Source organism: Martes martes (genome assembly GCF_963455335.1).
Source record: "Martes martes genome assembly, chromosome: 6".
NCBI classification, from domain to species: Eukaryota; Metazoa; Chordata; class Mammalia; order Carnivora; family Mustelidae; genus Martes; species Martes martes.
The window spans coordinates 115,827,249-115,884,598 of record NC_137893.1 but is presented as its reverse complement, the minus strand read 5'-3'; the positions used below and the strand labels follow the sequence as shown (position 1 = coordinate 115,884,598).

At 50.8% G+C, this 57,350-nt stretch overlaps 1 protein-coding gene across 1 annotated transcript; it reads right to left on the bottom strand.

The window, feature by feature from the left end:
* Nucleotides 1–9,484: 9,484 nt before the first annotated feature.
* TULP1 (TUB like protein 1) lies at nt 9,485–21,449 on the bottom strand (the record flags this gene model as incomplete). Its single annotated transcript, XM_080805933.1, has 14 exons — nt 9,485–9,618; nt 11,228–11,399; nt 13,623–13,721; nt 13,799–13,913; nt 14,804–14,916; nt 15,100–15,270; nt 18,040–18,158; nt 18,455–18,574; nt 18,649–18,750; nt 19,516–19,665; nt 20,274–20,429; nt 20,686–20,812; nt 21,222–21,273; nt 21,403–21,449. 14 exons carry the CDS (start codon nt 21,447–21,449, stop codon nt 9,485–9,487), a joined length of 1,677 nt encoding a protein of 558 aa, XP_080662059.1.
* Between the last annotated feature and the right edge of the window lie 35,901 nt (nt 21,450–57,350).

Here is a 57,350-nt window from a genome sequence, read left to right as displayed (position 1 = left end):
CAACACACGCAGCTCCAAGGCTCGCCCCACACCCCCTTCAGCCTCGGACTCTGCATGCCCAGTGTCCGGGGAGCTTAGGAGCCCCAGATGGCTAGATCCAGGGACTTGGCTCTGGTCTGCAGGGAGAGCTAGGGTGGGGTGGGGGGGTGGGCAGGGTAGAGGGGTGGGAGACCCTTCAGAAGCTGTGGGAGGGAATTCTTTCCCCTCAGACAAGAATTCCGGGCCCTGCCAAATGGATAGGGGTCCTTTGTGCTGGGCCACCTGCTTGTTTAGGGAGGCTTGACGATGGTCACTAGTGGCATGGGATGAGGAGGGTCTAGGGGGCCGGATCATCAGATGGAAACAGAGTCAAGACTATTACTCTAATGAGAGCACCTGCCACACGTCAGGCCCTGTTCTGGGATTTTATACACATTGACTCATTTAATCCTCACGATAACCTATGCGGTAGAGACTATTATTAGCCTCACTTTACAGAGAAGGAAACCAGAGAACAGAGAGGTTAAGCAACTTGTCTGACACACAGCTTGAAAGGGCTAGAGCCAGGTTCTGAGCCCGGGCACTCTGGCTTCAGTCTTCTAACCAGATGGAATGAAGCCGAGAAGCTTCACCACCTGGATGAGAAAGGAGGCAACCATCCTGAGCCCTCCCAGGGGGCCCAGCCCTGGGGTCTCCCCTCTAGCTCAGTGGCTGGAGCAGCTTCAAGGACCCCCACCCGGCTGTAGCCCTTTCTGTGAGGCCCCCAAGACCAGGAGGAAGAGCTCTCCCACAACAGAAGGAAGCCAGGGAGAGGGGAAGCCTTGCTCCTGACCAATGAGAGGGGCCATACTCCTCCATTCCCAGGCCATTCTCCCCACGCCCCCCACCCACCCCCCCCGCCCCAGGAAGCTAGATCCCTATACCTTCCTCAACTCCTGATGCCAAGTTCTTGGAATAAAAATATGAGGGCACAGAGACTCTGGGAGCCCAGGGGCACCCATATTGAGGTAGTTGAGATGCAGCGTCTCCCCCAGGATCTGACACTGCCACAGGCTGTCAGAGGGGAGGCAGGAGAGGGGCTGCGGTGCTCTACAACCCCTCCCAGCAGAGTCCTCAACCCATTCCCCCCAAATCCTTTCCTGAGGCCTCCCTCAGAGCAGCAGGGGCCCAGTGCATGGGGGGCCCTGGCAGCCCTAGACTTTGCAAAGCAACTTTCCTGCCTCCCCCAAGTCCCTGCCCGCCTCCCCTCTTCCAGGCAGTGCCCCCCCTTCTCGGGGTGATGTCAACCCCGCCCCGCCCCCCGCAGGAGCACTGTGGCCAAATATGGCGAACACAGCAGTGCTTGGGAGCTGGGACAGACTTGGGGGGGGCGGGGCGGCGGCCCCTGGCTGGGACCGCTGGCAGCTGGTGAGGGGGAGGGGAGCCCAGGGGGCGGCTGCAAGGACGAGTCAAGGAGACAAGTGGGACCACCGTCCCTTCCGCTGGCTCGCGGGCACACGCAAGACTCACTTTCTAGGAACACTTCTGTGGGCAGAGGCACCAACACAGGGGCCCACAGGTGACACCCCCAACCCCACGCAGCCAGGCACTGGAGCCCACGTGGGCAGGTATGCCGTGGGGGGGCCCGGACTGACACCCAGATGAGAACTTTTTGTAGCCCGGGGCCCAGGCACCCCCCTGGGCAACGGCAAGTGGGCAGCTGTGCCGGGCAGGGCACTGAACTGGGGTCCCTGTCCTGCTGCAGCGCTCAGGAGTCAGGCTGTGGGAGGGGGATGGCGGGCTCTTTGGACAGCTGCAGGTTGGCCTGGACGAACGTGGGGCTCAGGCGCCCTGCAGGGGAGATGGTGGCCCCAGCCTAGGGCCAATCATCACATCATCCCCACCGTACAGAGCAGGGCTGGCCGGGGTGGGAGTCCCCCAGCTGCCTACTGGTGCTCACGCCGCTGTCCTGAACCTCTGTGTGCTGGGCTGTGCCATCCAGAGGGGTGGGAGACCGGGAGGAGGACCCAAGTGAGGGGCGAGGGGGTGGAGCCTGGGAGGGGCCTGGGGGTGGGGTCAAGAGAGGGAGACAGACCCCGCCAGGCAGATAAGAAAACAGGAGAGTCCCAGAGAATATCCAGAGACAAAATCCCCACAAAACCTCGGAGTGAGCCCCAGAGGAGAGATCCAGAGAGAGGCAGGCTGACAGAACAGGGAGGGTGCTAGAGAGAGTTGGATCCAGTGATGGTGGGGGCCGGAATCATGGCTGACAGACCCAGACAGACGGAGACCAAGACAGAGAAAGATGGAAGCACATAGCTAGGGAGCTAAAAGGGGCAGGAAGGGGGAAGATCAATAAACTCAGATACAGTCAGTGAGGTAGGGGAGAGAGGGAAAGAGAGAGAGTGAGTGAGTTATGTACATATAAGCCAACAACAGAGCCCAGGGTTCAGGACGGACCCTAGAAGGAAGGAGTGCCAGGGAAGCCACTGCTGGGGGCCAGGGTCAGCCACAGCAGGGCCATGTCCAGGGCACCCCACTCCTGTCCCATCTGTCCCACGTCTTCAAGACCAACTCCTACGTCTCTCTTCAGAGGCCCATTATTACCACAGGCTGCAGACCCCCACCCCTGGACCTGGGGCCCACTCTGCCTCTACCCTCCGTCGGACCAGCCTTTCCTGCTTCACCTCTTTGAGGGCCCTCAGCTTTCTGAGGTCAGAAGGTGCCTCTGGGTGGCGGCAGGGATGGGAGCTAGGAGGCTTGGTGAGCAGGCTCTGGGGCCCCCAGGGGAGATAAGGGGCCCCTTGCTGCCCACTCCCCACCCTGGGGCCAGACTGCTGGAATAACTGGCTGGACAGCTCCGGTGATGGAGGCCTGCGCTGGGCAGCTGTACAGGTCCTAGCTCCCTCCCACCCCCAACCCCCACCCCATGCCCCATAGCCTCCAGACCACCCAGCCCTACACCTCCCTTTCAAGGGAGTAGGGGAGACTGGCCTGAAGCTTGGGCTCCCCCAGCCCTCTGCCCTGATGGGGACGGAGACAAGGCCAGTCAAGGAAGGTGGGTGTCATCCCCAAGTCCCCGGCTACCCTTCCTAACGTACCAGCCCCACTGGGAGGACAAACTGAGCCCAGTGACCCTCCCGGATCTACTGGCCAGCAGCTGTCCACTCCTGCAGGGCCCACAGCCCCCCAAGGGCTCTCATTTGGAGGGAGAACAGCCACTCAAAAGGCAGGAAGATTAGTGAAATCAGCAGTTGCATCCTGAATCTCCCGCCCCAAACCTGGGCTGGGCTGACCCGCCAGGGGTTTGAGGATGGGGAGGGAAGCTCCCCACCCCCTCTGCCTTTCCCTTCTTCCTTCTCACCCGCCCCCACAGCGGGGCCAGCTGTTCTCCAGCTGCCAGAGGCTCCCACCCTAGAAGGAGCCATGCTCTGGTTGGGACTGGAGAGGGGGCAGGCGGGGGATGGTGTCTGCCTTTAGCACAAGGACCCCTGGGGGACCCTGCCAAGTGGCCACACCCTGCCAGGCTGGGGAGGGAGTACCCTCCTCCCTGGGGCAGGGCCGAGATTTTTACAGGAGGAAGCAATTTGCAGAGCCCACTAGGAGGGAGGTGGGGAGGCCTCCTCCCCTCTCTCCCGCTTATTAATGTGCTTCCAATTTGGGAATCAAGACTCTGCACCCACCCACTCCCACTACTCAGGGCACAGGCTTCCTAGTGGACCAGAAGGGGCAGGACGCCCCCCCAGCCTTTCTTGTCCAAAGCTCATCCTCACTGTCACCGCCCCCGCACCAGTGTAGAAGATTGGGAGGTAGAGTCTCCAAGCCCTCAAACCTCCGCAGAGAGAAGGGAGGAGAGAGAGGAACGCCTGCAGTAGGAGAAGTCCCTTCACCCCTACTTTAGGACTCCGTCCTGTCTCATTTTTTTTTTTTTTAAACTCAGTCACCTCTATGCCCAATGTGGGACTCAAACCCACGACTCTTGAGACTGAGAGTTGCACGCTCCACCAACTGAGCCAGCCAGGCGCCTTCTGTCTCCTCTTGTCCCACTCCAGTGAAGGCCGGGTGTCCAGCCTGGGGGTGGGGGCGGCAGCCCATGGGTAGTTTGGTTAAGCGGGTTTCACAGTTGTCCACGGCCACGGCCGAGGGTCTCGTCTCAGCCTGCCCCAGCCCCTGGCACTCTGCGTCACCCGCCGAGCTGCCATCCGTCATTCGGCTGATCCCCCACCTCTGCGACAGTCACAGTGTCCTCTACAAACACCCAGGCTTCCTCGTGGCTCTGCTCGCTCACACACACGCTCGCCTGCCCAGCTACCGTCCCGCACATCCACGGTGACCTGCTTCCCTATCCTGTTCCTTCTTAAGCTTTTCATTGTGCTAACACACACATAACATCCCCTTTACCATTTTTAAGCGCACCATTCAGTGGCATTAAGTACTTTCCTTCTTTGTTTTTAAGGGTTCACCATCCTCTGTGCAGATGCCCCAGGCATCAGGGTCATGAGCCCCCAAATATGTCACACACAGTCTCCCAGGCATGCCTGGCTCAGCCCTGATGGCTGTCACCCACGCTGCCCCTGGGTCCCAGCAACCACAGAGAGTGCCCACCCACGGAGGCCCCCGGGTCCCCCCCACCGGTCCCCTGACCTGCAGGGCTGCAGGGGCAGGGTCTAGAGGCCAGGGTCCCCCAACACACACCTTCTTCCCCACTCAGCTTCTCACACAGCTGCTCAGCAGTGTGTCACCATGCATCTCCTCACATGCGCCACATACAGTCCTAAGTTTTACATGTGTCCCATACAGTTGCACACACAGCCTGTCAGAGCTCCAAAAACCTGAGACCACTTCATGTGCTGTACACACACACACACACACACACAAGCACACACAGTATCACATGCGCTCACCCCTCAGCACCTGACATCACACAGAATGGCACCCGTTCTCGAACAATCGCAGTGTCCCTCACACGTGCAGAGCATCAGGGGTCAGACCCAGGCTCACGCTGCTGGTCACTTAGAAGCCATGTCCCCTGCGATGGCCACTCACAGAGACCATGCATACAGCTTCTTTCACACACACACACACACACACACACACACAGAGGACATCACTCATGGTGGCTCCCACGTACATACAGTATCAGTCACACACACCAGTGTTCTAAAGTCACGGGCAGTGTCACACAGTTTCTGTCCTGTACAAGTCCAGCCTCACATGCAGTCACAAGAACTGGTTTTAGCCAGTTCTCTCACACACGTGCCCCCCACCGCCCCGGTCACCCACGCAGAATGTCCCACTCAGTTTCTCTCTCACACACGTCCAGCGTCACACATGGTTGCACTCTCATTTCCCTCTATCGCTTCCTGTCCTTTCAGGCCTGGCAGGGAGCACAGGAAACAATCAGCACTCTAGGAAACCTCAAGGGCTGAGGCTTTGGGGACCTGTGGAGGGACAGGGATTCTCTGGCCTCCAGCCTCCTATGGAACGCTTCGAGGACAGGCAAAGTCTGTTCCCCTCTCGGGTCCTCCCGTGAGGGGCAGCACCTCTCTTACAGACAAGCCCAGGCTGGCATGACACCGGGACAGAGGGGAGGGCAGGGCAAGGCCTTGAGGACGGGACTGAGTGTGATCTGCTGACCTCAGACCAGAGAGGCTCCCGCCATGGCTCCAGGGCTGCCTCTGAGGTCCAAGGAGACCTGGACCCCACAACTTCTGCAGTTCCCACATGGGAAGAGACAGCGACCTCTTAGCTACTGCCACAGAAAGCTGCAGCATTTAGGGCTCTCCTCACGGCTCCCCAGCAGCCTGGGGTCTGGCATCCCAGATCCCTTCCCCACTCTCCTCATCGTGGGTGGACCCCTCTGCTCCTCAACCCTTCTTCCTAAGTGAGGAGGTGGTCAGGACTGATAGCTTCAGTTCCCTTCCACCTTCCACACTGAGCCCTTTGGAGGGTCTGGGAGTCAGGCAGAGGGGCAGGCTATCCACGTGAGCTTGCAACACAATTCACCCCCGCCAGCCTTGCCAGACCCCAGGGTCACTGCAGAGGGCAAGTTCCCCCAGCTCCACCTGGCTTCCCTGTCACTCGACGCCTGCTGCCTACAACCTTTTCGGCCATACTTCACCTGACTTACAAACTGCTCAGTCACCCCCTGGTTTGTCCTCACTTTCTTCCTTAGATCACTGATTGTCCACTCACCTCTCCAGACCTCACCAGGTTCACGGTCCATAATGGAAGGAGCAAGGCCCACTGACTAGAAGACCGAGACTCTGGAAGGAGCTCAGAGATAGGCGACCTGAGAAGTCATTTATTTCGAGCAGGGAAACTGAGGCCCAAGATGACACAGGTGGTTAAAGGCCCAGCTGGGACCAGATCTCTAATTTCTTGACATCCTCTTTGAGATGTCCCCTCCTGGTTCTAATATTTCCAGAATACAAAGGGTCCACAAACCTGAGAGCGAGGATGGGAGCACAAAGACAGACAGACAGACACGCCACGGGGCGGGGGACACACACACACACACACACACACACACACACAGCTCTGTCCTGCCAATCACTGACCATCCTACAGAGCCAGTCCCCAGCCCCAATGCGCTAATTAGCATTAATTATTGTTCCCTCCCTAGGGGGTTGGGGGAAGGCTCATGAAGTTGAGAATCCCATTGGCTCTTAGCCTCTCCCTGAGGAGGGGGCATCCAGGGCCCCTGAAGTCACCCTCACCAGTCAGCCTGTTCCTAGAAGTTACATCTGTCCGTCCCCTGCCCACAGGGTGAGCAGGGATCCACAAGACCGCAGAACCATGTCCTGGAATGACACCCTCCTGGGGGAGGGTCTTGGAAAAGGAGCTACAAGAATCTGGAAGGGAGGAGCACATAATCCCCCTAAATGTCCAACTTTGGGGGACTCTAGATTTCCTTTTTGCCCCAGGCTGCCCCCGATATTCTAGCCAACAAGGTGTCCAGGCCCCCTGCACTGGGGTGAGACGTGTATACACAGGCTACAGGAGACGGGATACACAGAGCTGCCCTGGGCTCCAGCCCCTCAAGCTGTGTCCAGTCCCTACCCCCATCCCCTGCTTTCCTGGACTACAAGTCCAGGCCTGACCTGGTTCTGCCTCTACCTGGAGAGAAAACACAGAAGGAGGTGCCCCTTGAGAAGTCCTCCCCCAAGGCCTCATTCCCTCTTGTCCAGAAAGAATCTCTGAGCCCTGGGCCGCTCTCCCAAAAAGGTGACAGAGTGGGGTCTCACTGACACTGCCCTGGGGCCTGGCTAGCTAAAAACCAGATGCCGGCAGGCACTCCTGGCCTTCCCTCCCCAGTGGTGGTGGTAGTGGAGGGAACAAGCCTCCTTCCAACCCTCTAAAGTCTAAACAAGGGCTCTAAGGAAGTGTAGCGAAAATAAGGCCCCAAAGCCAGCCCTCTTTGGAGCCAGGCTCCCAGAGCCCTGGTCTGGACTCCCAACCTCCACCCCAACAGGGGCGGGAGAACTGGAAGGAGCTGAAGCCCCTGCTTCTCAGGGGGCGCACGCCCGGGGCACACAGCTCTGCTCCCAGACACACTCCACAATCCAGCCACAGGCACCGCGCGCAGGAGCCGGCCTGGGCGTCGGGAGGCCGGGCCCGAGGCCTGCGTGGAGCTGGGGCCGGGCCGGCTCCGAGAGCGCGCGAGCCGGGAGTCCAAAGGGCGGCGGGGCCCGGACTGGGAGTCCCGCGTACGAGCTCCCCGGTGGCAGGCCCCCCAAAACGTGGGGCCCCCAGACCCCTGCCTCGACACTCCAAACGCGGACGTTGGGACAGGCGATGGCACCGGGGACACTCTCCCGGCTCCCCGAGCTCCCCCGACCAACTCGTCCCGGTCGCGGGCGGGGGGGGGGGGCGTTGGGGTGGGAGGGGTGGGCGGGGCTTCCCGGAGAGCTTCCCCCCCTTCCCTCTAAACTTCCCGGCACCCAGATCCCGGGCTCGGGCTCGAGCTGGACAATAGCTCGGGGACCCAGCCCCCCTTGAGTGCTCCCCCAATCCAGAACCAGCCAACCAAACCACCTCTCCCAGCAGGGCCACCTCCCCGCGTCTGCCCGGCTTACCTGGTCCGAGCTCGGGGGGGCGCTCCGGCCGGGCCGCTCCGCCGGGCCCGAAGGAGCTGAGAGGGGGGCAGGGGAAGGGGGGTCTTGGGGAGGGGGCTGGCCGGAATGTGCGGAATGAGCCGGGCTGGAGCGGGAGGCGCCGGGCGCGGAGGAGGGAGCGAGCGGGACGGAAAGTTTGTGTTGAGGAGCCGGGGCGGGGGGTGGGGGCTGAGGGGAAGGAGGGGGCGGGGCGCGAAGGGGGCGGGCACCGGCCGGGAGGGGCGGGGCCGCGCGGGGCAGTCCCCAGCCGGCGCTCGGGCTGCCCACCCGGCGTCTTCGCTACCCGTGGCTGCTCCCGGCCTTCCCGCGCCTAGGCGCTCCCCTCCTCGCCTTCCTGTGCCATGCTCTCAACCTCCCCCTGCACGCCGGGTCTTACCCCACCTCCCCAGGACCCGACCGCAGTTTTGGGGCTCAGGCCTGGGCGGGGCCGAGGGCGGAGCTCCCGCCTAGCCGGCTGGACTCCCGTCGGGGTGCCGCGTCACGAGGGACCCCGCGAAGCCGGAGCGCACGGGCCTTGGGGCTCCCTACCCACGCCCCAGTCCGGAGCGGCCGAGGTGGAGCGCCCTCTCCCGCCCGAGAACCCGCCCCCAACTCTCGGGGCCCCAGACCCCGCCCCGCCCTGGCGACTGCGCCCGCCCTGCCCGGACCCGGTTTGTCTGGTTCTCCCCGAGAGGCTTGTTTCTCGAATTTCTCCCTTTCCCCCTCTTCCCGGACCTCCGGGGCCCTCCCTCTCGGCCCGGGGCCCCCGCGGGGGGCGTCTCGACACCACGAGCCCGCCGAGTTTCGGTAGGACCGGCGCTGGGCGCGGGGGAGGGGACGCGGGAGCGCCCCGGGCCTGGGCGGGAGCGGGGTTGGGGGGTGGGGAAGCTGGCCTCCAGCCCGCCCTCCGGACCTCTCCCGCGCTCCGGACCCCTCCCGCCGCCCCGTTCTCGGCACGCGCTGAAGAACCACTGCTCGCCGGGTCTGGGACGCCGCTTTATTGGGGATGTGGGTACCCGGTCTTCCTCCCTCAACACCTACCCCCTCTTCCGAGCCCACCCCACTCCTCGGAGCCCTTAGGACGCTCCCGGAGGGGGTTAAAACAACACTGACTACTGCTCCTGGACAGGAAGTGACTGGGGCGCGGGGCGGGGAAGGGGGGCGGCTGGTGAAGCGGCGCAGGCTAGCTCTGCGACCAGATGTGCGGCTCCCGACTCCAGATGTTCTTCATCTCTGTCGGACCGCCGTCTGAGCTCCTCCCCTGCCTCGGCCTGTGCCAGGCTGGGGAGCGGATGGAGGTCACTCGGAGACAGTGAAGGGTCAGCCCCGGACAAGAGAGGAGTCTTCAGTGGGGGCTTTGGCGAACGGACCCTACGGGCCTCCACTGAATCCTTTCCCCGACCCTTGGCGGGCGCTGGGGGTTGCCGGGGTCACTCGCAGGCCAGCTTCCCGTCGAAACTGGAGAGGGCGATGGCGAAGGCCTGCAGGGCGCACAGCGGGTAGCGGTAGTCTAGAGTGAAGGCGTCCTCGGCCACGCGCCCGAACTGCAGTATGATGTAGTCCGCTATGGACACAGACAGGGAAGCGGGAGGGGAGGGGGGCAAGATTTCCTGGGGTCCCAATCCTGGCAGGCAGTGTCCTCACCTTTGGGAGAAGTCTCCCTCCTCTGCTTTGGGGCCCTAATCCTCAGCCTCCATCTCAATTATTCACCCTCCACCCATCCACCCCTTCTTATCTGGCCCATCTGGCCCCACCTGCGCTTGACCAGCCTTCTGACTGTAAGCCCCTGAGGGCAGGGACCCTGCCTTATCTTCTGCCACTGAGGGCTATGTGTATGACAGGCACTTAAATATAGGAACCTGTCACACTTCCCCCAGCCTAGAATCCTTTTCCAGTGGCTGCAGCCTCCTTCCTTCTTCCCATCCCCAGCCCCAAAGTCCCATCTTAGACTGCCAGGCTCTATCCCTTCACTAGCCCCCTAGTCCCTACCTTATTGAGTGGCTCCCTCAGCCCCATCCCATATCTGGTCCAGGTTCCCAGCCCCATTCCCAACACCTCCCCCAACATCCATAGGAACAGGAAGTTGCTAAAAATACCCCTGATCTCTACAGACCAGGCTCCACCAGAAATGTGATCTGGAGAGCAGTTTTCTAAGGCCTTGGACAGGTGACACTGGGGACACATCCCTAGGATGGAGTGGGGGATGGAGAAGTTGCTCGGTGTCAGCCAATCCTGGGAACCCATAGTCCCTTGGGAGATACCTTTCCATCCCAAACTTCTTCACCCGAGTGGGAACCTGTCCCCTAGGCCTGTAACAGGGACATTTTTACTTAATTGTGTTCTGGGCATATCTTGTTTCCCTAACTCCTTAGGGCAGGCCTTTGACCTTACTTGAGAGTGGACAATGGAATAGGCATTCAAAGATGCTTGATGAATAATTCCTAGCCCTGCAAGGCAGCCATCTTGAAGCGATTGGGGCCTGGGGCCCTAGAACCAGACCACCTGGGTTCTCATGCCGGCTCTCCCTCTTATAGCTGTACAACCTCTCTGAGCCTCAGTTTTCTCATCTGCCAAGTAGGGACAATAATAATACCTTCCTCAGGTATTGGGGGGACAGGGTTGTTGAAAGATTTAATGATTCAGTAACTGTAAAGTCCGGAGAACATTGCCTAGCACATAGGAGGCTCTGTGTATCTGTGAAATAAATTCTGATGGCCAGTGGGACCTTTTGGAGTTGCTGAAAGACTTTGGGGAAGGCGCCGCCCCCTCTGAGCCTCAGCAGCCTCTTTGAGTGGTTCTCAAGCTCCAGCAGACTAACTTTCCCTTCAGCATAGTCTTTCTTACCCAGAATATCCCAGTATCCACCCCAGGCTCTAGTCAATGCTAGAAAGAAGGCCTGGGACAGAGAGCCCCAAGACAACTGCTTGGAATATCGGAGGTTCCTGGGATCATGCTGTCAATGCCCATGCAGGAGGGAGTGACTTTCTTAGATGTTCTGGCTCCAGAGATCAAGGACAGCTTTGTGCACAACTGCTCACGCTTGTGTGTGTGTGTGTGAGAGAGAGAGAGAGAGAGAGAGAAAGAGACAGCCAGGTGGTGGGGAAAGGCCCAAGGGAGGGTCAGGGTCCTGGAGGTGGTGGGGAACAGCCCAGCTTGGGCCCTCAGATACTCACGGTCATCGGCGTGGATAATCTGGAAGTTCTTGACCGAGGCTTGTGTGACTCGGCCTTGGAAGTTGAGTGTGTAGGAGCCGCTGTCTTCGTTCCAGATAGGTGGCTTGTTGTGCAGCTCAATGAGGCTCTCCAGTGTCTTGTTCTGCCAGCGCACCAGCAACCCATCGCTGGCCTGGGGTGCCAAAGTAGAGTGTTAGGGAGAGGACAGTTAGGGGTGGCCAAGATATCTCAGGACTGAGGGGAGGGTGCCTGGGGGCCTGGGCCTGCCTTCACGTGCGTGTGCTGGTATGCAGCCTGGACATCAACATCCATTTCGGGGATCCCCAAAAGGACACTTGGTCTCTGTGGTGTCCTTGTGGGCAGGGTGGAGCTCTGTGAGAATGGGGTTTCGCTGTGGGATGTCAAAGTGGAGGGCTGGGAAGTAGCACTTGGCCCCCAGTAGGCGTCCATGCGCTTGACCCCCAGTGGGCCTTTGGAACAGCCACATGCTGGCACCTGATCACAAGAAGGCACCAAACAGGCTAGGTTCGCCGAGGAGCTCACAGTTGCGTGTGGGGAGATGGACAGGTGAACAGCGGTTAAAATAAGATGTCCCAGGGGCGCCTGGGTGGCTCAGTGGGTTAGAGCCTCTGCATTCGGCTCAGGTCATGATCCCAGGGTCCTGGGATCGAGCCCCACATCAGGCTCTCTGCTCAGCGGGAAGCCTGTTTCCTCCTCTCTCTCTGCCTGCCTCTCTGCCTACTTGTGATTTCTCTGTCTGTCAAATAAATAAATAAATAAAATCTTAAAAAAAAAAAAAAAGATGTCCCAGAAGAGAGTTTCTCAAGGGAAGGAGTGGTGTCTATGGGATAGCGCTCCTGAGATGCTTCTTTCCCCAGTTCCCTTGGCACTGGTCCCATCATGGCTTAGAGTGAGTCGGCACAAGATCATGACCTCTGAGAAGGCTCCCTGACCTGGTGTCTGATTTAGATGTCTTAGCTCGAGGCTCCCTCCATAACACCTTGCTCTTACTATTCTCCCACTACACTGTCATAAGCAGAATTAGATACTTAAAGGGAAGGCATCCTATTTTATTGACAGCTCCGTGCCTCAGTTTCCCACACAACAGGGTCTTGTGAGGATTAAGGAAGGTAATAGTGCATGGCATGTTATTCAGATCAGTTAACAGCCCAGAGTGAATTCTCAGTAAATGTCAGATTGTTCTGATGGACGGTGAAATGATGAAGTTACCCGGAACGGCCCTGGGGAGTTCTCACCAAGCCCAAACACACCCAGGAGGCACTGCCTCTGGAGCTTTGTGTGTTTAGTCCAGGCCCGGAAGGAGCGGCTGTGGGACCCCACAGGTCCTAGAGACTAGAGCCTTCCATGCCTCATGCCTCATGGGTTGGCTGAGCCTCTGATTATGGTGTGACTTGCCAGCATGGAAGGATGAGTGATCAGCTGACGGGTGTTATTTTTCATTGTAAGTAGTGACATCACTACGGGTATGGAGCAGGCCAGTCATCCTGTCTCTGCAGTCCTGGGCTCACTGACCCGCAGTGCCAGAGAGCAGAGGGAGGGACTGACACTGAAGGAGTCCACCTCTCCCTGGGCCATCTCTCCCTCTTATCTTAGACCTCACACACAAACAAGCAACCTTTGCTTTTTAAAATAAAAGGCAAATCAAGTCACTCCTGAAAACCCTGCTGTGGCTTCCTGTTTCTGCGAGTACAAACCAGTTATACAGGCCCTATCTGCAACTCAACCCTCACCTCTCACCTCAGACCCACCAGGCACCATCCTGCCTCAGGGCCTTTGCACTGGCTCTTCCCTCTGCCTGGATGCTCTTTCCCCAGGTATCCGTCAGCTTGCTCCCTCACCTCCTTCAGGTCTTTGCTTAAATATCACCTCTTCAATGAGGCCCACTCTTTTTCTTTCTTCCATACGACTTGTGACTTTCTAACATTGTACACAATTTACTTATTTGCACAATTATTGCCTACGGTCTGGTCCGTCTCCTCCCCTAGAATGCCAGCTTCATGAAGGCAGATCTTTTTTACTCACTGATGTCTTCCAGTTGCCTAGATTAATAATCAGCACTCATTATACACTGAAGGTGGATAGTACAATATACACAATATGCAATTCATTCAGTGAATGAATATATGAATGGATGATGTGGTATACACTAAAAAAAAAAACAAAACATTGTATTTGTTTCAGTGAATTCAATTACAAACCCTCCTAATTCATCCCACGAGTTTCCAGAATGAATGAATGAATGTGCCCAGGAAGTTGGGTATGGGCAACCTGAGCTCCTTGCAACCCCCGCCCCAGCACCCCAGGAGTGGGTCATGAGTGGGTCACGTGGGAGCAGGATCTTCAGGGAGAGGCCTCAGGGAGGTGCTGGGCTCACATTTCGCGGCCGGATGGGGACCCTCTCGTTGTCCGAATTCATGCCAGGAATGATGACCGTCATGCGCCGGGGTCCCCGGAAGCCCAGCACATTGGTTTCCTGGGAGGGAGATGCCTGTTAGGCCGGCCCCTGTGAAGGGGAGTGTCCTGCGGGGGGGCGCCCAGGGGGGTTCTCACATAGATCACCGCTGCCAGTTCCTGCCGAAGGCTTCCTACGTTAGTGCTGCCTCCTCCACGGTGCGGGTTCTGCCCATTGTCAAAGACGGTAAAGCGGTTGCCCAGGAGATTGGACCTGCAAGCAGGGCGGAGCTGGGGGCGGGGCTGGGGGATTCCACACCCCTGCTCCAAGACCCTTCCTCACCGTCAGGCAGTTTGGAGAACTTCCGGTGTCAAGGGTGTGGGTGTCTTAGGACAGAGCAACTCTTGTCCCCTGCCCCAGGCGCTCCTCATGAGGTCTTTTTAGAAGCTGGATCTGGAAGGACACTGGACCACCTTCAGATCTCAGCTCCATCTCTTACTGCGTGACCGTAGGCAGGCTAAACTCTGAGCCTCAACTTTCCCCTCTGTAAGATGGGCCTAATGACAGTATCTACCTCACTTGGTCAAGAAGGGGACTAAATGGATTCATATTTGGAAGTTAGAATGATGCCTAACGCATAGGTAGGACTTTCATAAGCATTTGTTAAGTATATAAATATAAGAAATAAGGCGTGACTCGGGGGTCCCCCTTGCCCTTATCTCTCAGATGTGCAGTGAGGATTAGATGAGATATATGGGGGGACACAGCACAGGGTAGGTGCTGGATATTTGTTTATGCATTCACTTAGTAAATGTTTTATTGAGTTGCTACTATGTACCAGGTGCTGGGAGTTCAGCCACGAACCAGACAGACACCAACCGTCCCTGCCTTCATGGACCTTATGACCTATGTCAAGTGAGGTCATTGGTCCAGCAGCCTGGGCATCACCTGGGGGCTTGTTAGGAATGAAGAATCTTGCCCCACACCCAGACCCACTGGGCCATTTTAACAACGCTTCCAAGTGATCTGTGCACATTCATGTGTGGGAAGCCCTGGGGCAGGGGACATTTCTAGAGTGCCCACTGTGGCGGACACTGCCAGGCACAGGGAGACGGAAGCGACTCGCCATGGCGTTTTTATGGCCCCGGGCCTCCCAGCCCCACCTAAGCTTCCCAATGAAATTCTCCCCTCCTCGGGACAGATTGGTGGGGTCGCTGGAGATGAGGTAATTGGCCGTCTTGCTACGTTTCCGCTTCCTGCCAGCCAGGAGAAACACCTGGGGAGAGGGGGACACAGGTGAAGGAAGGAGGCGAGTGAGAGGAAAAGGAAAGCCTGTTTGTGTTGGATTCCACCCACCCCCTGGCATTTTGACTCTAGGCAACTGCCCCAACGCCCCGCTCCCCGAGCCTGGGTGCTGACACCTACAATCAGTCTCCCCTGCTGCCTGCCCCCTACCCACCTTCTTCTCTGTGTCCAGGTGCAGGAAGTAGGAGGGATACAGGCCCCGATCCATGCCTTTCTTGTCCCGGGTCAGCCTGCAGCGCACGGTCCGGCCCTGGGGCGCAGGCCGGAGCACAAACTCCCGGGGCTCATCCACTTGCATGGGTGGGGATGGGGCTCTCTCCTCCTTCTGGTTTGGGGCAGAGCGTGTATCAGGCCCGGAAGCACTGGATCCCCTGCTCTCAGCAGGTCCCCAGAGCTGGGACACAGGCAGGACAACTCACCGCTTTCTGTGTGGGAAGAGAACAGACGGGTCAGCTACAGTGGGTTGGGCCCCCACACTTCCCCAGGCTCTGGGGAGTTTGGCACTTCGTTATTATTATTTTGTTTGGCTTCTGGTTAAGAGCCTGGGCTCTGGAGCAAGACAGCTTGGGTTCAAATCCTGGTTCCACCACTAACTCGGTCATTTTTCACTTGAAACACCGTATGACTCAGTTTTTTCACCAGAGAAATGCAAAGGCTGGGGCTGGATACCTGGGAGAGAAATTACTTCATCTCTATATTTAACAAACACTCATATAAAGTGTACCAATGCGCTGGGCATTGCTCTAAGTATCTTACAAATATTAATTAATTCAATTCCCTTAGGTAACTACTGAAGTCGTTGTCCAAATTTACTGAAGAAGTTGAGGCTCAGAGAGGTTAAGCAATTTGCCCAAGTTCACACAGTTAGTAAGAAGTGGAACTGGACTTTATTTTTTTTTTCAAAATTTTATTTATTTATTTGACAGAGAGAGAGAGATCACAAGTAGGTAGAGAGGCAGGTAGAGAGAGGAGGAAGCAGGCTCCCTGCTGAGCAGAGAGCCTGATGTGGGGCTTGATCCCAGGACCCTGAGATCATGACCTGAGCCAAAGGCAGAGGCTTAACCCACTGAGCCACCCAGGTGCCTCTGGAACTGGGCTTTAAATGGTACCTGTTAGAGCCAGAGCCTTAGAAAGACCTTCCGTGTGGACAGTGTGTCAGGGGGTGAACTGAGGTAGGGCCAAAGGTATGAACTGCTGTGTTCTAGAATATTAGCCACTGCTATCATTACAGTGTCTGGTAAATATCAATGACTGTAGTAGCCAGCCTCCAAGATGAGGCCCAGTGATCCCCACCTCCTGGTATTTACATGTCATGTAGTCCCCCTTCTACATCTTATCAGAGTTTAGTCTCTCTGACCAATGGAATATAGCCCAAGTGATGGAGGGGTTCATTTCTAAGGCCTGGTCATAGAAGATATGGTGGCCTCTCCTTGCTGTCTCCCTTGGGCCACTCTTGAGCCCTGGGTGAAGTTGGCTGCTATGTCATTAGGCCATTCAAGCCACCCTATGGAGAGGGCCCCAGCTAATAACTGTGACAGTGAACCATTTTCAAAGTGGATCCTCTCTTTCCGGCCAAACTTTCTGAGTGACTGCTGACCAAACTGACATCTTGACAGCATTCTAGGGACAGACCCCCAGGCCCAAAGTATCTTGCTAGGCCCCTCCTAGATTCCTGAATTCCAGAAACTAAGAAAAGAAATGTTTGTTTTCTTAAGGCACTAAGTTTTGGGGGTGCTTTGTCAGACAGCAATACAGAGGTAAGACAATGAATGAATAAATAAGCTTATAGACTTCTTGCTCATAGAAAAACTCCGAATCACAGTTTGGTGGCATTCCTCCCTAGGGTGGCCTAGGCCCAGCCTGGTGACCCCACAAACCTGGTGTCCTCTGCCCTCATGTTCTATCCCTCTCCTAAGAGGGAGAGCCATGATTCCAACCCCAACTTTCCCACTAGGGAAGAGAAGGGGCTATAGGAGAGCCACGAGGAATCCCTGATAGGCTGCAGTTGGCCGTTTTTGCTGAGGGCAGGTTTGGACTGCATGTGAAGTGAGGCTGGTGTTGGTGAGCAGCCCGTAGCCCTCGGGCCAGGGAGCATCTCCTCTCCACTCTGGGCTGCTCCTGAAGAAACTTGGGAAATGTAAGACTATGTTTGGAATGTGATGTGGAGAAAGCCAGAGCTTACTCAAACAGTTCCACAGCTGTGAATTTCTAGGGCCTACTGTACAGAAGGCGGCACTGTGGTTAAATTCCCCGTGGGAGATAAGAAACTGGCCTTTCAGTATATATATCGGTATCTGGTAAGGTTGGCTAATGTGAGTCAGTCCCCTAAGACCTGACCACTCCTGAATGAACCAATAAACCCACATGGCTCAGACCCTGGCCCTGCCCTCAGCGTGATCTCTCTACTTGTGGAAACCAATTTCTCAAAGCCTTTCATCCCTTTCTCTCTCCAGTTTGGCCCCCCTCTCTTGCTTAACTCCAGCCTGTCCATGTTGGTGCCTGAGTCCTTTTTGTGAGGAAGAGCAATATTCAAAATAGTAACCTGTTCTGCCCCTGAGAATGCCCCTGGGTCTGAATGGACCCTGGTGGGCCTGGAGGAAGGTTCTGGAGGCCCCTGTCTGCCCGTGTTAACCCTTCAGCTGCCAGAAGGTTGGGCCATCCCGGGTGTGCTAGCGGAAAATACTTGGGGCCCCAGAGCAGTAGTGTGAAAATATTTTAACAACTCACACAGTCAGTGAACACACTCTGCCTGTGTGTTCTACCTCTCTGGTACAGAAGATGGGTGTCCCTTCGCGTGGCAGCTGTGTGAGCATCTCTGGCTGGGGCTGCTGGTTAGGCCACAGAGGGGAGGGCTTGGAGCCCAGATAACATCAGGCCCGCAGGGAGCCTATCCCAGCCCAGTGACCCCTCAGCCGTCTTCTCTGTTCTCACAAGTCTGGTGCCCTTTGTCCTCCTATCATGTTATCAGGGAAGGAGCCAAGATTCTAACCCCAGCCCCGTTCCCCCACCCCACGAGGTTCCATACTCTAGTCCCCCAAACCCAGGCCCCTACTCCCTGAAGGGGCCTCAGCCCCCTTCCCCTCTGGATCCCAACCTTTTTGGCTTTTCCTTTCGCTTTGCCCTTCTGATTGCTGTTCTTTGTCCCCACGGCTGCCCTTTCTTCCTCCTCTTCCTCGTTCTCCTTCCTTTCCTCTTCTGGGCCTTTGGAAGTGCCTGGGCATGGAGGGGGAGCAAGCCTGTAAGCCCCTGACCCTGCGGAGCACTAACTCCCGCGTCTTACTTGGAGCCTCCCCACAAATACAAGAGAGTATTCCCGTGTTATTGTTATCAGAGACTCAGAAAGGCTAAAATACCTGCCTGAGGCCACACAACTATTCCAAGATGGCCGTCAAGTCGTCTGACCCCAGAGCCTGCTCCTCACCCGACCCTGCTTCCCTGCATCCCGTCTCCCCACCCCCAGGGGACTGCCCCAGGACTGCCTCTCGACATCACGGCACACAGCCACCCACCTTTCTTCTTTGGAGCTTTATCAGCTGAGCCTTCTTCCCGGACCAGAAACAAGGCTGCTGGAGTCTTCTTTCTCACTCTGGCTGGGCTCCCTGAGGGGTCCCTGTCAGTCTCCCCAGACCCTGTGTGGGTGGATGTGAAGGAGACACAGTCCACCACACCCAGAGTCCCCTGTTCCTCCGGAGACCAGTCTCACCTTTCTTCTTCGTCCTTCTCATCCTGGGCCCCTCCCCCGCTGGTGCCTCCTTCTTCTTAAGGCGCAGAGGTTTGGCTGGGGGGACAGGGCTTCCCAGGTCCCCTGGAAATGGAGGGAGGGGTTAGACAAAGAAGAGCCTGTTGCGCCTGAAGGCCGCCTTCCAACCCACTCATCATTCCTTCAGTCCCCAGGGAGCCTGAAGGCCTGACAAGGGCCCAGGATCTGTCTTTTGCTCGTTGTGCTTTAATCCCGAGTCCATAAAGGGCAGGACAAATACCAGGAACTTCGTAGGCATTACAGAATGAATGAATGAATGAATGAATGAAAGAAAGCCGGGCCTTCTAACTGAGGCTCTGATTCCCAGCTCCCACCCCATCTCCCCCAGAAGACCTCCTCCAGCAGGTGCTACAGAAAGCGCGCTGTCCCTCCCACAGAGGCCCAAGGTCCTAGCTCCCTCTCCCCCTTTAGATCAGCCTGCGGTACCTGTAGCCCAGGCCAGGGAGCCATGACAGCATTTATTTCATTGACTGATTTGCACCATAATCACTTTGATACTTTTATGAAAATTATAACAATAATTTATCTTGAGTTACAAAAAAAAACCTAAAGAAATCACAAAGCTAAAATCCTCTGTCCTCCCTGGCTCACTGAGCCCCCTGGGCAGGCAGTGGGGTGGCGGGCGGGGGGCAGGGCGGTGGATACACAGTGATCGAGGTACTTAAGGGCCATCATGGGGAAGACACCAGAGAAAGAAACTCTTGCATCCAGGCACTGGGTAACTTCCTGATGTCTCAACTCTCGCCTAGCCCTGAAGCACAAGGCTACTTTTCTGAGTCTGTGTGCTCCCTCTGTACCCTCAACACTCACCCTTCTGTCCCTGGGCCTTGGCCTTCCTCTCCTTGAGACCCGCAGAAGTCTTCTCTTTAGGAGGCTTCTTGGGTGGCAGAGGGGTTTTCCGTTTCTTTTCCTCTGCCTCCTCTTCCTCTTCCTGGTCCTCATCTGATTCCTCCTCATCCTCTATAGGTAGAAACTTCTCATAATGGGGGCTGGCGTAGGCCCCGTTATCTGGGAGCCCAGTCCCCCCAGATTGTTGGGAAGTGGTCGTGGCGGGGGAGGCTCCCCTTCTGGAACAGGAACAGGAGGAGGAACACAGTTCCAGCACCTTCCTCAAACCCTGGGGGTGACACCCTAAGGTGTTCAGGGGAGTGAGCTGGGGTTGGGGGAATGCAAGGGACTTGGCAATCCTGTTCTGGGGGAAATGCCCTTCTCTGTAAGGCTTTCTCTGTCCCCTCCAGGACCCTCTGCTTCTCCCTGGCCTTGTCCCTTTCTGACCTCCAACCAGACCCATCTGGGCTACCTCTGGCCCCTAGCTGTAGTTAAAGGCAAAACTCTTAACTGCTCTGTGCCTGTTTCCCCATCTGGAAAACGGAGTAAAGAACAAGAGAATAAGGTTCTTTTCTGACTCTAAGAGAAGGCCAGAGCAGGGGAGGTTTTTTCTCTGAGTTTTTCGCCTCCCTGTCACGGTTCCCGAGTGGCTACCTCGCGCGTTCTCCCCAACGCCCGCCTCCCGGCCTCCCCACGGGCCCCTGTCTCACCGTTAGCCGTTAGCCGGGCCCCTGTCTCACCGTTAGCCGCGTCCGGGGCTCGCGCTACCAGGAAGGTTTCCCGCGGGTCGCGCTTGACCTCGGGGTCCCTGAGGAACTTGGCATAGACGGTGCGCGGCGGCCGGGCCTCTGGAGGCTGCGGGGCCGGATCCTCCCGCGGCTTCCCCCTCCGCCCGGCTGAGCCGAGAGGCCGGGGTCAGGCAGGGCCGGACCCCCTCCTCCAACGGCGTCCGAGCCCGGGACCCTGCCCTCCTCAGGTTCCTCTCCGTGGGGGTCCCCCTGGGCGCTCTTTACACTTTCGCACCCCATCCCCCGGCTTTCATACATCCCTCCTAGCCCCTACCCGCTTCAACCCCACCCCTCCAGGTCCCCCCCTCACTGTCCCCACCCCCAGGACTCCAGGACTCAGCCGCACCCCTCCCGCGTCCCTCACCCTGGGGAGCGCTCCCGGGCTCGGTTCCCAGCCCGCCTCCAGGCCTCCGGGGCTTGGATCCCTTAGGGCCCGGGGACTCCGGGGCCTCCGTCCTCTTCTTCCTCAACTTCTGCCCCTTGACCGGTCGCTGCGGAGTGGGGGGTCAAGAGGAGGGAGAAGGAGGAAAGGGGGGCTCTGAGGGCTGCCCGTGACCCTCTAATCCCTTGAGCCGCCAGAAATAACCGCGGATTATCCGGAGGGGAACCGCAGTCGTCTTCTTGGGGTGGGGAACGGTGTCCCTCTCCCATGCATCATGGCCACGTCCAAGCCGCAAAGTCCCAGTTCTTCCCCTGGACATCCCATGCCCCAAAACACCCCTTCCCTCAAAAACAAACAAACAAACAAACAAAAAACAAAACAAAAAAAAAAAAAACAAGGAAGCAACCCCAGACGCTGCTGAGGAGGACGTGACCCACTCCCAGATCCCCTCCCTTGCGTGGGTTTACACGCAATGGCGGGTTCTCTCTGCCTCCTTTCCGAGCAGGGGTGGCGCGTACCTGCTTCAGGCGCGGCTGGACCTCCGGGCTCTGGCTTTCCTCCTCGTGTCCACTGAGGGTAGCAAAGGAATCAGTCTGTCTTTCTCCCCTTTTCTGCCCTCCCCAGCGCCTCCCTCTGGGCCCCCCCAGGGTTCCCCAGGATTCAGGGAGGTTGAGGTGGTGGTGGGGGGCCCTTCCGGACCTGTCCGAGGCCCACACCTCTCGGAGGGTGTCGTCCTGCAGGGGCATGGTGCCTTCCTCTATCCGCACCCCTTCTCTGCCCACCCTGCGGCTCTAGGAAGCCTCCCAGCCCTCCCTCGCTAATCCAGGCTCAACTTCACCCCACCTCCCGCTGGCTCAAGAGGGTGGCAGCTCTGGGGGAGGTGCTCCTCTCCCGCCCACGACTCCCCCCAACCCCAGGTCCAGCCCCCTGCGGGAAAAGGCTGAACTCCCAGGTTCTCAGACCACCAGCCCCACCGTCCTCCACCCAGCCTCCGCTTTCAGGTGCCAGTTTGTCATTTGTCAGGGGTCAGTGGGGTGTGGGAAGAAAATATTGGATAGATCCTGTATTTATCTTTCTTTTCATAAAAAATAAGAACCAGTATTTGCTGATATTTAGTATACATGGACTGACAGAAGCAGGTGTATATACATAGTACTTTATTGAGAACATGCCTAATTATGGGTGTATACTTAAGATTTTTTTTACTGATAGAGAACATGCTTATTAAAAAGTTTAGAGGGACGCCTGGGTGGCTCAGTTGGTTGAGCGGCTGCCTTCGGCTCAGGTCATGATCCCAGCGTCCTGGGATCGAGTCCCACATCGGGCTCCTTGCTCAGCGGGGAGCCTGCTTCTCCCTCTGCCTCTGCCTGCCACTCTGTCTGCCTGTGCTCGCTCGCTCTCTCTCCCTCTCTCTCTCTCTGACAAATAAATAAAATGTTAAAAAAAATAAAAATAAAAAGTTTAGAGACCAGGGGTATAGTTTTTTGTTTGTTTGTTTGTTTTTAAGTAATTGCTATGCCCAAGGTGGGGCTCAAACTCATGACCCCAGTCACGAGCCATTCATGACCCAGAGATCAAGAGTCACGTGCTCCCCCAAGGATATATCCCCCAAGGATATAGTGTTGATGTGATTAATATGGGATAAGTTTGGTTAAATGCTGAGGAAGCCCAGAGGAGGGGTCCCAGTCAGCTGTCCTGGGGACTTCCTAAAGCCGGATCTAAAATTTAAAAGATGGGGGCGCCTGGGTGGCTCAGTGGGTTAAAGCCTCTGTCTTCGGCTCAGGTCATGATCCCGGGGTCCTGGGATCGAGCCCCGCATCCGGCTCTCTGCTTAGCAGGGAGCCTGCTCCTTCCTCTCTCTCTGCCTACTTGTGATCTGTCAAATAAAATCTTAAAAAAAAAAAAAAAAGCTCAAATGTGTCAAATGTACCTTTAAAAAAAATAATAAAATGAAATTTAAAAGATGGTGAATAAGGTGTTCCACAGGCAAAAATAAAAGTGGGATGTGTCACCTGGTAAGGGAACAAGATAGAGGCCTGGAAGTTGGAAATAGCCAGATGTGTTCAAAGGTTTAGCGCTAAGAGGCAGGGCTCACCCATTGGGTTAGCCCTGAGCCTGCAACCTGAGCTCTGTCGCTTAAGGCCTAAAGGCCCTTGGGTGACTTACTTATCCCCCCTGAGCCTTCAGTTCCTCATTTATAAAATGGGCTCGACCTGGTAAGGATACTGTTCAGATTCATCGAGGTGAGAGGCATCTGGGTGGTTCAGTCAGTGAAGCCTCCGACTCTTGGTTTTAGTTCATGATCTCAGGGTCGTGAGTTCGAGCCCAGCATTGTGGCAGATTCAGTGAGATGACAGGTGGAAAGGAGCATGCAGTGGGCACTCAGTAATTGGGAATTGTGTGCCCCTTTTCACTGCAGTCCATTTCATCCCTGTCTCCTCAGCATTTATAACACGACTTGATACATGAGTGGGGTTCATTTTTTCAATGAGTTAATGAGTTTTTTATTTCATTCAAGTCGCACCAGAATCCAGTGAGATAGGCAGGGTAGAGATGATTATCTCCATTTTACAGATGGACAAACTGAGGCTCAGGGAGGTAACGTGAGTGCTCGGGGAGTGCTCAAGTTCAGCCAGATCGTAAGGTTGCTTCAAAGGGGCGTGAATCCAGATCTGACTCCGGTCAGAGCTTTTACTCCTAACGCTTGCATGTTTTACGCCATCACAAGGGTTAGAGAAGGGCTATGAATGAAACAATCAGGCTTTTTGTTTTTCACTTGCTTGGTCCACCTGATCCAGATGGGCCCTAATCAGTCTTCCTAAAATACCACTTCTTCAGCTGACACCTCTGCTCAAAAACATTCACTGGCTCCCTGCTGCCTAAGGATCAAATTGAAATGGCCTGGGTTGGCATACAAGACTCTCTCTGGTCTGTCCCCAGTCTGCCTTTCTAACTGCAGGGCTATCCCCAGCCCTACTATTCATCCAGCCACATAGGTGTGCATAAAGCCTTTATATTCTCTCTCCTCCATGCCTTTGCTTAAGCTGTTCCCATCTGGAATGCCCAGCTTATTCCAAGAAACCTGTCCCACTCTAAATAGCCCTCAAATCCCTACCTCCAAGATTCCTCGGTCCTCTTTGGCCTCGAAATGCATAGTAACAATAACAATAATAGTAGTAGTAGTAGTAATAATAGTAATAATAGCAGCATTTATTGACCAGCCCCTGTGTGTCAGTCTCGTTGCTCCCCTTCTATCCCCACCCTCACAAGAATGTTTATAAGTCAGACATTAACACCCTGATATCAAAGGTGAGGAAACTCATGGCTGAGAGTCGGTCAACAAATATTTCCAGAACATACTGACTTTGTGCCAAGCAGTATGCTAAGCCCAGGTCATACAGTGATGGACGAAAGGATGCGGTCCCTGCCTCATGGAGCTAACCTTAGTCTGAGGAAGACACAGAGTAAAGACGCAAATACACTAATTCATTGATGTATGATCTCGCTGTTATTAATGGTACTTAATACCAAGAATGAAAATAACTGGGTTCCGTGAGAACAGCAGGTGGGATCCAGGCGGGATTGACTGATCGATTGATTGATAAGATTTTATTTATTTATAGGGAAAGACAGGGAAAGACAGAACAAGCAGGGGGAGCAGCAGAGGCAGAGAGAGAAGCAAGGCTCCCTGATGAGTAGAGAGCCTAGGATCACGACCTGAGCGGAAGGCAGACCCTTAACCCACTGAGCCACCCGGGTGCCCCAGGCTGGATTTAGAGGACAGACAGAACTGTCTGAGAAGAAAGTTTTTTCCTTTCAAATATTTTATTTATTTGACACACACACACACACACACACACACACACACACACACAGAGCGTGCGCACAAATGGGTGGAACAGCATAGGGAGAGGGAGAAGGAGCCTCCCCATTGAGCAGGGAGCCCCATGCAGGGCTTGATCCCGGAGCCTTGGGATCATGACTTGAGCTGAAGTCAGATGCTCAATTGACTGAGCCACCAAGAAGGGAAAATTTTTTTTTTTAAGATTTTATTTATTTATTTATTTGAGAGAGAGAGAAGGAGTGAGAGAGAACATGAGGGGGGAGAAGGTCAGAGGGAGAAGCAGATTCCCCTTGGAGCTGGGAGCCCGATGTGGGACTTGATCCCGGGACTCCGGGATCATGACCTGAGCTGAAGGCTCACCCAGGCGCCCAAGAAGGGAATCTCCTTTTTTTTTTTTTTTAAGATTTTATTTATTTATTTGACAGGGAGAGAGAGAGATCACAGGTAGGCAGGCAGGCAGAGAGAGTGGGGGAAGCAGGCTCCCTGCTGAGCAGATATCGGAATGCGGGGCTCCATCCCAGGACCCTGGGATCATGACCTGAGCGGAAGGCAGAGGCTTAACCCACTGAGCCACCCGGGTGCCCCCCAAGAAGGGAATCTTTAAGCTGAGCCCTGACAGGTTTCCTGGCTGGCTCAGTCAGTGGAGTGTGCCACTCTTGATCTTGGGATCACGCATTTGGACCCCATTTTGGCGGCAGAGTTTACTTAATGAGTATGCACTAAAATAAACTGAGGCCTGAAGGCTTTCAGAGACTAGAAATGAGAACATTCCAGGCATAAGGCACAGCTTAGGCAAAAATTTCCAGGCAACAAAGCACTTCGCATAATAGGGCAGGGGCGCTCCTCGACCAGGCCCCCAAGACCATCCTTTAGAGGGTTCCTGAGGATCAAAAACCTCAGACAAACACATGACTAGGAACCGGAGGGCACCTGCGGCTCAGGGCTGATCTGACCAGGTGAAGTGGAAACTGACATATCTGTGTTCTAAGGGGGGGGTGGGGGGGTGGGGGGCGGGTCTCAGGGAACACCTCACATCTTGCTCCCTGTTCTCCAAACCAGAGAGCTGTCTGCACTGGACTGAATGTGGGCTGGGTGACCACCCAGGTCAGAGGACACGGCTTTGGAGTGTGGGCCCGTGTGAGCAGCAGATACTCTCAAGTGAAAGAAAAGATCAATGCATTTCTCAGACCTCTCCTCTCAGGTTGCATGGACGTGATAGGTTCTGGAGTAGTAAAGCCTCAGGTTCTTCTGCTTCTTTTCACGTTCTGAAGGTTCTCCTGAATCAGCACTGGTATTCTTAAAGATGCACATGGCGGCTGAGGAACGTTTTATAATATTAAAAACAATTCATATTGACTCTTAAATTTGTATATATGTAGGTTGGGACAACCTGTGAAGCGTGATCACTGTTCCTCGGATTGACACATCAGATGCTATTTTGGGAACAGTTCTGTTCTCCTAAACATATTTAATAAGGCGGAATTAAAATGTCTGAAACTATTTAAATTCAATTACATTTTGCTACTTATTTTTTAATATATTTTTAAAAGATTTTATTTATTTATTTGACAGAGAGAGATTACAAGTATGCAGAGAGGCAGGCAGAGGGAGAGCGGGAAGCAGGCTCCCTGCTGAGCAGAGAACCTGATGAGGGGGCTCGATCCCAGGACCCTAAGACCACGACTGGAGCCGAAGGCAAGAGGCTCAACCCACTGAACCACCCAGGTACCCCTACATTTTGCCACTTGTTAATTAGAAAACGTATTTGCCGTTAAATTTTAATACATAATTTTGAATGTAAGGAAAGCCACTTTTGAAAGCATGTGAAAAATAACTTTATTAAAAAGGTTTCTTTCTTTAGGGGCACCTGGGTGGCTTAGTGGGTTAAAGCCTCTGCCTTCAGCTCAGGTCATGATCCCAGGGTTCTTGGATAGAGACCCGCATCAGGTTCTTTGCTCAGTGGGGGGCCTGCTTCCCCCCACTCCCCTCTCTTGGCCTGCCTCTCTGCCTACTTGTGATCTCTGTCTGTCAAATAAATAAATAAAATCTTTTTTAACAAAAGGTTTCTTTAATTTAATTTATTAAAGGTTTTATTTATTTATTTGAGAGAGAAAGAGAGAACAAGCTGGAGGGAGGGGCAGAGGGAGAGGGAGAAGTAGACTCTCTGCTGAGCAGGGAGCCACATAAGGGGCTTGATTCCAGGACACTGGGATCATGACCTGAGCCAAAGGCAGATGCCCAACCAACTGAGCCACCCAGGTACCCCAAGTTAATTTTGTTTTTAAAAAAGTTTTTATTCATTTATTTTAGAGAGAGGGAGAGAAAATGGAGGGAGGGGCAAAAAGAGAGGGAGGGACAAAATCTCAACCAGACTCCACACTGAGTGGGGAGCCTGGCAGGGGACTTGATCTCATGATCCTGAGATTGTGACCGGAGCTGAAATCCAGAGTCTGGTGCTTAACCAACTGAGCTACCTAGGTGTCCCTAAAAAGGTTGGCTTTTTGTTTGTTTGTTTTTGTTTTACATTTTTGTAGTTACTTTTGAGGAGAATGTATTCATATTTTGTATGCTTTGAATGCAATTATATATTTTTATTTTATTTTATTTTTTTTAAAAAGATTTTATTTATTTATTTGACAGACAGAGATCACAGTAGACAGAGAGGAAGGCAGAATGAGGAGGAAGCAGGCTCCCCGCTAAGCAGAGAGCCCGATGCGGGGCTCGATCCCAGGACTCTGAGATCATGACCTGAGCCAAAGGCAGAGGCCTTAACTCACTGAACCACCCAGGCGCCCCCAATTATATATTTTTAAAGATTTTATTTATTTATTTGACAGAGAGAGAGAACACAAGCAGGGGAGCAGCAGAGGCAGAGGGAGAGGCAGGATCTCCATCGAGCAGAGAGCCCAACATGGGAATCCCAGGACTCTGAGATCACAACCTGAGCCACCCACGCTCTTGCAATTATGTTTTTAAAAATCCTTCCAGAGGTCGCCTGGGTGGCTCAGTGGGTTAAGCCTCTGCCTTGGGCTCAGGTCATGATCTCAGGGCCCTGGGATCGAGCCCCACGTCGGGCTCTCTGCTCAGCAGGGAGCCTTCTTCCCCCGCCCCACCTCTGCCTGCCTCTCTGCCTACTTGTGATCTCTCTCTCTGTCAAATAAATAAATAAAATCTTTTAAAAGTATATTAAAAATTAATGCAGGTCCAGATCATGAGAGGAACAGAAAGTAGCAAAGTGGAACTCAGAAAAAAATGAAAGGAAATGTCTGGGTGTCGGTGATGCTAGATTTGGTGAGCATGTGTGGGGAATTTAGAGACAGTATAAATAAATATTCAGATTTGGGTCCGGTCTGGATTCAGGATTGAGCATCAAGATTTTGGTTAAAATGAAGGTCCGGGAGGGCGCCTGGGTGGCTCAGTCTGTTGGGTGTCTGCCTTCTGCTCAGGTCATGGTCTCAGGACCCCCAGCAAGGAGCCTGTTTCTCCTGCTCCGTCTACCCCTCCCCCTGCATGTGCTCTCTCTCTCTCTGTCAAATAAATAAATAAAATTTTAAAAAAATAAGTAAAATGAGGGTCAGTTTAGGAATAAGAATAAGATCAGGAATATGGATAACTTCTAATACCTTCTGACCTAACACCATTGCAACAGGCCTTTCTCCAAAGAAACTGTCTCAAGGCTCCCTAATTATACCTTGTTTCAGTTTAAAAATGACAGTTCTTAGCTTGATCATTGGCATTAGTCACCAGATTCAATTCCACATGAATTTTAGCCATTTTCTAAAATTAATTCTCCTTTTTTTTTCTTTATGTAGACTCCACACCCAGCGTGGAGCTCGACATGGGACTTGAACCCACGACCCTGAGATCAAGTTGGGCGCTTAACCAACTGAGCCACCCAGGTGCCCCTAAAATTAAATCTACTTTCAGAAGACAGAAATTCACCACCACCACCAGCTGGGACGCTGATAAATAGTGACTCCTACCACATGCCAGGCACAGTTCATCCTCACAGTAGGGCTTGCCTGGCTTCAGCTCAGAGAAGCTAAGTGACTTGCCCAAGTAACTTGGGGCCATACTGTTGACCAAACACCCACTCTGTGCCTGATATTTACTTTTGTTATCTCTAGTCCCTGTGGAAACTTTGAGAGGTGGCTGGGCTTATGGTTTCACCTCCCTGTGGCCCAGTTTTCTAGCCAGTAAAGTGGTGACAATCATGGTACGTGGCATTAGGGAAGTTTCCAGAATTGAATGGACTGATACGTGTAGGTGCTTAGCACAGCGCTGAGCACAGAGAAGGTGCCCTGTTGATGTCACTGAATATCAGTTTATCTTCGTTTCACAGATGGACTGATGGGAAGCCCAAGTCTCTGAGGGGCTCAAACCCAGGGATCCTTGGGTCAGTGTAGGTGGTGCAGTGGTGAAAAGAGGGGATCTTGGGAAAGTCTGAAGTAGTGGTTAAGAGCTGGAGATTTTACCCGGAAACAGTCCTGGTTCACCACACCCCAGCTGGGGTACCTGGGGCAAGCTTTCCCTCTGGCTTAAAATATCTTGCCCCTGACCTCAACTTCTTGACCTGTCGAGGTAGATGTGCACCAGGAAAGGATCCATTCAGGCAGGCTTATCAGAAACCTGGGAACCCCACGGCCTGAAGGTGTGTCCAGGCTCTGGCAAAATAGAAAACAGGCCTCAGCTTTGAAATGACCACTTTTTGCCAGGTTTACTTTTTTTTTTTTTTTTAAGATTTTTTTTATTTATTTGAGAGAGAGCAAGTGAAAGACAGAACACAAGCATGGGGAGGGGCAGAGGTAGACTCATAGCCCGAGCAGGGAGCCTGATGTGGGGCTCGATCCCAGGACTCTGGGATCATGACAAGCCAAAAGCAGATGCTCAACCAACTGAGCCACCCAGGCGCCCCTGCCAGCTGTATTTTGCTGAAGTTGTCTGGGGCTTCTTTCATCCATCAAGGTTCTGTCGATGTCATGTGGCTCCTGGCAGACTATTCCTACAAGGAAGTTTCTCTCGGTGAACCCTAGCCTTCCAGTGCCGGGGTCCTAGCCATAACCCTGCTTTTCGGATAAGGGAAGGGAGGCTCAGAAAGGCTAAGTCACTGTCCAGGGTCTCACAGGTGGACTGTGAGTGAGTAGGGCACAGACCAGCCATGGAGCTCAGAGCCCTGGGAGAGCACCACGGGGGCCCACAGAGGAGCTTTTGGATTGTGTGCTGAGTGAAGCTCTAGGTGCCTACTGGATGCTAGTTGCAGAAGCTGAAAATGGGATTCAAGCTCAGTTTTCATCAGCGTGGAGCTCACAGCCTGAGGGAGAAGTGTTGCTTGGCAGCAGAGGTGGCGGGATGGCGGGGTGGGGAGGGCAGAGAATGAAACAGGGCACTGACATCCACTCTAGAAAGTCTAGTGTGACAATGATGTTATCACAGGACTTCATGGCTTTTTGCAGAATCGATGTGCGTCTGGGCCGTAAGGGCTCTACGGGTCATGCAGTGTGGCCCCCAGCAGAATCAGGGGTCCAGAATGAGAGCTCATTCAATAACTATTCATTGAGACCATACTGTGTGCCAAGCACTGTTCTGGGTATTTGACATGTGGTAGTGAGCAAAATGTGCTAACCCCCAGACCTTGTAATGCTGACATTCTAACCTATTACACAGTGTGTTAGAAGGTGAGATGGGGCATCTGCTTGGGTCAGTTGGTGAAGCACCTAACTCTTGATTTTGGCTCAGGTCATGACCTCCTCATTGTGAGATTGAGCCCCACATCAGGTTCTGTGCTGGGCCTACATGGAGAGTAAGAGTCTCTCTCTCTCTACCTCTATAAAAAGAAAAAAGAAAAGAAAAGAAAAGAATAGAATGTGATACATACTGTGCAGAAAATAAAAACAGAAAAAGGGGGAAAGGTTAAAAGTATGAGGGGAGCAGGGGTTGCATATTAGAGTGATCAGAAAAGGTATCACTGGGAAGGTGACATCTGAGTAAAGATCTGAAGAGGTGACAGGTGAGCTGCATCAGTATCTGGCGGCAGAGCATTTCAGACAGATGAAACAACATGTGCAAAGGCCCTGAGGTAGGAATGTGCTCAGCCACATTTGAGAAACAGTAAGGCTGGAAGAGAGTGGGTGAAGGGGAGAGCAGTAGACAAGGTCATAGAGATACTTGGGGTGTAATGGAGGCCAAAGAGCAAGGGAATTAAGGTAACATTTAGCTCTACTTAGTGAGAACCAGGGAACATTGGAGGGTTTTGAGCAAATTTTAATAAGACCACTCTTATTAACATTCAGGAGGGTTGGGGAGGCAAGGAGGCCAGCAGTTCACCAGGCGGTGACCAGGTGAGAAGGTAGGGGCAAGACAGCCTACCCTGGCTCATTACTTTTGGGGTTAAAGGGTCAGGGTGGCACTCAGGTTTGGCTTGAGCAACCGGAGGCCTGGAGATTCCATTAACTAGGATGAGAAGGACCTTGGAGTTTCATGTGTGGGAGGTCGGGAGTCTAGTGTTGGATGCGTTCAGTTTTAAGTACCAATTGAGGGGTACCTGGGTGGCTCAGTCAGTTAAGCGTCTGCCTTCAGCTCAGGTCATGATCCCAGAGTCCAGGGATCAAGCCCTGCATCAGACTTCCCGCTCCGTGGGGGGGGTCTGCTTCTCCCTCTGCCCCTCCCCCTACTTGTGCTCTCTCTCTCTCAAATAAATAAATAAAAATTTTTAAAAAAGATTTTATTTATTTATTTGACAGAGAGAGAGACACAGCAAGAGAGGAAGCACAAGCAGGGGGAGCGGGAGAGGGAGAAGCAGGCTTCCCACTGAGCAAGGAGCCCAATGTGGGGCTCGATCCAATGACCCTGGGATCATGACCTGAGCCAAAGGCATCCACTTAACCACGGAGCCACCCATGTGTCCCGATAACTAAAATCTAAAAAAAAAAAAAAGAAAAAGTGCCAATTAAAGGGCACCTGGCTCACTCAGTTGGAAGAACCTGTGACTCTTGATCTAAAGGTCATGAGTTCGAGCCCCATGTTGGGTGTAGGGATTACTCAAATGAATAAATAAGAATTTTTAAAAAGTGAAGTGCCCATTGGATGGGCCTGTGTGATGTCACAGGGCAGCTAGACACAAGGTCTGGGCTAGAGGTATGACATTGGGAGTCACAGCCCCGTCTATCATAGTTACAGTCAAACACCCAGCTGGAATGACTGAGGGAACAAGTGAAGATAGAGCAGAGGGGGGACTAAGGACTGAGCACAGGGGCACCACAATGTTAGAAGGTGTCGGGACATGAGGAGGGACCAAACAAGGAGCCTGAGAAGGAGAAGCCAGGGAGGGAGGAGGAAATGCTGGAGTGTGAGAGGGGGAGCAAGCAATCGAGTCAGGTGCAGCTGAGAGGAAGGGCGACCGTGTAATTTATTGTGGAGGCCCATACACCTGGGAGTAGAGGCGGGGCTATTCACAATCACACTGGAGCAACAGACATAAACCAGGGCTGTCCCAGGCAGGCAACAGGTGTGGCTGTGGTAGGTGAGCAAGGAAGCTGGCTGGTGGCTGTCCCACGGTGGAGGTTGCTGGTGGTGCAGGCAAGGGCATTGCTGGAGGAGTTGGATGGGGGCAGCCTGGAGTGAGTGGGAAGAAAGGAAGTGGGGAAGGCCAGGGGAGCGGAGAAATGGGGTGGTACCTGGTGGGGGAGCTGATTGGAGTGGGAAGTGTTTTAAGTTAGGAGAAATAACATATTTGTAAGCTAAAGGGACAGGGAAAGGTGACAAATCCTCCAGCAAATGTAGTTTCTGGTGAAGTTGAAAGATAGTGGGAGTTGAGGGGCCAGAGGAAGCAAGCTGGGTCAGAAAGGGGGGGGGATGAGATGGAGATCCCCAGGGTCAGTGGTGACATGGTGATGATACACTCCAGTAGTGTAGGGCAAGTTGAGAAAGGAAGGGAGGCCAAGAGACAGACAGGCTGGGGTGAGCATTGGAAAGGTTTACTTGAATATGGAAATGACCAAGAATTAGCACAGGGACATACGGGAATGTCAGTGAGGCAGGACCCAATTCTTCAAAGAATGGTGTAGTCTGGTGAGATGAGATTAAAAACTGAGGTCCTTCTTAGGACTAGGGAGGGACAGGTAATTGTCTGGGAGCATCTACTTGTCCTCTAATATGTCTTCTTCCTTAATAATAAGCCTCTGATTTGTAGCTAAGCATAAGGATACCCAGAAAAACACATTTCCCTGCTTTCTTTACAACCATGTGGCCATGGGGCCAAATTCTGGCCATTGGGATGTAAGTGGAAATGTGCATGCCACTGCCTCAAAGTGTTCTTATGTGTACCCTTCTTGGTTATTTTTTCCTTCCCATGGGTTGGCAAGAGGGCCTAATGGCTGGAGCTCTCGCAGCTATCTTGAACCATGAGGTAACTTTGAGAAAGTGAACTATGACTGTGGAGCCACCAGCTAGAAGCCTTGATTCAAGAGAGAGAGAGAGAGAGGACAAGAAAAGAAACTCATCTTGTTTAAGTCACTGTGACATGGAGATTTTATTTTTTAAGATTTTATTTATTTATTTATTTGTGAGAGGGAGCACGAGCAGGGGAAGGGACAGGGGGGAGGATGGGGGTGGGCAGAGGGACAAGCAGATTCCCTGTTAAAAGCACAGATGCCAGACACCAGGGCTCAATCCTAGGACCCTGATATCAGGACCTGAGCTGAAGTCAGACGCTTAACCAAGTGAGCCACTCAGGTGCCCCAACATGGAGATTGTCTATGACTTGTAATTAAACTTAACATTAATGGCTCCGAGTGGAAAGTTATGTTTGGGTTGTACTGAAAATGACATTTAGTGCTAGCGGGTATTGGTGGATGCTAGGGTACCTTTGAAAGCTGTTGAACAGGATACAGGCTGACGGGAACTGGATGTCCAGAGAGGCTGTGGAGAGTAAGTTAGAACACACGCAGGAGACAGCGGAAGCAAGGATGCGTAGTTAAGTCTTGGCTCAATGACAGCATCTGAAGGACTGGGTTTGGACGTCAGGTTTTAGGAAGGTTGTGAGGTTGGCATTAGTTTAACTAGCAGTTTCAGGATTTGATCATGGTGAGAGTCAGGCTGGAGTGAGGCTTAGGGCTGCAATTTAGACCAGGGTTGGATTTCAGGTCAGAAATGGGAAGAGTGCCAGGATTGGCCTTGGGGTCACTGGAAGTGTCTGGCACACTGAGAAATGGGCACTTAGGGGTTCTGGGATATGGCTTGTGCTAAGGTTAACATCTGATGCAGTGGCTCCCAAGGGGAGATCAACTGGGAGAGGTGGACAACCTTAGAGCTTGGGGCCAGGCTGAAGGCAAATCTGGGGAAAACTGAAGCTCAGTCTGGGTTTGGGTAACTTTGGGGGCCATGGTGCCCAACCATGAATTGGAATCATTCAATGTTTTTTTAAAAGTTTATTTATTTTTTAGTAATCTCTATACCCAATATGGGGCTTGAACTCATGATCCTGAGATCAAGAGTTGCATGCTCTTCCAACTGAACCAGCCAGGCACCCCCACTCAGGAGTTCTGTTTTGTTTTGTTTTGAAACGCTGATGGTTGGCGTTACCTCCCAGAAATTCTGAGTTAGTTATTATGTAGTGGGGCTTGGACAGAAGGCATTTTAAAAGTTCCTTGGACAATCAGAGCCGTCTGTGGGGCCTGAGTTTCTCACTCTTTAAATTAATTCTCTTGGTCAAGTCGTGGTTTTCAAAGTAGGGTCTCTGGCCCAGCAGCATCAGCATCACTTGGGAACATACTGGAAATGCATGTTCTCAGGCCTTACCACTGACTGTCAGCAGCCGGGGAGCAGGGGGATGGGGGAGGGCGGCGATCAGCATTCTAGCACCCCTCTGGGGGATTCTCATGTCTACTCAAATTGGAGAATCACTGAAAAACAGCACCGTCTCTGGGAGGCCCTCAAGAAAAGACTTAACTCTTGGGCAGTTCTCCACGCTTCTCTGGGTTGTGGAACCTCATCTCTCCAGCTGTGGATGGCAAGCTCCATGAGGTAAGGGACTCTGAACATCCTGTTCACAACTGTCAGGGCCTGGCCCAGAGCCCGTGTTGAGGAACTGAACCAGGACAGAGAGACACAGAGAACGATCTGTGAACAGGGAGGGTCTCCCTTCTCTTTCTCTTGGTTCTGCAAAATGTGAGCCTAATGTTTGCTGGGTTTACAGATACAGATTTCTGGAACACATGGGCCCTCAAATGCCTATGGGGCCACCTGGCACTTGGGCCACCTGGCACACCTAGAGGTGTAGGTGCGCTCCAGCATGGGGCGTAATACCACCAGCCAGCGCCGGTCCCAAGTCCGTCTGCGCATCCCCAGTTGGTGCGTGACTGTGACGTTGGCCTGGGTGCAGGACTTGACAGGCAATGTACGACATTTTTCCTTTTTTTTTTTTTTTAAACTTTTTATTTTGAAACAATTTCAAACTTACATACACGTCGCAAGACCAGTCTAATGAACTCTGGAGTACCCTTGGCGGAAAGACCCCAACTGAGTTTTGCTGATTGCCGGAACAACGGCGTTTACCGGTCCAGGACCAGGCTTGGAGTGGGTTGTTAGTCTCCCTAGTCCTCTTGGAGCTGTGAGGTCTTGTCTGGGGGACTATGGCTATCTGCGATCTTCACTTTCAATTCCTGTGATTGGAGAGTCGCCTTCGGGACCCCGCTTCCGTGTAAGAAGCCACTTGAACGTCAGCTCAGCTGAATCTCCAGGGACCCTAGGGGTGAGCAGGGACAGTGAGCCAACCCAAAGCCAGGCAGGACTTGGCTTGATTGGCCCCTTACCTGGGCCAGCTGGGAGCATTCTCACCTCAGGTGCCCTCCAGTCTCCCCCTCACTGCTTTCCTCTGCAGTGATAGGAAAGGTGACCTCCGGCGTCCCCCCCCATCACATCAGTTCCCCCTGAGTGACTGGCTCCACGTGGGTCACCTGCTTCCCCTTGGATGACTTGGTTTCATTCGAGGATGGGATACTCGGATTGGCCAGTTTCAGTCTTGGGCCCGCCTAGGGGCGGGGCTCTCTATAACTGATAGCCCGACGCCCAAGAGAAAAGGGTCAAGCAACAAGGAAAAGGAGGGGTTCTGCTACTTCTGATCAGTCCGCAGGGGGAGCCATTGTCAAGAGTCAGGAACGATAATAATCCTAGCGGTATTACAGCTACTGGCTCAGTAGCAGTCCTCGTTTTTTTGTTTTTTAAGATTTTATTTATTTATTTGAGAGCGAGAGAGAGAGAGCGCGCGCGCATGCGAGCAGGGAGAGGGGCAGAGGCAGAGGGAGAAACAGACTCTGCTGAGCAGGGAGCCCCACCTGAGGCCCAATTCCAGGATCCCAGGATCGAGACCTGAGCTGAAGGCAGACGTTTAACCGACTGAGCCACCCAGGCGCCCGCTAGCAACCCTTGTAACACTTACTGAGAGTTTGCTGGCTTCCAGGCACTGTTTACTACAACCACTTCGTGTGATAGATGTTACTTTCAGACGCGTTTCCATCGGAGGCAACTTCACAGAGAGGCGCAGTCAGTTGCCCAAGGTCACACAGCCGTGTCCAGCAGACGCGGGGGTCCCACGTCCGCAGGGCCCTCTCCAGAGGAGGTGTTGGCGCACACAGGAACACACCCTGCCCCCTCCTCCGTGACCTCCAGCGGCACCTGGGAGCCCCGGGGGAGCAGAACACCTCAGCAGATTGCTTATCGGAAGTCCAGAGCCTAGAGCAAAGCCCGGAGGAGCAGAAAACAGAACGGGTGAGTTCATCGCCGTGGTTTGCCGCTGCAATACCGACATTTACAAAACCCCAGTGGTCAAGCCACACCCCAGACCAATTAACCAGGATCTCTGGGGTGGGGCTCAGGCTTCAGTATTCTTATGTGTTTTGTTTTGTTTTGTTTTTCGTAAAGATTTTATTTATTTGAGAGAGATAGAATGAGCAGGGAGAGGGGCAGAGGGAGAAGCAGGCTTCTCGCTGAGCAGGGAGCAGGACTGGACTGGGGACTCCATCCCGGGGCCTTGGGATCATGACCTGAACTGAAGGGAGATGTTTAACCTACTGAGCCCCCCGGGGCGCCCCAGGCTTTAGTACTCTTTTTAAGTCATCCCCGGTGAATTCAATGTCCAGCCAAGGTGGAGAACCACTAGTATAGAGGCCTTCTGGCTTAGTGGAAATAGCTGTAGGTTAAGATCTACCTGGGTTTGAGAGACTTGGCCCCATCATCGCAAGCTGTGTGACTTTGTGCCAGCCACTTAGCTTCTCTGAGCTTCGATGTCCTCATGTGTGGAAGATCTGTGGCAAAGATAGCATAGGGATTGTCAGGGCTGAATGAGATGTCCCTAAGGACCTTAGCGGCTCACCATCACTAGGATGAGGCTGTGGAATAGACTTTAGGGGCTTTGGGGGACCCTCAGACTCCAGGTTTTCCCACCTGGAGCTTCTGCTCCGACAGAGGGCCCTGAGGCTTCCAAATGCGGTGAGCTTGAGAAGGGATGGGCAGGCTGGAGTTGGGGCAAAGTGGTGGCGGGAAAGATGAAATAGTTGTGCGCATGCACTGACTTAGCCCCGCCATTAGGTGGCGACAGGCACACACCCACTGGGGGAGGACATCAGCCACGAGAGGAAGAGGGAATGGGAATAGCACAAAGATACTAGAGGACTTTTTTGTTTTGTTATGTTGTGTTGTGGTTTTTCTTTTTTGTGTTTTTTTTTTTTTTTTTTGAGTACTAGGTATGCTAAAATCTCATTTTGGTTCAAATTTATTTGCTTCGTGCAACAGTCCGGTGGTAGGCACCATTATCTTCCTTTAGCGGGTGAAGAAATTGAGGCAAGTTCTGCTAACTGGCAACTAGTAATTAAACCCAGTCGGTCTGACTCCAGATACTAGTCTCTTAACCACTGAGGTCATAGAAGGTCAGAGCTGCGAGGGCCTTTGGACGTTCTCGGGTCTTGTGATTCTTAAACCTGTTTGATGATAAAAATCACCTGAGGCTCTTTTAGAAAAATTTCAAATTCCTGGGGCCCAGGCCAGGCACTGAGTTAGAATGTCCCAGGAAAAAGGGGCCTGGGAATGTGTGTGGTTAGCAAGAGTGCCCCTTGGATCTGTTCTCAGAGAAGGAAAGTGACCTGTTCAAGGTCACATGGCCAGTCTCCTCCAAGCTCTTAACACCCTGAAATCCAGAAGCCAGGTCACCCCTAAAAGAGATGAGACAATATACCACATTATCCAGCAATTCCACTTTCGGGTGACTCCCTAAAGGAATTGAAAGCAGGGTCTTGAAGAAATATCTGAACACCCATGTTCACAGCAACATTACTCACAATGGCTACAAGGTGGGAGCCACCCTCAAGTGTCCGTCAACAGATAAATGAATAAGCAAATGTGATCGACATATACCACTAAATATTACTCCAGCTTAAAAAGGAAGGGGGGGCGCCTGGGTGGCTCAGTGGATTAAAGCCTCTGCCTTTCCTCAGGTCATGATCTCAGGGTCCTGGGATCGAGCCCCGCATGGGGTTCTCTGTTCATCGGGGAGCCTGCTTCCCCTTCTCCCTCTGCCTGCCTCTCTGCCTACTTGTGATCTCTGTCAAATAAATAAATAAAATCTTAAAAAAAAAAAAGGGAATTCTGTCACAGGCTATGACATGGATGAACTTTGAGGATGTTATACTAAGTACAATAAGCCCATCACACAAAGACTGTATGATTCCACTGACACAAAGTACATAGAGGAGTCAAATTCACAGAAGCAGAAAGTAGTATGATGGTTTCTAGGAGCAGGGTGGGGGGGCGGGAAGGGGGAAGAAGGGGATGGGGAGTTCGTGCTTAATTCATACACAGTTTGGGAAGATGAAAAGAGTTCTGGAGATGGATGGTGGTAAAGGTTGTGTAATAATATGTACTTAATATCGATGAACGACACATTAAAAAATGGTCAGAATGGTTCATTTTTATGTGTATTTTACCACAGTAAAAAAAAATATTGGAAAAAAAAAAGTTGACCACAATCTGTGCCTAGAGCTGAAGGGTGATAGTGAGGAGGAGTCAGAAGATAAGTATGATTTCTTTTATCTTTTTTTTAAAGTTTATTTAAGGATTTTTTTTTAAGATTTTATTTATTTATTTGACAGAGAGGGATCACAAGTAGGCAGAGAGGGGGGAAGCAGGCTCCCTGCCGAGCAGAGAGCCCAATGCAGGATCATGACCTGAGCCGAAGGCAGAGGTTCAACTCACTGAGCCACCCAGATCGCTATTTAAGCAATCTTTACAATTGACATGGGGCTGGAGCTGACGACCTTGAGACCAAGAGTCACGTGCTTTTCCATCTGAGCCAGTCAGGTGCCCCCCCCCCACTTCCTTTATCTCTTGAATGATTTTGTGAATAAATATTACATGGACAGGGGCGCCTGGGTAGCTCAGTGGGTTAAAGCCTCTGCCTTCGGCTCGGGTCATGATCTTGGGGTCCTGGGATCAAGCCCCGCATTGGGCTCTCTGCTCAGCGGGGAGCCTGCTTTCCTCCTTTCTCTCTGCCTACTTGTGATCTCTGTCTCTGTCAAATAAATAAATAAAATCTTTAAAAAAATAAAAAAAATATTACATGGACATTGAGGAACACTGTCAAATCACTCCTCTCCTCAAAAAGGATTGTGCGGGAGTGCCTGGGTGGCTCAGTCCGTTAAGGGTAGGACTCTGGATTTCAGCTCAGGTCATGATCTCAAGGTTGTGAGATTGAGCCCAGAGTGGGGTTCCATGCTGAGCGTGGAGTCTGCTTAAGAGTCTCTGCCTCCCTCTCCCTCTACTCCTCCCCTGCTGCTCTCTCTCTCTCTAAAAAAAAAAAAAAAAAAAAAAGTTGTACTAAAAATGTATGAATATATTTTTTTCCCAAAACTTCACCAACTTTGGTTTTATAATTTTCCTTTTTTTCTTTTTTTTTAAAATATAGGCTCCATGCCCAGCGTGGAGCCCATTGTGGGGCTTGAACTCAAGACCCTGAGATTAAGACCTGCACTGAGATCGAGAGTCAGATGCTTAACTGACTGAGCCACCCAGGTGCCTCTATAGCTCTCTTTCTTTTATTTTTTCTATTTAATGGATGAGAGATGGTATTTCATTATTATTTAAATTTGAATTAAAACTTATTAGATATTGGGACACCTTGGTGGCTCAGTTGGTTAAATGTCTGCCTTGCCTCAGGTCATGATCCCAGAGTCCTAGAATTGAGTCCCATGTCTGTCTCTCCACTGGGTGGGAAGTCTTCTTCTCCCTCTGCCTGCTGCTCTCCCTGCATTCTCCCCGTGTTCTTGCTCTCTCTCTGACAAATAAGTAAATAAAATCTTTTTTTAAACAAACTTACTAGAAATTAAGTGAAAGGTCCAAAATTTACCAGTGTCATTGGTACCAGCCTCAGAATGATTTCCCCCAAAATGTTAATTGCCAATTTATTATATGAAATAAAGCAAATCTGTGTTTATTGTTAAAGTGAATCAATAAAACGCCGACATCTGTGATGCAGAGGGGACGGTGGCTCCTGCTTTGATTGTTCTTGCTTATTCAAGAATTCCAGGTTCTCAGACTGAGGCTCTTGAGGAGCTGGTGGGAGATGGCAATTGAAATGAGCAGCATAGAAGAGCTTCAGGGCATGAGGAATGAGGGAAGAGAGGAAAGAGGATTTTAATTAGTGTGCTGGTGAACTATGTATCTGAATCCCTTTGAAGTCCTTTGAGAAGCGTGACTAAAGAATGAAATTGCTTGTTAATTACTTTAGGCTATGGGGTTGTATATCTTGGGTCAGATCCTGTTCTGAGACTGAACCACCTGGGACTGTGTTTTATTAGGGTTCCACCCTTATTAATGAAGACAGGGGTATGAGTTCTCGAACTTCCAACACCCTTCCTGCCACCCACTGCCAGGGCCACACCCTGGACCCTGTCATCACCCGAAACTGCCCCACCTCCGAAATGAGAATTCAGACATCCCGCTCTCTGATATCGGTCTTCCCACACCCCACCTGCTACCCTTTGCTCACTTTCTTCCACCACACCTCTCCTTTGACCCCATTGAGACTTCCAGCCCATCGATCCCAATTCTGCTGAGCCATCTTTTCCCTTTCCTCTCGGTAATGGCACCTACTTTTTCCTTGGAAGAAAATTCTTTTTTTTTTTTCTCCCAGTATGGATAATGTGATTCAGCTGAGACTATCTCTACCCTCCTCCACCCCAGGGACAGGCATAGCTGGGCAATCATATTTCAGACCTCTGACCAGCAGCAATGGGTCATGTGATGCTGGTCAGTCCAGGGAGAGCCGACCCCAAGACTATTGCTGAGTTTCCAGAGAATTTTCTGGACATTTCCTTTCTGCTCAGGTGGCTCAGTGGACAGGACATAGCCTGCACTGGATGGGAGTCTTCCTGGGGATAAGAGCCTGCAGAATAGTAAGAAAAACTGAGCAAAAAGAGGAGATTTCTAACAGTCTTCTTGCAGTATCTGAAACTAGCCATTCCTGAAACTATCTTGGGTTTTTCAGATAATAAATCAATATCTAAGATTTGTATATTGGGGTTGGATTCTATCAATGGAAACAGACCTGTTTCCGTGCCACTCCTGCAAGGCTCTAGATCAGGGGTTCCTAAACATGGTGCTCATCAGAATCACGAGCAGAGATTTTTTTCCCCTTAAAACCTTATGTGAAGGATACCATGGATACAGAAAAATGCGTAAAACATAAATGTACAAATTAGTGCATTATTATAAAGCCAACTCCCATGTAACCTCACCTATATCAAGAACTAGAACACTGTTAGACTCTACAAGACTTAGCCCCTTGCTCCTGTTCACAGGGAACCACCATGCTGCTTCTGTGGCAATCACTTCCTAGCTTCCTGTGATCCTTTTCAGCCTGAGCGGACTTCCTGTTGGAGGAGGAAATCAAGAGGACATGACCATTGGTTGACCCTTGAGCTAGACTCAGGTAATCGGAGGCTCCTCATCCCCCCTCGCCCCGTCCTTGGAATGTATGTTTTACCCAACCTTCCCATAGTGGGATCTGTTTTCAAGGACATAGTTTTGAGAGAATAAGGTAGTGTTGAGACTGTCCGGTTATATATGTGACTGAACTTGGGACATCCAACAGGTGGGTGTGGAGGTCTATGCCTGATGACCACCACAGACAAGCCTTGTGGCCGCGAGTGGCCTGTCTCTTTCTTGGGTCTCTCCTTGCCCTCTGTAGACAGGAGCCAATTTTCAAACTAACATTACCCTAGACACTATGGTGTAGTTTTGCCTGTTTTAGAGTGTTACATAGGAATTATTGATTAATCTTAGTGAAGCCAAATTTGTCAGACTTTTCCTTTAAGGTTGGTGTCATGAAAAGAAATCTGTTACCCTCCCCTCCACTGCAGTTTTCATCCTAATTATTTTCTTTCACCCTCTATCATCTTTTATAATCTTTATTGTTCTGCCCTCCATATTTAGGACAAAACCCACCTGGGATTTATTTGTGTATGGTGTGAGGTAAGGGTCAAGTTTCATTTTTACCTCATGGTGAACACTCAGTCCATTTACTGGAAAGGCTCATGTGCGTCCTTCCCCTTGCTTTCAATGCCACATGATCACTACGTATTGATGTCAGTTTCTAGTCTTTTCTTGGTTGGTCTATCCTTGTACAAATACCACTCTGTCCTCGTCACTGCACTTATTAAAAAGTCTTGATTTTCAGTAGAGCAATATTTCCATATTGTTCTTCTTTAGGAAGCTATTCTTAGCCCTTCATTTGCATATGTATATTAGAATCAACCTGTCATGCTCTACATAGAAACAAAAACAAAAAAACAAAAGCAAAAAACAAAAAACTGTGGGGATTTTTATTTGATTGCATTGAGTCTATAGATCAATACATTGTTCAATATCGAGTCTTCCAATCTTTGTTTTCTTTTTAAGATGCAAATATCAGGGGGCATCTGGGTGGCTCAGTGGGTTAAGTGCCTTTGGCTCAGGTCATGATCCCAGAGTCCCAGACTGAGCCCCACATCTGGCCTCCCACTCAGCAGGGAGTCTGCTTCTCCCTCTCCCTCCGTTTGCTTGTGCTCTTTCTCTCTCTCTCACTCATTCGCTCTCTCAAATAAATAAATTACTTTTTAAAAAAATATTTATTTCTGTATTTATTTATAAAGATTTTATTTATTTATTTATTTATTTATTTATTTATGTGACAGAGAGAGACCCAGTGAGCGAGGAAACACAAGCAGGGGGATTGGGAGAGAGAGAAGCAGGCTTCCCCCTGAGCAGGGACCCTGATGCAGGGCTCGATCCCACTACCCCAGGATCATGATCCAAGCTGAATGCAGATGCCCAATGACCGAGCCACTCAGGTGCCCCTAAATAAATAAATCCTAAAAAGAAAGATGTACATGTTAGGAAGAGAAGATATAGGAAGGGGGGTAATTTCTTTTTTGGGATATCCAGATTTGTTAAAATATAATTGACATAAAACACAGATTGGGTAAATTTAAGGTATACAGGTGTTGATTTGATAATTTATATATTGCAAGATGATTACCACCATAAATTAGCTGACACTTGCTTCCTGCCACATAATTGCCATTTCTTTTTTGTGGTGAGAATATTTAAGATCTACTCTTTAAGTAACTTAGTTTTTTAGAGATTTTATTTTTTTAAGATTTTATTTATTTTTGCAAGGAAATACATATATATAATATATCTAAGTATATTATATATATTATATATACTTATATATTTATATAAGATATAATATAATTTTAGATAGAAATCTAAATTTATGTCTAGATATAAATCTAAATTTAAAATTAATTTAATTAAATTAAAATTAAAATAAATCTAATTAAATCTAAATTTAAATATATAATTTATAAATAATATATTATGTATATAATGTATGTGTATAAAATACAGTATTAGTAGCTATAACCACCATGGTGTACATTAGGTCCCTAGAATTTGTTAATCTTATAACTGGAAGTCTGTACCCTGGAAGTTTGTCTTCCAATCCTTGAACAGAGAAATATTTATATGTATGTGTACATGTGTACTCATGTGTGTACTCACACATAAAATTATTTAGAGAATTTAAAATTGTTTTCTCTATAATGCTTTTTTGCCCATCTCTTTTAGATTTATCTCTACATAATTGCTATCTATATATTTTTAAAATATTCTATTTATTTGAGAGGGAGAGAGCACGAGCAGGGGAAGGGGGAGTGGGAGAGGGAGAAGCAGGCTCCCCACTGAGCAGGGAGCCTGATGCAGGGCTTGATCCCGGGACCCCAGGATTATGACCTCAGCCCAAGGCAGACATTTAACCAACAGAGCCACTAAGGTGCTCCAATAATTGCTGTATTTTTAAAGGCCATTCAAGGGGCTTAAAGTGCAGATTCTTTGGCTCATCTTTTGGAGAGTCTGAGTAGTTCTGGGGGGTGTGGGCAAATGTGAATTTTGGAAAAAGCTGCCTGGGTGATTCTGATGGGCGGCCAGGGTTGGGAACATGGATGTCTCTGGGACTCCACTCATTGTCTCTTTCCAGTTCTGTTCAGCTCCCTTCCCCTCCAGCTGGCTTGGACCCAGAGGCCTCTGACTGCATGCAAGTCTCTCTCTGGCAATAACCCCCTGATCCCTGTGGGTCCTACCATCTCCCTTCACTCCCATGCGGAAAGTCCCATGCATTTTCTGAAGGGTCATCTACCCCTGTTATTTTAACTTTTTAGGCTTACATACTCCTTTAAATACATTTGAAAAACCCTGTAGCCACTCACACATTTTTTAAAGATTTATTTATTTATTGGAGGTGGGGAGGGGTAGAAAGAAGCTTAAGCAGACTCTGCACTGGGCATGGAACCCCACGTGGGGCTGGATCCCATGACCCTGAGATCACAACCTGGGCCAAAACCAAGAGTCAGTTGCTTAACCAGCTGGCCACCCAGGCACACAATTTTGACATCTAATTCAGATCATCCTAACCCACCCCTGCATCCTTCTGGTCTACCAGGCTGGCTCTTCTTTTCGCCCTGTCATTCTCCTCCACCCCTGCAAGGTGGCTTCTGGTGTCTGCCTGCCACTAAAGCTACTCTACTCCAGGTCTTTAGACTTCCATGTCACTCAGTTGTGGGGACAGTTTCAGTCTTTGTTTCCCTGCCTTCCCTGAAGCATTTGGCATGCTCTCTCCCTGGGTGCCCACAACAGCACACTTTTCTCGTTGCACCCCCACCTAGCTCTAATGAGCTACTGAGCATGTTGAGTGATTGAAGGGAACAAGCTGGGAGAGAGGATCCAGGCACCTGGAATGGAGGGTGCCAAAGCCGTTTCCTCAGCTCCAGCCTCTTCGTTTCCCAGGGAGCCTCTCCCATCCCAAGACCTGCCAATCATACCCATGGATACAATGTTTCCCCCCAAATGAAGAAAATAGAATCGATCACTGTAAACCTTTAAGTGCACTGAAAAGACAAAGAAAGACATTTAAAACCACCTGAAATCCCCCTACCCTGAGAAAATTCATGATCATAATGCTGGTGCCCGTTTGGCTGCCTCTCTATGCATTTATATATACCCACAAGTGTTAGTTTACAGAAAGTTGGCAAAAATGGTGGTTATCCTAGATGCCCTTTTTAAAAAAAAGTTTTTTCCTTATTTATTCATTTTACCTTTCCTTCCCCAGAAACCAATGTTAACACTCTGGTGTATGTCCTTCCAGACTTTCTGCTTGTTGATAGAATCACACATAAAAACACTGGAACATATATAGGATTATTTTTGTTACTATTTTTATATTTAAAAAATCTGACCATGTTATATACGCATCTTTTCTTCGTGCTTATTAACCACTCGCATCAATTAGATTAGGGCTGTATAATATTCCACATTTATTTATTCATTGCTCCATTAAAAAGCATTCCACCGGGGCACCTGGGTGGCTCAGTGGGTTAAGCCTCTGCCTTTGGCTCAGGTCATGGTCTCAGGGTCCTGGGATCGAGCCCCGCATCGGGCTCTCCGCTCAGCGGGGAGCCTGCTTCTCCCTCTCTCTCTGCCTGGTGCTCTGCCTACTTGTGCTCTCTCCCTCTCTGTTAAATAAATAAATAAAATCTTAAAAAATAAATAAAATAAAAATAAAATATAAAAAGCATTCCACTATACACAAAAATAAACCCAACGTGGATAAAGACCTAAATGTGAGACCTAAAGCCACAAAAATCCTAGAAGAGAGCACAGGCAGTAATTTCTGTGACATGGACCCTAGCAACATTTTTCTAGTTATGTCTCCTGAGGCCAGGGGAAAAAAAGCAAAAATAAGCAAGTGGAACTTTATCAAAATAAAGGGTTCTGCACAGCAAAGGAAACAATCAACAAAACTAAAAGACAGACTACTGAATGGCAGAAAATGTCTGCAAACAACATATTGGATAAAAGGTTAGTATCCAGGGACAGCTGGGTAGCTCAGCCGGTTAAGCTGCTGCCTTTGGCTCAGGTCATGATCCCAGGGCCCTGGGATCGAGTCCCGCATCGGGCTCCTTGTCCAGCAGGGAGCCTGCTTCTCTCTCTGCCTTTGCCTGCCACTCTGCCTGCTTGTGCTCTTTCTCTGACAAATAAATAAATAAAATCTTAAAAACAAACTTAAACAAAAAAAACAAAAAATGGTTAGTATCCAAAATAAAGAACTTCTACAACTCCACACCAAAAAACCCCAAATAATCCAATGAAAAAATGGGCAGAAGACATGAACAGACATTTCTCCAAAGAAGACATCCACGGGGTGCCTGGGTGGCTCAGTTGGTTGAGTATCTGCATTTGGCTCAGGTCATGATCCCAGGGTCCTGGGATCGAGCCCCACATTGGGCTCTCTGCTCAGCAGGGAGTCAGCTTCTCCATCTGCCTCTGTCGCTCTCCCTGCTTGTGCTCGTTCTCTCTCTCAAATAAATAAATAAAATCTTAAAAAAGAAGATGACAGCCAGATGGCCAATAGACACATGAAAAGATGTTCATCATCATTAATCATCAGGGAAATGCAAATCAAAACCACAATGAGATAGCACCCTACACCTGTCAGGATGACTAAAATCCAAAACACAAGAAAAAACAAATGTTGGCAAGGATGCAGAGAAAGGGGAACCCGCTTACACTGTTGGTGGGATTGCAAACTGGTGCAGTTGCTGTGGGAAACAGTATGGAGATTACTCAAAAAATTAAAAATAGATCTACCCTATGACCCAGCAATTGCACTACTGAGTATTTATCCAAAGAATACAAAAACACTAATTTGAAAGGATATATGCTTCCCTATGTTTATAGCAACATTGTTTACAATAGCCAATCTACAGAAACAGTCCAGGGGCGCCTGGGTGGCTCAGTGGGTTAAGCCTCTGCCTTCGGCTCAGATCATGATCTCAGGGTGCTGGGATCGAGCCCCGCATGGGGCTCTCTGCTCAGTGGGAAGCCTGCTTCCATCTCTCTCTGCCTGCCTCTCTGCCTACTTTCTCTCTCTCTCTGTCAAATAAATAAATAAAATCTTTAAAAAAAAAAAAGAATCAGTCCAAGTGACCATTGATAGAGGAATGGATGAAGATGTAGTGCATAGATACACAATAGAATATTACTCAGTCATAAAAAAGAATGAAATCTTGCCATTTGCAACAACATGGATAGAGCTAGAGAGCATAGTGCTAAGTGAAATAAGTCAATCGGAGAAAGACAAACACCATGTAATTTCACTCGTATGTGGAATTTAAAAACAAAAGAAATGAACAAAGGGGAAAAAAAAAGGCGAGAGAGAGACAAACCAAGAAAGAAACTCTTAACTACAGAAAAGCTGCCGGTTTGGGGAGGTGGGGGCAGGGGATGGGAGAAACAGGTAAAGGGGATGATGAGCTGTGAGTAATATACAGAATGATTGAATCACTGTATTATACACCTAAACTAATATTACATTGTATGTTATCTATAATGGAATTAAAATTAAAAACAATAAAATATAAAAATTTTTTTCTTCTTCTCCCCTCTTATGCTCTCTGACTCTCAAATAAATAAATATAATCTTTTAAAAAAAGTTTTTTTAAAAATTTATTTGAGAGAAAGAACACAGTGAGAGAGAACACGAGTGAGATGGGAGGGGCAGAGGCAGAGGGAGAAGCAGACTCCCAGCTGAGCAGGGAGCCCAAGGCGGGGCTCCATCCCAGGACTCTGGGATCATGACGTGAGCCAAAGGCAGACGCTTGAGTGACTGAGCCACCCAGGCGCCCCTGGATTGTCTTTTACTTAACAGTTTGTAGGAGCTCTTTGTATAATATAGATATTAACTTGTCTCTCACGTGGATTTCAAGTGGTTTCCTGTTCTCTTAACACCTTTTGACTTCGGGGAAGGTGTCTTTTGCCGTAAACAATTTACAGTTTTTTTATGATTAGATGTGTGTACATTTTCTCTCACAGCTCGTGGCTGTCTGGTCTGGTTTAAAAAGTCTCCTGGGTATATATTTTATATATTTTGCATATAGTTTGCAGGTATGGTGTTAAACCATCTGAAATTTATTTATTTGGTGACGCTGAGAGGTAGGGGTCCTAGCTCATTCTTCTTGGTGGGAGACCCGCCGAGTCAGCATCACTTAGCACATAAAGTACCATTCTTTTCTCACTTACTGGAAGTTCCATCATTGTTATACATGAAATCAAATCTGTATTGGGATCTATTCTTTTTTTTTTTTTTTGACAGAGATCACAAGTACACAGAGAGGCAGGCAGAGAGAGAGAGAGAGGAGGAAGCAGGCTTCCCACCAAGGCTTTAACCCACTGAGCCACCCAGGAGCCCCTTGGGATCTGTTCTTGTGCTCTCTTTTGTTTCACTGAATTTTTCATCACTTTCTTCACCATTCTTGGGAAGGTGTTGGCTGGAGTCAGAGATCTGGACGAGCTGATGCAGGACTGCTTCTGCATCGAGTGTTTATATAGCCTTCTCTGTCCCCTGCTTCCTTCCCTGACAGCCTAGACAGCCACTCAAGCCCCCCCTTGCCTCCGCCACAGACACCAGCACTAATCTCCTTACGCCCTTATCCCTGTTTACGTCCTGGCCAGCCTCCTCCCTGAATCTAATCCCCATCTGGCTCTGCTTCCCTTCTGTCATCCTGTCTCCTACTCCTTGACTACTGACACCCTCTCCCGTGCTCCCTTGAACTCAGGCATGGGAAGGGCCCTAGCGTTTGTCTTCTGTGAACAGTTTCCTTCCCCTCCTAGCTCTTCTGGAAAACTTGCTCTCCCTGAGGACCCTGCTTCCCCTACCACGAGCTCAAATGGTGGCCATTCTCTCGCCCTCGCTCCTTCTTTCCCTCCACCCCATCCCCCCTGCCTGGGCCAGGACGTAGAGTCGGTGACCTGCTTGCTCCACTTCCAGAATATGACCCTTCCCTCTCCCCCCAGACTCTGAGCTTTAGGTCTCACGCTGTGTGACAATACTGTTGTCGCAGACGTCCTACGGAGCCCTGGTCACTCATTCCTCGAAGAGTTAGCTCCTGACTCGCTGCCCTTCTCTCTGACTCCACTCCAGCCATCATGCTGGATGTGTACAGTGTCCCTGTAGATGGTCTTTCCCATCCCCTGACTTATCAGTCTCCCGACTTCTTTCTACCAGCCCCTGGCCTCAGCATCTCCCCGTGGTCACACATGCAGCTTTGCTGTCCCCACCGATAGGCCCCTCTCACCCTGGCTCTGTGCGGGTTCTGCCGGAGATCCACGCTGCAGGCAGGCTCTCTCCACCTCCCCTCACCCCCCGGCTTTCACCTCCATTGCTTTGGGCTCCCCTCTTTGCCCAGTTTGTACTTTGCTGTTTGGCCAGAGATGGCCTTTCTGTCACAGTCCTGGATTCATCTGTAGGAGATCACTTACCAGAGACTCTGGGCAGGGGTTGGCGGTGGGGGTCGGCGGCGGGGGGGTTGTGTGTCCTAGATATCTATTACTGTATGGCTTACTGGCCTGAAACAATGACAGTTTTCTTTGCTCATGATTCTGTGGGTCAGTGATTTGGCTGTGCTCAGTGGGGCGATTCTTCTGCTGGTCACCCCTGGGGTCATTCATGTGGTGGCAGTCCTCTGGTGGCTTTCCCAGGGCTGGAAGAATGCCCCAAGACAACAGGCCAGTTGGTACTGGCCATCAGCAGGGACTGGCTCTGTGTGTGGCCTCCTGTCCCCCAAGAGGGCTACTAGCCCCTTCCCCTGGCAGCTCGGGGCAGCAGGAGAGGGGTAGAGGAAGTGGCAAGCCTCGGGGGACCTGGCCTCAGAACACCCACAGAATCGCATCTGCCACTTTCTGTTGGTCCCAGTGTATCACAAGGCCGGTCCAGATTTGGGGGAGTAGAAAAATAGATCCCACCTCCTGATGGGAGTTGCGGGAAAGTCACATTGCACAGGGTTGTACGTACAGAGAGGGGAGGGACACGTGGCCCGATCTGCAGTCTACCACACTGTGTTAGCTTGGACAGCTGGGAGAGGAGTTAGCAGCTTGCTTGGCTGGTTGACTAAACCTTGCCCTCCATGATGGCCTCTGTTCAGTGAGGCTGAGCTGGAATTATTTAGAAGGATTCTGGAAGCATAGGAAGGGGGAGAAAGGGACTGGATTTGTCACATGTGACACACACATCCCCTCCTCTCACTGAATCTCCTGAGAAGTCCCAGGTGACACACCCGCCATGAGGAGGCCAGTAATATGGTAGCGGGGGGAGGACCAGAATCCTTGATGAGCCCCGTGTTGGCTGTTTCCTGTCGGCCAGGAGCCGTGGGGGTGAGACCCAGCCCTGAGATGGGCTCCCACATTTTAGTAGGAAAGCTAGAGTCCCAGATGATGAGAGGCTAGGTGGCAGCACTCGGTCACCAGAGACACTGGGAACCACAGAATGGCAATCGGGATGTTTTCACCTGTTTGGGTTCTGAGGGAGGCTAAATGACTATGGTGTCCCCAGGAATAAGAGATGGGGGCCTATTAAAATATTTCTTGATCTTTAGAGCAGAAACATGACAGGTCAGTTAGCCAGAAGCCTGACTTAGTTTCCACAGTGATGGTCACAGTCTGGAGCTGAGGCAGACCATTGACTCAGAGCCCTGGGATGGAATTGAGCCCAGCATCCCCTTGAGACAAGATCTTACAAAAACCCCATAAGCATGCAGTATAAATCACTGAAGCTTTCCTCAAAGGGCTCTGCAGCCATTTACTAAGGTAACTGTGTCTTGGGGAAAGGGACATTTTCAGACTCGTTGGAGATGACTAGATACTGACTTTGAGTCGTCATTAATTCCTGGGAACCCAAGAGCCAGAAGGGGCTTATGGTGGTCAGATGATAGATGGAATTTTGACTCATGTCTAAGTCACAGTGAGCCAAGCAAGACCCCTGACCCTTCCTGTGGTTATTTCCCTGGTTTTTTGAATGAATGGTTGGCCAGTGACAGAATCTTCCCATTGGCTCTCAGAACCATGGACTAAAGGCTATTATGGTTTGAAGGACCACATGGAAGGATTCCAGAATTTTTCCTCTCTATGCCGATAGTAAGCCGACAGCCGTGTTGCACACTTGGGGAAGCTGTGGGGTGAAGCTACTTAGGTTTTCCTTTCCTTTCTCCCTCCCTCCCTCCCTCCCTTTCTTCCTTCCTTCCTTTCTTTCTTCTTTCCTTCCTTTCTCTCTCTCTCCCTCTCTCTTTTTCTTTCTTTCTTTTTGTTTTGTTTTGTTTTGTTTTTGAGGCAGGGAGGGCCAGAGGGAGAGAGAGTTTCAAGCAGACTCCACACTGAGCACAGAACCCAACGCGGGGCTCGATCTCATGACCCTGAGATCATGACCTGAGCAGAAATCAAAAGTCAGATGCTCAACCGACTGAGCCACCCAGGAGCGCCCCCCACCATGATGTTACTTAAACAAACCCCCATTTATCCCACCTATTTGGCTTGTGCGAAAGCCACATGGCTTTTAGAGAATTTCTGTAATTCATTATGAACACAATCAGATGGTGACGCCAATAGCAGCCTCTGTTCTAGATGAGATATCTTTACTGGAGCAGGTTAGCAGAGCCCCTGGTCCCCTGGTATGGCACTGTTGATCTGGCCAATGACATTTTCTCTGTAACAACTGCAACTATTACCCCAATTGGTTTAATTTCACCTATCCCGCCCGACACAATACCTTCACAGTCTTGCCGCAGGGCTCTGTCAGCTCTGGTTCTGTCGTAAATAGGCTGCAGAGATTTTCCTCATTCTACACTTCCACAGAGCATCACTGCCTTGATGACATCGTGCGGGTTGGGCCCAACGAGCAGCTCATAGCAAGGACTTCAGATTCTTTTTTTTTTTTTTTTTAAGATTTTATTTATTTATTTGACAGACAGAGATCACAAGTAGGCAGAGAAGCAGGCAGAGAGAGAGGAGGAAGCAGGCTCCCTGATGAGCAGAGAGCCTGATGTGGGGCTCGATCCCAGGACCCTGAGATCATGACCTGAGCCGAAGGCAGAGGCTTTAACCCACTGAGCCACCCAGGCGCCCCCAAACAAGCTGGAGGGTGGGAGACAAAGCCCATAAAAGTGTAGGGGCTCACCATCTTTTTTTTTTTTTTTAAAGGTTTCATTTATTTATTCGACAGGCAGAGATCACAACTAGGCAGAGAGGCAGGCAGAGAGAGAGGGGGAGGCAGGCAGAGAGAGAGGGGGAAGCAGACTCCCTGCTGAGCAGAGAGCCCGATGTAGGGCTTGATCCCAGGACCCTGAGATCATGACCTGAGCTGAAGGCAGAGGCTTAACCCACTGAGCCACCCAGTGACCCCGGGGCTCGCCATCTTAAAATTTCTGGGGGTGGGGGTCCAGTGGTTTGTAGCAAATTGGATTATTTCCTTAAAGATGAATGTTGCATATAACAAAGAGGTACTATATATACATACAATGGAATATTCCTCAGCCATCAGAAAAGATGTGGGTGGAACTGGAGGGGATTATGCTGGGCAAAATAAGCCAAGCAGGGAAAGACAATTGTCATATGGTGTCACTCATATGTGGAACATAAGGAATAGTGCAGAGGACCACAGGGGAAGGGAGGGAAAACAGAATGCAAAGTCATCAGAGAGGAAGAAAAACCATGAGAGAGTTTTGGCTATAGGAAATAGACTGAGGGTTGCTGGCGGGGAGGTGGGTGTGGTGGGGGTGGGGTAACTGGGGGATGGGTATTAAAGAGGGCACTTAATGTATTATACGCAACCAATAATTTATTGAACTCTACATCTGAAACTAATGATGTACTATATGTGGGCTAGTTGAATTTAAATTTTAAAAAACTAAAAAAAAAAAAAAAATGGTGAGTATTACCTTCCTTGTACTGACTGTGCCTAAAAGTGAGGCCCAATGCTTTGTGGGTCCTTTTGGATTTGGGAGACATTATGCTTTGAATTGCTTTTCTCAGGAAGATATATTGATGTCTTAACCCCCAGTACCTCAGAATGTGACCTCATTTGGAAATAGGGTCTTGGCAGATGTAATCAAGTTAAAATGAGGCCATTAGGGTGGGCCCTAACCTAACATGCCTGTTTTTTTTTTTTTTCAAAGTTTTTTTTTTTTAAATTTATTTGACAGAGAGATCACAAGTAGGTAGAGAGACAGGCAGAGACAGAGAGAGGGGGAAGCAGGCTCCCCGCTGATCAGGGAGCCCAATGTGGGGCTCAGTCCCAGGACCCTGGGATCATGACCTGAGCCGAAGGCAGAGGCTTTAACCCACTGAGCCACGCAGGTGCCCCTGTTTTTATTTTTATTTTTTTAAGATTAATTAATTTATTTGAGAGAGACAGAGTGAGAGTGAATCTCCAGCAGAATCCCCGCTGAGCATGGAGCCCAACTCGGGGATCGATCCTACGACCCACAAGATCATGACCTGAGCCATAATCTCGAGTTGGACGCTGAACCGACTGAGCCACCCAGGTGCGTGCCCCCCCACCCCCCTGACTGCCGTTTCTATAAGAGAAAAATGCATGTGAAAGCACAGACACACAGGGGAAACACTATGTTCTGACAGAGGTAGAAATTATAGTGATCTGTCTATAAGCTGAGGAACGCCAAAGTTTGCTGGGAACCACCAGAAGCTGGGAGAAAGGCTTGGGATAGATCCTCCCCTAGACCATCTGAGAGAGTATGGCCCTGCGACACTTGATTTCAGACTTCCACCCTCTAGACCTATAAGAAAATACATTTCTGTCATTTTAAGCCCTTCGTGTTCATGGTAATCTGTTGCAGCAGCCCTAGGAAACAAATACAAGAGACGGCGTATATCACATGTGAGTGTGCACCTCTGACCCACTCCCTGAGTTTTGAGTGGGGTCCATGGAGGGGCAGGCAAATGGCTCCAGCACTTGGGTCTTATGACCCAAGAGGTCGAAGGACAGTTGAAGTATCTACGGCAGATAGAAGCCACTGGAAAACCTTAATGGAGAGTCACAGCACAAATGTAGAAGCTTTTGGAGCATTTCCATGCCCTCGTCTGCAGAGAACTCCTTTCCTTCTGACTTAGCTCCAAGCTTGCTACTAAGCATTGGTAGAGACCATGGGACCTCAAGTGGCCATGTGATCTGAGATGCCCATTAAATACTGAGTAATATCTGAGCCGCCATTTTACAAGGCAGAGAACATCTTGAAATATTGGGGTTTGTCTTAAAGGATGAACTGCTTTGAAGAAGTACCCAGAATAGATAGATCTAGAAATCAAATGGTGGAAGTGTAAGCAGTTCCTATCACAATTACATCTAATCATCTCTTCATATGTTTTTTGCTTCCTGTTCCTACAACTCTGAGCTCTGCCAGTTTGAAAGTCATGATTCCCTTGGGGTGCCTGGGTGGCTCAGTGGGTTAAAGCCTCTGCCTTCGGCTCAAGTCATGATCCCAGGGTCCTGGGATCGAGCTCCACGTCGGGCTTTCTGCCCAGCAGGGAGCCTGCTTCCCCCCCCTCTTCTGCCTGCCTCTCAGCCTACTTGTGATCTCTGTCTGTCAAATAAATAAATAAAATCTTTAAAAAAATTAAGTAAAAGTCATGATTCCCAATAGAGGAATGCTTCCACCATGGGGCACAAGGTTGAGTTCATTGATCTGGAACCCAACACTTGCCTGGTCATTTGGGGGCTCCTCATGGCACTGAGCCAACAGACAAAGAAGTGCTTATTCTACTTGCTGGAATGATCGAATCTGACAACCAAGGAAAAATAGGGTTGCTATGACACGATGGGTCCGAACTATGTCTAGAATCTGGGGTGTCTCTTAGTATTTTTACATGCCCAAGTAAAAGTTAATGGAAAACAGTAGCCTAACAACATAAGACAGGACCACTGAGAATTCATATCCTTCGGGAATTCAATAAAGTGTTATCCCATCAAATAAATAATTCAGTCAACTGAAGTGCTAGCTGAAGGCAAAGGGATCATGGAGGGGAGACGGGAAGAAAGAGGTGATTAACATCACTTGCAGTGAATTACAAAACAAGAATGTATGAGTTAGGTACATTTTCTTGCTTGCGAGTTAGATGTGGACATACTCACAGGCACACAATGAGTTTTCGAGGGCTATCATAACAAAGCCGCAGGCTGGGTGGCCTAAAAAAACAATTAGGAAATCTATTCTCTCACCATTTGGGAGGTGGAATTCTGAAATCAAGTTGTGGGTGGGATCATGTCCTCTCGAAGGCTCTAGGGAAGGAAACTTTCTTGCCCCTTCCAACTTTTGGTCGCTCCTGGCAGTTCTTGGTGTCCCTTGGGCTGTAGACACATCACTTTAATCTCTGCCCCTGCCAGAACACAGTATTCCCCGGGTCTGTATCTTCCCAAGACATTTCCCTCTTTTCGTAAGAACACGTCATATTAGATTGGGTCCCATCCTAATAATCTCACCTTAATTTGAATAACTTTGTAAAGACCACATTTCTAAATGAGGTCCCATTCTAAGATATTGGCTGGGGGGTGGTGGTTAGGACTTCAACCTTTCTCTTTAGGAGACATCTCTACCCCTAAGACATAGACACACATACCCATACATGCATATATATAAAGAAATATATATATTTCTTCCCCCCTCTTTCTTCAAGTGCCCTTTCTGGTTTCTATAAAGATTGTAATGGATGGTTCATCTTACAGTTCAGTCTGTAGACTACAGAAGAGTGAGCCGGAATGTGATTGCCTCTAGGGGTAATGAACATAATTTAGAGATGGCTGTAGGGACTCTGTATCCCCTTTTGGGGAACGGGTGAGAGTATCTTCATTGTCTGAAGGATGGTCGCATCTGTCTTGTTAGGCAGAAGTATAAGGCTGTGTGTGTGTGTGTGTGTGTGTGTGTGTGTGTGTGTGTGTTAAGATTTTATTTATTTATTTATTAATTTGACAGAGAGAGAGAGAGAGCGCGCGCGCGAGAGGGAACACAAGCAGGGAGAGTGGGTGAGGGAGAAGCTGATCCCGCTGAGCAGGGAGCGCGATGTAGGACTTGATTCCAGGACCCTGTGACCACGACCTGAGCGGAAGGCAGCCGCTTAACGACTGAGCCACCCAGGTGTCCCAGGCTGTTTTGTTGTACACAGAAGTTTAAATACAAGTAGAAGAGTGGGTAGGTATGGATGCTGGGTAGGGAAAGGGGGGATCGTCACTGTCTTTCAGCTGCTCATCCCTCTTCCTAATTTCCCTCTGACTTGCTGGATGGAAATTCTGTGTTTCTCTTCTGCCCTTTGGCTTTCTGCGCGCTTCTGCCAGCAGGGGGCACTACAGGAAGACCCGACAGCCCGAGCTGGGACTTGGCCAGCGCACCCGTTGGGCCCCATCTGCTTTGCACCAGCAACAGGCACCCCCCCCGCTCGCCCCCCCCCCCCCCCCCGGAACCAATAGTTGGCGTCAGCCCCCAGCTTGTTTTGGGAGGCCCAGTTCCGGCCTGGCCACAGCCCCTTGGTATTTGTGACCCAGCGACACAGCATCTCTCCTCGGAGTTCGGAGCCCCAGTCCTGGGAGGCCCCTCCTCTGAGCTGTTGAGATGCGAGCACAGCTAGACACCGCCTCTCCTCAGAGGTCGGACCCCCACTTACAAGAGGCCCTCCCCGCCCCCATCTCCCCACCCCCGCTCCAAGCTTCTCGGATCTTCCTTTTGCTCCCTCAGCCCTTTAATGGGCAGCCTGTTTGCAGTAACACATCAGTCTGTGGGACCTCAGTGTCCCATGTCTGCTTTTCTAGCCCCCATTTCATCAATGCTCTCTTTTTGCATTCTCTCTCTTAAAATGACTAGTGAGATATCTATTTTCTTGACTGGACGCTGATGGGGATAACTACTGGACAAGGTGGGGGAAGAGATACCAATTTTATTGAATCAGATGGCAAGGACCTAGATTTATAAATTTTTGCAGACCCACAGGACTGAATGAGGATCCCTACAAATATTCAGTAAATGGAGTAATGAATAATGAATGAATCAATGTGCCTATAAAAGATTATCCATGTTGGGGTGCCTGGGTGGCTCAGTGGGTTAAAGCCTCTGCCTTTGGCTCAGGTCATGATCCCAGGGTCCTGAGATCGAGCCCCACATTGGGCTCTCTCCTCAGTGGGGAGCCTGCTTCCTCCTCTTTCTCTGCCTGCCTCTCTGCCTATTTGTGATCTCTGTCAAATAAATAAATAAAATCTTAAAAAAAAAAAAAAAAAGATTATCCATGTCCTGGAACGCCTGGGTGGCTCAGTTGGTTGGGTATCCTGATTTTGGGTCAGGTCATAATCTGCAGGTCTTGAGATCGAGCCCCGAGTCTGGCTCTCAGCTCAGCC